We start from the raw sequence: 68,520 nt of genomic DNA, 5'->3' as shown, positions 1-68,520 counted from the left end.
TACATGGTGAGATTTGAGAAATACAGAAAACTGCAAAAAGTTCTCCTCACTGCGATTTCTAAAAATCATGGATGACAATAAAAGTTCTTACCCCAAGAATTCCAAAGACAGCCAAATGTATGAGGTAGGCACAATATTCAAAAAATGGTGGCAGCTCCTTCTTCTCCTCCTGTAATCAAATAACGCACAATTGAAGTTAAAGCAAATGAACCACTCACATTATACAATGATTCAAGCAAAAGGGGTAGCCCTACATCTAAACGTGAGCTTACTTGCTTCTTGTGCAAGAGAGCACTTGTGGAGGGTGGAGTTATTATTTCAGAAACCAATGGTGATACTGGAGATATGGTGTTTGTGGTTTGATTATGAGACCAAAAGCCATATGAATTCAATAATTCTTCTGCATTTGGAAAAGCGATCCCTTGTTCCATGGATGATTGCCTCTGACTTCCTCTTCTGCTAACTATCCTATCTCCAATATCCCCAGCCAATGAAACAGATTCGTTTTCTACATCCTCGTCCAGATAAGGGCGAGAAGCACCTGACAGGCTAAATAATCTTCGCAGTGAGGCACCACTGCTGCTTGCTTGAGCTATTGAATCACCACGGGTCAGCTGACTGGGAGCAGGTCCATTTTCAACAGACAATGGGAGATCACTAGCCAAGTGATGTCTGTTAACATCAAGTGCCTGGTCTCCAAGTTCTGCTGGAGAAAGATTATCATTTGAATGTGAGGTAAATCCAGCAGGCAAACTAAAAGAAAGGCCTCCAACCGATGAACTGGAACTGTCAGTTCGTCCCAGAGAAGCACTATGCGTTGCTTGTGAATCGGTAGTTACGTGTTCTGCACTGATCTTGTCAGATTCAACAGCAGCCATTGGTCTGTAGACAGCTTCACTAGAAGCAGGAAGAAAATCATCAGGTTTTAGTATCCTTGACCAAGGTTTAATATCTACCCCAACTTGTTTCCTCATTATTTAGTAATAGTTCATTAGAATAATAGCATGAACAATCATCAAGATGTAAAACAGACAAAAAAAAGAGAACGATAGAGATGACAAGATTTGGATAGTTATTCTATAGCATTAATCTGCTGGAAATCATCTAATAATCATGAAGCAGGTAGCATAACTTATCTGTTATTAGTTGTAATAGTCAGTTGAAAACAATAAACATACATCATACATGTACGACTTTTAAGCGATAGTATACTCCAGGAAAATAGTGACAAATTCATAAATTATCAAATTATCAACAAGACTGGGTATGGTAAGTAAAGCTCAAACTCCGTATTACATTACATGATTAGAAAGAAAGAAATTAGTGAGAGAGTATGTACTATGTAGGTCAGCATTTCACAAAAAAAATGACATCATGGGTAATTGAGGCAAATTAACAAGTTTATTAATGATTGATTTAATAATATTACTTTATAGGTGATAAAATAGAGGAGTTGGAAAAAGGAAAAAAAGACAAAATGGAAGATGTGTCCTCCATTAACAAGGCAAAAAGTGAAAACTCGGGATAAACCCAAAACTAACAATTAATTTATCCAGCCTATTAAAAAGTTAAAAATACAACAGTGGAGATAAAATCAATTGATTAACAGGAATAGCAAAATCAAATAAGAGAGAAAAGCAAATGCAAAAGAAATTAAGAAAGAAAGAAGAGAGGAAGTTTACCATTGAATTGCAACTCTTGAAACTGAGGAACGAGGTGAAGTTGCGTTGATGACAGAGAAATTTCAACAAGGAGGATGATAGAATCCAACGACAGAGAGATAGAGAAGGAATCCTGCATCCAACACCAATCCCCCGTGAGGCATATGGGATTTTTGCCAACCCACATTGACGGTTGACTTTTACCCTCTTTTTCCTTTTACTTCAGTTGCACCTAGGCCCAGTAATTAGGGGGTGTTCAATTTTTTTATTTATTTATTTATTTTTTTTTTTTTTTTTTGGTGTTTCTTCTGATTTACCCTTAGAGCTAATCCGGATTCGAGGATCAGTTCTGGATGGTTAGGTTCCATTCCCCTCTCGATTGTTATTGTGGGGGATCAAATACGAGTCATTCCTACCAAGTTCAGTCCCGATCACTACTACACCAATATCAAATTGGTGGGATGTTCAATTGTTCATTCTTCATTGTTCAATCTATACACATTACACCATATTGGACCGTGATTCAGAAATTTTACTCCATCCATTCCATATTACTCGTTTGAGTTTCACCATCTATACATATACCAAAAACAAAGTGGGTACTAAATATTACAGAATAATTTTTTAATTAGTCTTTTTAATATTTGGGTTTAAAAGCTATAGACTAATTACTCAAAGGTTGTTTTCATATACTTGTAATTCAAAAGTTATAATTAAAGTATTTAAATGAACAATGAAAAAAGTTAAAATATGTCAATTATAATGGAACAAAGAGAATATTCTTCAATTTACATGTTGGGAATTAAGAATTTTATATTGTGACCAATTTTTATATTACAACCCTTCTTGTTACGGCCGGCCGCATCGTGTGGCCACTTAAAATTACCCCTATAAAACCGACCGTGTAATTCCTATAACATTGACCGAGTAACTCTATAACAATGACGAAGTAACCCTGACGAAGTAGCCCCCATTACAATAGCGAAGTAAGCCCTATAGTGGCTGGCCATACGGCCTGGCTAGCCACATACGTAGTATAAGACTTTGTGTTTATATTAAGGGTGTGTTTGTTTTATTTTATTTATTTTATCAGTTTAGACAAATTTAGTTCAAATTTTAAATTCACACACAAAAAAAAAAAAAAAAAAAAAAAAAAGAAAGGATTTTGCCACCGCTAAGATTTATATGAATTTTGCCACCACTAAAATTGTAATAGTACTTCTAATGAATTTTTGTAACCACTAAGATTATGGTCCTAATTTGAATTATTTAGGAGCCACTGATACATATTTACTGTATGTATTTGGAAAGTAAGGAATAGGATAGTGATGCTAACATGCATTGACGATGTGGCTATCTAGAAAATGGTAATCCAATCGATCAAGTGGCTAGCTTTAATTTGCCTCGAGTAAGGAGGGTACGTAGATATCAGCCATTAACAACACTTGACTCAGCTCGTTACTCCAAATATTGTTATTGATTTAGGAATCATAATTATATCAATATAAGAGTCATAAAAGGCTATAGAATATAGATAGATGTCCATTAGATTATTCTAGTTTCAACATATTACATGGTACGTGGTAAGTAGACCAGTACTTGTAGTATGTTGTTATTTGTTTGACGCTATATAATCTATATAGACTAAAAGACACAAAAATATGATAAGCATTATTGATCTGATTGAGAGTATAGCCAATTAAGGGGATATCGATCAAATTTAAATATCTGATTGTGTGATCAATTCATGGGCTCGTCCTTCCACACAGCGTCAAGAGAGGTGTCTCAATCATGATCTCACATAGTCACATAATAAGTCCACCATTATAATAAATTAATCAGTGTACAAAGCTAGAGAATGAATAGCAACCATTTGTTAATAAGTTAGAAAGAAAGAAAGAATGGCAGATGAGGGAAGCAAGAGGTTTAGAGGAACGGTTAAGTGGTTCAATGGCTGGAAAGGGTTCGGGTTCATTACCCCCGACATCAGCGATTCAACTTCCCAATTGGAAGATCTCTTCGTTCACCAGACTTCCATCCGATTCGACGGATTTCGTACTCTTTACGACGGTCAACGGGTTGACTTTCAGCTGGAAGATGGCAGAACCAGAGCTATCGACGTGGTCCCTCTAGGAAGACGCCGCCGCACTGGTGTTGTGGAGTGTTATAACTGTGCCGGATTGGGCCATTTTGCTAGGGATTGCTATGCTGCTCCTGCTCATGCTCATGCTCATGCTGAGGCTGCTGATGCTGAGCCTGGAGGGGCTCGGGGATTTGATGGCTCTCGTGGTCGTGGTCGTGGTCGTGGCCGTGGCCGTGGCCGTGGTGCTGGGAGTAAAGGAAGAGTGGACTGCTTCAACTGCGGAGAGGAAGGTCATTTTGCCAGGGATTGTCCCAGTTGATCTCTTTTTCTTCAACAATATACTTACTCGTATTGTATATTTGCAGAGTCATTATACTGTAATAACTGTATAGGTTGAATGGGTCTCGTCTTCTTCCACTTCTGCGCCTTGTTTTATTCTACAGTAGTACATATTCTTATGGTTTTTAATCCATCATTTGTAACAATACTCTGATTGGTATATATTCTTGAATGATACTGCATATTTATAGTCCGTATTTTAATTTGTAGGCACTTGAAGTGATCATTATATTTTAATGAGTAAGAGAGTTAAATACATGATGTTCAGACAATGTTGTAAGCGAAAAATTACGTAAAGCAATCATGTTTTAAGATATTAGATATCTAAAATCAGACTTTGAATTCCTTTTGTGCCTTGGGGAGTTGGGGGTAGCCCATCCACTAGTTATACACCGTGCCAAAATTGTTAAGAGTAATCCTTAGATTATGTGAGTATGTGACATCATGTTGTGCTTGTGTGTTTAAGCTATATTTCATGTATTTTTAGTCGGCTTTGTTGTGTTAGTTTCCTTTATTTTTTTCACTCTAATACGATAATTATCATGTGAAAAAATCTCTAGAAATTAGAACAATGTTTGTTGGCAGTAACGGTCTTTATTGTTTGAACCCAATGTATGTTAATTAATTGGTGCGAACTTCATGGCTAAATTTACACCACAATAATGTTCATGGTTAGGCTTGAGTACCTGATTCTCATCTTTGGTAGCAAAATGTTCATATTATATTTGAGTCTAAAATCCAATTTGTAAGTTGCCCATAACTTGCTTCATAAACATATATCCATCTAATGTTGGGCCAGTGTTATTAACTTATTAAGCCCATATTTTCTTATAGTTATGCATTATTGCATAAAACCTTAAAATTTTCAAATTCACTTCATCTTCTTACTCTAGTAGCAACAATTCACTAATTCAGTATGGGTTGTATTGCGGTATTCCTGATTTGCCATGATACGGTTGAAACCATTATTTTTTTTTTGAAATAGTTGAAACCATTATTTTCGTAATTAATCAATATATTTAGGGTCTATTTTTAATTTAAAAATTATTAATTTATTTACATTTTACCACTCGATGAACTGATTTTCGTGCATATATGTTCCTATATAACTAATCCAAGTTACAATTAATTATATTGCATTATTGTAGTGTTATCAAACTACCTAATTTGTGCCAAGTATTATTTATTTATTTATTACAAATTTTATATGCGGCTGACCACATGGTGCGGCATGGGTTACTTGTAAGGTGTTACTAGTTTTGTCAGGGGTTACTTGTATGTGTTACTTATATTCTAGGGTTACTTGTATGGGTGTTACTGGTTTTAAATTTTAATCAGGGGTTACTTCACTTACTTGTAGGATGTTACTGATTTTGTCAGAGGTTACTTCACTTACTTGTAGGATGTTACTGATTTTGTCAGGGGTTACTTAGCTTGTAGGTCTTACTTATATTCTAGGGTTACTTGTGTAGGTGTTACTAGTTTTGGTCAGGGGTTACTTATAAGGTGTTGCTGGTTTGGTACGGGGTTTTGGTCTAGAGTTACTTATTATAGGAGTTACTCATAATACAAGTAACACCTACAAGTTACTCATACAAGTAATCCCACGATATAAGTAACTCATACAAGTAACCTCATAATACAAGTTTCGTAGTACCCTACAAGTAACCCATACAAGTAACTCCGAAATACAAATAACTCATACAAGTAACTCTAAAATACAAGTAACCCTTGCAGCACCATGTGGCTTACCGCACTGAAAGAACTCTGTTTATTTTTAGGTTATTTTAGATTTTAACACCACATAAAAACCCGAAAATGGTTTTTAACACCTCCATAAAAAAATGATTTTAACACCGCACAAACTAACAAAAAATGGGTATTACCACCACTTTACGGATTCCTAAACGGAACCAGTTAAGTGCCACGTGTCACTTTCTTATTAGCCAAAAAATAAAAAAAATAAAAAATAAATAAAAAGACCTAAAACTACCCAGCCAACTCAGCCCCGCCACTGCACCACCACCGCCTAACCACCGACCCACCCCTACCCTCCCAAAAACCACCACCAACGACGCCTTCGCTCACCCAACCCAGCTGAACCCTCCCCCTCCCTTTCCCGCAACCGCTTCGCCCCCAAAAACTACTTAACCTAAAACCCTCCTTCCCTAATACGATCATGATTGCCGGTTAAGGCAACTCAACCCCAAAACAGGTCGATTTCGGCCATTTGTGGCCGGAATCGCGATCGTATTGGGGAGGGAGATTTTGGGTTTGGTCGTTTGTGGGGGCGAAGCCATTGCGGGAAAGGGGGGGGAGGGTTCAGCTGGGTTGGGGGTGCGAAGGCGTTGCGGCCGGTGGTGGTTTCGGGGAGGGCAGGGGTAGGTCGGTGGTGGGGCTGGGGTAGTTTTAGGGTTTTTTTATATTTTTTTATTTTTTTTAAACAACTAAAATGGTGACATGTGTCATTGAGGACCTCACTTAACGAAATTTTTGGACGGAATCCGTTAAGTGGTGGTAATACCCATTTTTTGTTAGTTTGTGTGGTGTTAAAATCAAATATTTTTTTTTTGGAGGTGTTAAAAACCATTTTCAGGATTTTGTGTGGTGTTAAAATCTAATATTTCCTTATTTTTATGTTGTATAAGCTTATTTTATTTTTTAAGTGATTACAAATGAACTTAATGGACATGGAATGTGACAATCAGTAAAAAGCATCAAAGCTTAATGCATTACCATCAGATGAAGACATATGATATTCGAACACTTGAAAGTGGTTTGCCCTGTCACAAATTTAATAAAGCTAAGCTCTTTTTTACGTTGACAATGAGACTTCACTTATTTATGGAAGGAAGGTGTAACATTCACCCAATTTAGCTTATGTAGTACATCCGTTACATATTATTTGCAACGATTTGACATAAACTAGAGAGGAAATATGTCTAATCGCTGCAAATAATATGTAACGGAGGTAGTATAATATTCGTAATGATACGCGATATGTCAATAACGGTGATAATATGATTAATTTCAAGCTAAGTTTATTTCTAGATATGTACAAAGTACTACTATGCATCTATGCCCATTTGGTAGCCGGTAATAATTGATCGTAATGCAACTTCATCTTCAAGGATGTGTATTTATTATACTACCTCCATTTCGCATTATTCGCAACAAAAGGGTATTATTTGTGAGACATAAAATATTTCTTTGTTGCAAGTAATGCGAAGCAGAGGTAGTATTTTATTTTTCATTACCATTTGGGAGGAGGTATTAATTAGGCAGGAATGAAATTTATTATTACAGAAATTATGGTAAATTGAGGAGAGTTAGCATTACGTACTACTCCCTCCGTCACATAATAGAGAGAAGTATAAATGTAATTTAGGGACGGAGGGAGTATGAGAATTAACCTTGATTCTCTTTACAAATTTACATACAAATTTATTTCCTTTACCATTATTTATGACCACTCATCAAAAAAGGTCATATAAGTAGAATACTGCATATACTTACTCTATTTTTTTATATTTAGAAAAAGTAAACAAATTGATTAATTTATTCGTATATCTAATTTAATATTTTTCTTAAAATACATGTCAAGGTGGTATATGTTACGAGTAAATAAAAGCTGATGAATCATGAATTGATGAAATATACTTGTTACTCGGTGTAATTTGATTTTCCGCTAAAGAAAATTAGTACTCCTTACTTGTAAAATAAAAGCACTTAGTGTTGAGGGTAAAAATACCCCGTATACGTGGACCAATCCCACAGTGACACGTGGCCCAATTATGGGGTGACACGTATCACCACGGGAAGATGCCACGCAATCCAGAGCTTTTAAGGTCTCAGGCCAATCCCATAGTGACACGTGGCCCAGTCATAGGGTGACACGTGTCACCACGGGAAGATGCCATGTGTCTAGGCAATATGACCCTTCTAATAAACAACGCGCCAGAAAGCCCTAACAACGTCAGGGCCCAAATTCCGAGAGATGACGCTGAAAGTCGCAGAACGGCGCTCCCAGAGGGGCACGTGGCGATCGCTGATTGCGCAACCAATCTCGTCACGCAAATCTAGGGTATAAACCCTAGAGAAGGGCACGAATCCCACCCCTATAAATGCCCCAATCATTTATGATGGGAGGGGGATTTTTCAGACAATTAAAAACACAGAGCATTAAATAGCTCCAACTTCTCTCTACTTTCTCTCTCTAGCCCTTTTTCCGTTCTGATCACTGACTTGATTGTCGGAGGCGAATATTCCGTTGATCGGAATATTCGTTGTTTTGCAGGTAGGACCGACTCATTGCCAGCAGAGCGTGACCAGTATCCCAGGAAATCCAAAAAATACCCGAAACACTTAGGACATGTTCTGATTTATTGAACTGAGTTGAACTAAATTGAACTGTACTGCATTGATTAAAGCTGAACTAATGAAAGCTGAACTAAACTAAATATTTTATGAGGGAAGGAAATTAGGAACTGAATTAAACTAGTCGAAGATAACATAACCTTAGTAAAAAGTTTGCTTACCACTGATTATTGGTGAAGTTGATAGAATGCTGACATTTCTGCATCAATAATTACTCCATGTCAAATGAACCTAATGTAGTTTGCTTTATATCCGTTTTCTTTATCCTGATGGGGTTGCTTATTTTTATTCAGATTTCTTTTGATTTCTCTCACATGTTTTTTCTGGCATCGATCTATCTATGAATTCAAAGTGTCATCTCATCTTGATTGAAAAAAGTATAATGATAGGATTGTAAGATCGATATCTACGGGAGATTACTAGCCATAAGCAAGGGTGGATAAAATGGCCTTTTCTCGCGTTTTTTAAAGTCATTGTACGTGTTGTCCTAATTAAGTCTTTAAAGCTCCATTTCCTTTTTTCCCAATCACCAATGTAGATTCACACATATGTATGTGCAATGTGAAGATCGATGGATGTTGCTACAAGTTTTATTTGATCTGATTTTATTGAGTATTAGCCATAAAAATTGTACGAAGTAATAATTGGCGTACTCTAAAAAAGAAATAAAAGAGAGGATGAGTGGATGACTAAACTTATATAGTACAATAATACGTACGTATAATGATATGCAAAACTAATGATGGTTTACTTCATATATGACCATTTTAACTATGAGATGAAATCTTACTTATACCTATAAAAGTTGTTTAAAGACTGTCAATTTAGTAGATATTAAGCATGTCAAGTAATTTGTATTTGTTTGTAACAAGGCAAAAATTAACTGTACATATACCTCTATGTGTTTTCCACAATATCATCTCCTTCTGTCAGTTAATCATCATCATCAACTAGTATTCCAACATGCAATTTATAATAGTAGTCACTTTAAAGCAAGGATGACTACCATAGGATTATCCTGAAAATACTTGTACGTAATTTCATATTCCAAAAAATGAAAAATCTTAATGTAGAAAATAAAGAAAGATAGAAAAGTCATTCAAAGTTAGTGTAAAATAAAGTTTGTCGTTAGAGCAAAATCCAGGAGATAAAAACACAAAGTAGGAATAGACAAGGAGGAGGGTAAGTGGTATCTGGTAAGGTATGTATGAAGTTGCTATAAATGGAACTAAATCAAAGGACCACCATAACTGTATGTCTGCACTGTATATATAGGCCATAAAGTTTAGGTAAAATCACTTGGATTTTTGCGTTAGTTTTTTCTTCTTCAATTCTTTTTTAATCACACACACGACATTGCATGTTACTTGCATGGCTGCTCGCAATTTCCATCTGACTTCCTTTACCTTACCTTGATTGCTACGCCTTTTAAATCATTCAACATTTCGACAACTTTGTGCATCATTTTCTGTACTCTAACTATAATATTTTTCAGACCCTTGTTTTAAATTAATTGGTTAATCCAGGATAACTTATTGTACTGATGCTAAATATTTAGTTAGTTTCGATTTTTGTCGTGGGTTAAGTTATATATATATATATATGCTCTCGATGTTTGATATAGCATATACTAACTAATAGATCCAAAGTAATGTATATATAAGTTTCAATATCACCGCTCTATGTAAAAGAACAACCGCATGCATGTTCTTAACTTATTCATATATAGTCACTACGATGATTATTATTATTATTATTATTATTATTATTATTATTATTATTATTATTATTATTATTATTATTATTATTAATAAGTACTTCATAATATTTTTACATACCTTAGCTTGATCTCAACTTATATAGGCCGTGTTTGGTGAATTGCTTAAAACTGAAAGATGAAACTGATTTTGTTAGCTGATTTTTAGCTGATTGTATTAACTGATTTGACTAACTTATTTTATTGGCTGATTTTATAAAAGTGTTTGGTATATAGCTAATAGGTTAAAGTTGTTTGAGTACGTGAAATGACCAATAAAATAAGTGTTTGGTAATTTAGGTAGTAGGATTTTAAATTAAATGGGGGTATAAGTGTCATTTCACCTATATTAATGAATAAGCTAATTGAAAAAGCTCCTAGAGTTTTTTCAAAAAGAGCTTATTTAGTGGAATAAGCTCTTTATATAAGCTTCCCACCAAACACATTGAATTAGCTTATTTAATAGTCAATGTCATAGTTTATACAAAGTACACCATATACACTTTCTCAATTCATTAATAATTGCACCTTTTCACTTTATAGGTCTTTTAAAGGCTAAAGTTCAATATTTATTATTATCATAAATTCTCATTATGATATTTATTAAATTAGCTTTATCTTAATGTATATTTACAAAGTATTAACATTTATAATTTTTATTGGTGTACAATTATAGATCGATATTCATTGTTGTAAAATGGAGATCGTTATATAAAAAAAAATGCTGCAAATATGTATTAGAGTGGAGAAAATAGATGAGTAATAAACATTATTGGTTTAAATAAAAGTACTGGGATCCACTTTGTATTTTCTTGGGTAGGCTCGTATGTCGTATGATATCTCTCTCTATATACGAAATATTTATGTATACAATTGCTTTAAAATATGATCATTTCACGTTCACAAAACACACCCGGTATATCCACGCCAAAATTTTTTAATATATGAAGTACAAAATTCCATGAAAACCCAAGTTTTACATATCTTATCAATTAACTCACGGAAATACAACAAGGTTTAAACAACCTTGCTCATTGAAATCAGAGAAGGAAAAAAAAAGCCAAACTTTACACACGCTATGTATTACGTACGGAGTATATAATGATCAACAGGTTTTGCTTAGCTCCCTAGAAAAAAAAAATTAAAAAAAAGAAAAAAGCATTAGTTCAAAGCTTGGGCTTATGAGGAGGGCATTGATAGCACTTGGCAAAAAGGCCAAAAGTGTTGACTTGCTGTATGAAATTCATCATGCTGGCCCACCCACCAAGCCCAAACCCTACCACAAACACCCACACCACTACGAATATGTTGATGCTGTACATTCCTGCCCACCCTCCTAGGAATGATGGCGGTCTCTCCACTGCGTTCTGTTCAATATATATTCACCATTTAACTTATTAATTAACTGTTACTTGGACTAGTATTATTATAAACTGCACATATATATATATATATATATATATATATATATATATATATATATATATATATATATATATATATATATATATATATAATGATTTACCTCGCGAGCGGCTGCTGGTGCAAAAGTAATCATATGAGCCATGGCCGGAATTATATATACAGTGAAACTAACCAATAGTGATCCAACTGTTGAATTGATTGGTCCGAAGAAAGGGAAAACAATGGCTAAAAACCATATCGGGATCACCACCGGAAGCCTCGCCAATGACCGCTTCATAATGCTATTTGTTTCATGCACGCCTAAGAATTTCTCCCACACGAAATATAGAGGAGTGCAAGCGAATCCGAATGTTATGAACTGCACAATTAAGCAACATGCATTATTTAATTGAATTAATTGAATTGAATTGTATGCTGTTATGCCAAAGCTAATTAATTAACATATTACTGATCGTTCTGACGTGATCAAACCTGATGTATTAACATGAGGACAATAGCAGTGTCCCTAAAACCAGTCCTAGGAAGTAAAGAGAAGGCATTGGAATGATCAAGTAGCATGTCTCCGAATGCCCAATACACTGCACTTGCTGATGGCAGGGTCAGAGTTAACACATACAATGTTGCCAACAAATATATCAGCTTGAACTTTTGTGGTTTCCACATCGCATGCATTATTTCTCTGCATTCATTCAGTAGCTTTATAGTTAATATTAATCAAATATCTTCCTAAGTTGATAAAACAATTAATTGGTACGGAGTAATAAAAAACTTACACAGTGACCGCATGGCCACCAAAAGTGTAGAGAATGTTGGTTGCACCCGTGAAGTATAGAACCAACTTGGCGGGGCCGGAGTGTTTTACTCCGTCTACCTTAGATTATCATTTTAACAAAAACAGAAGATAATAAAATTCATCAGGTCAGCCAATTAAATCAATATGCAGCACTAGCTGCAGATGAAAATTGGGAATATAAATACCTGGCCATGGAGGAGAGACGCAATAGTGAGATACCAGGCAGTATATGTGGTCATGATAAGGCCTAGAAATGACCATATTCTGTAATTGTGGAAAGATGGTATGAACACTGTCGTCGCACAGCAGGCACCAAATATATATGTCCATGTTCTCTTGTCCAGGCTATCATTTATGTAGTATATATTGCTGCACATTTATTTTTTTTATCATAACAACATATTATCATGATGTTATCAATGATCTTATAATTACTAGTTTAAAATTGTTTCACTTTTATCAAATTCAGTAGATAAAGTAAAGCAAGAAGCAGACTGACCTAGCACAAGCAATAAGCTGGATGACAGATCCAAATAAAAGGAAAGTGCAATTGAAGAATAGGCCAATATTTCTCCAATGTTTCCCAAGTAATCCATCAAGCACTTCAAACCACTGCATTCATTCAATCAATCGATATAAATGTAAAATTAGGTAGCAAAAAAGAGAATTGATCATAAGTATACCTCTGAATCATAAAGGTTATAAAAAAGAAACCTGAATAACGTGGTTCCTAAAATCAACTTTTTCTCTCTCTTTTCTGGTTCTGTACTCCACGTAGAGTAAACTGATAAGGTAAGCAGTCCAGCTACCCATGAAGCCGTAGAAGAGTTGGAAAAGTATTCCAGATAACATCCCGAGTTGTGAGAATGAGTATGGTAGTGTTAGTAGTACTTGTGCAACCTGCAGTGCGTGGCATAGTAGTAGTAGTAGTAGTAATTAGTATGTAATATAAAGGTGTGAGCTCGTTGGGTTAATTAATAACACTAGTAAATATATAATTGTAGGTACCTGGTTGGAAGAACAGCTAAACCATGCATCATAAACAGAGCCACCATGCCATAAAAAGTTGGAAAGCTTGGTCTTAATGGAACAAGACTCTTCCGGACCTTCTTCTCTCTCCATTTCGACATAGTTCCCAGCTACCACTGTCTCCACCTTCTCTGAAGCCATATATGATATATCCAATCCGATCCTACTATATCTTTATATACTGGCCTGGTATCAAAATAGAGTTAACTAAGTTTAGTTGCTGATCTATATATATGATCACACAAATCAAATTGATAATAATTATTAAGAATATAGAGTAAGCTAATAGGAAGGAGTAGGAGGACTTAAGTACTCATTCTAGCTTACGAAGGAATGTGAAAGGAGCAGCTTCTTAAAAGGACTTTTACTAGAGAGGAGCAATGATTAGCTCGCTTAGTTTCTTTGCTCACTTCAATCTTCCTCTATTATTATTATGAGCTCGTCTTGTGTGTGGCGCGGACTACATAATGTGACCGGTGCGAATTAATTCCACTTTGAAGGAGGGGCGGATGAGGTTCGAACCCGTGACCTTTGTGTCACGCTGACTCCGATACCATGGTAATGGACTAACTCAACCAAAAGCTTAAGCTGATGGTTGATATCAATTATTATTATTATTATTATTTTAAAAAGGTGTTTGTTCGCCATGTATGTATGAATGTATGGGATCATCCTCTCATTTGATTGGTAGTTGATATAGTATTGTCCCCATCTCCCACACACTCTCTTGTTACCTAGCCGCGGCCATCCAACCAACATTTTTTTTTAATTTCCTTTTCCTCTTATTCAGGTTCTCTGTTTGGGTCACTCTCGCATGCAACCCCACGAGCGGGATGTCTCACTATCACGCCGCTTTAAGCTATCAATCCCCATGAACTCTTTTTATTTTTAACTTCATTAATATTAATATTCAATTTTATAATCATAATACACTATGACTAATTATATTCAAACTTACAACTACTACAAAGATGAAAACACCCTCCAACTAATACAAACAAGATACAATACATTCAAGATATCGTGTCCAACACCAATACGGCCGCAATACATGCATGGATCGGATATATCTAAATTTGTGTTGAACATGATTAAAATTAAATCTTCTACTTGTATAGTTTTTAAAATTTTAAAAATTAAAGATGTAATACAAATACCTTTATATAATAAGGATGCATAGTAATTGGAGTACGTATTATGGTAATAACCCATAAATTAAAAATAGAAATGATCAAGGGGAAGATTAATGATGAAGTGAGAGGTTAATAATAATGTTGATGTAAAAAATGGAAGAAATGATTAAGAGGGGTGGGCTTGGTGCTTATCATGATTAGCATCACACGTGTGCCAACTGGCTGGCTTTACAATAAAAGAGAAGAAAGGGCTAATTTAATTAGCGAGTGTGCAGTGTATTTATCTAAGCTAGGGCCAGGCTATGCAACTAATCTCCGTAATAATTAGGGTATATGTAAGATCGATGTTGATTAATATAAATCGGTGAGATTGTTTAATCAAGCTAAGGCCAAATTAAAGGACGATATATCATATTCATATATAGATGTTGAAGAGCCCTTTCCACGACCTGAAAGAACATTTGGTTGCTCCCTAGCTTAGCTAGCTCGTCTACTTTATTTATTTATACATAAATTGATGATTTCTCTCTACTTTGTGCCGGTGCGTGGTGGGAAATGCATAATCATTACTTTAATAACCCTATACCAAAAACAAGATGTAGTTTACTTAATTGATTACAATTTTACAAAGCTTCAGACATCATGAAGTAGCCAAGGCTAAACTTCAATAACTGTATATGAGCAATAGGACATATATATGTCACAATGCAGGAGATAACGATATTTGGTATTTTATGCTTGGAGCGTTTTCATTTATCACCACATCAAATCATCAATCATAATAGTAATCATCTTCATTTTTGGCTAACTTTTGCCTCACATCCACCACACCACCGCTTATAACTACCACTTTCTCAACATCTTCACCTTTAGAATAGTCTCAATTACCCTATTATGGATTTTTCTTATTGGCGTATGACATGTGTTATTTGCTAAACAGTAGACTAATTAGAAGACTCTATTGAACATCACTCAAACTTGTTATTACTCAATTCCGTAATAGAGATTTAGAGATGTGTATGTGTTATATAGTTCTCATTCGGCCAGTTCACCCATACTACAAGTAATGTAACACTACAATAGGTAATTTGTGTGATCATAATTAGCTCTCTATAGTTTTTCCTTCTCTTAAGTCAAATAGATCATCATATTTCATCACGTACATTCTTTTTGAATTTTGGAAGAATCATAAATAAAGCCTAAAAAAAGAATGGACGTGTGTGGAATAAATCTATAAGAAATCGAATCCAGATTAAGTAGACTCTTTGGGGCATATAATCAAGCCCAATTATACTGATTTTATTTACAAGTACGACTAAACAAAAGCCCAGCCCAAAGTATATATTGAAGGGCGGTCCAAATGTCTTGTTGTGAAGAGATCCCCTGCATTATTAATTAACAGCATCACATGAAAGCAAGCAAGAAAGAAAAGAACCAAACACAACTTGCTTCCAAAGAATGGATAAAGAATCACCCTAATTTAATTAGTTAGATTAATTAATCATCAGACAACAGGGCTGCTCTGCATAAAGCTAATGGGATAGTCTTGCCTTTTGAATTCAGATTAGATGGATGCTTCTACTATTCACGTATTCCTAGCTTCTTTATCATTGCCGTACATTTATGATATAAATCAATCAACCCATGCATAAATCATGCAATTCCAACTGTAGGATATTATGGACACTAAACCAATTTCATTTTTTGTATTTATTTTCTTCCTTATTTCTCAAGGTATGTAAAACTTTCAATATCTATTTATGATCACTTGATTAATTATTTATGTATGTACGTACAATATAATTCAAATATTTATGTTAATAATATAAATCTAGGAAGCTGGATAAAAACAGAAGCAGCAAGAATATTCACCATCAAAAACGATTGTAAAGAGACCATATGGCCCGCTGTAACCCCTGGCCAAAGCTTCCAAGGAGGAGGATTCACCTTAAAACCGGGCCAATCCATGGTATTTAATGCCCCCGTAGGATGGTCAGGACGAATATGGGGCCGAACTGGTTGCGACTTTGGTCGAGAAGGCAACGGCACCTGCCTCACTGGGGCATGCGGCACATCCCTGAAATGTGGTGCCGCGGGGAAGCCACCGGCAACCTTAGCGGAGTTCACACTAGCAAAAGTAGACTTCTACGACGTGAGCCTTGTGGACGGGTTTAACATCCCCATGGCAGTGAAGCCCCTAAACGGTGTAGGGAATTGCACAATTGCGGGGTGTGATGAAGACCTTAGGAGGAACTGCCCCAAGGAGCTTTCTGTAAAGTCCCCTGATCACGGCCGGGAGACGGTTGCATGCCGGAGTGCATGCGATGTTTTCAACACGGATGACTATTGTTGCAGGGGTGTTTATGGGAATCCGGTGACATGCCATCCTAACTATTATTCCAAGTTATTCAAACAAGCATGCCCTGCTTCTTATAGTTATGCTTATGATGATCCTACCAGCATTTTTACCTGTTCTGGGACTGATTATGTCGTCACATTCTGTTCTTCCATGTACGTAACTGTCCAATTCTTTTGTTCAATAATGCTTTTTTTATTTTGTTCAATAATTCTTTTGTCCAGTTCTTTTTGCTTGGATTTATTTGAGCTTTTATATCTATCTTTTATTTGTACAGGTCTCAGCCTGTGTGTACATACCATAACAACAAACTCATTTGCAGTAGCGGATCTATGGGATTCAAATCATTGCTCAGTAGATGCCTGTCACTCACCGTTGCTCTATTATTTCTAGTAACTTTGTGGAGTAACTTGTAAAATTCACCTTTTGTTTGTAACTTTGATTCTGTTTTTTTTTTTGAAACTCCAACAGTATGTACAATCAAGTATTTTGTATATGTATACTATCAATATTTCTATTGAAATGTTAATTATTATCCTCTCCTCCATTCGTTATTTGTATCTTAATGTTAAATTATTTTGCTCTTCAAACCTAATCCTAAATATTGAGTTTCTTCTCTTTGTATATATACATAGTATAAAAATTGAGGGTCTTTTCTCTCCTTCACATATTTAACATTTGGAATAAGATGGAATTATTTGAATTGATTGGAAAAACCATTAGGAACATGTTGTGTTAGCACGTGCCCTTGGGGCTTGGGAACACGTTATTAAAAAGAAATGAATATTTCTATTTACTTGACCTAAATTAATTAAGGAAGTAGAACTTCACATATATAATTAGGCTAATAACATCTTGCAGTAGCATTTCCTATGAAATGAAAATATATGCAGTTATGCACTAGGATATCTATCTGACCATGTTAAATCAAATGAGCAATAATTGGATTTAGCCTGTGGTTACCCAAAAATTTAAACAAATAAATTTTTATTTTAGCGTTTTATGCTCTTTGAGTTTAGTCTTTAAATTCTTAAATTTAATCTTTATGCTCTTCGATCGGGTGCATAAATTAATAATTTATTTGAACCACTATACCATAGCAGAGATTAGATAGAGTTGAATTGGTATGTGTTGATCAGGCCAATTATAAAAAAATCAAGAAGATGAAATAGCTTAAAAACAAAGTGTGTGGTGTATTAATTAAATTACTCCTATGGGCTATGGTCAAGCTACGTGAGACAGTACGTACATAGTACTTGGTTGCTAACAGTAAACGAAAGCCTTAAACCATTGAACTGGAATCTTAAGAAGTTTGTTAAGAAAGGAAAAAGACTTTATAGAGTGGTACTAGACACTAGTACTCCTTAGGGTATATTAATCTCATGGCTTAATGTTAAAAGATCCCTGGCTTTATGTGTAAAACAACTATAACTGTTATGAAGGAAAAAAGATGGAAGGGAACTTGAAGGCTAGGTTAGGTCTGGACAAAGAATCAACCAAATGTTGTTGCAAAAGCCAGGGAATGCATATTCTTATTATCCATCTTTGTCTCACGCATTCCTCCTCAGCTCCTTATTCATTCAATTCTTTTCTCCTACATTCTTTGCAATGCGATCCTTTAAATCAACCACCATTCTTCCTTCCCCAATTTCATCTCGATTAATCATGCATACAAATCCAATTTCATTCACATCTTTTGCCTTTTTTATTTTCTTCCTTCTTTCTATAGGTAATTTTTCTATTTTGTTTTTACTTAATTAGTTTTCAAGTACAAAAAACATTAATACAATGTACGTTATGAGATATAATCAATAATATTATTATGCAATTACTTATCAATGCAGGGAGATGGAGAATATCAGAGGCATCAAGAGTGTTCACACTCACAAACGATTGTAGAGAGACCATATGGCCAGCCATAATACCAGGCGACAGCTTTTTGGGAGGAGGCTTTCCCTTAAAGCAAGGCCAGTCCAGGGTCTTCACTGCTCCCATTGGATGGTCAGGCCGAATATGGGCTCGGACTGGGTGCAACTTCGATCAAAGTGGAAATGGCACCTGCGCCACTGGTGCGTGCGGCACATCTTTGAAATGTGGTGCCGCCGGTAAGCCACCCGCAACCTTAGCGGAGTTCACACTGGCAAAAGTAGACTTCTACGACGTGAGCTTGGTGGATGGGTTTAACATACCAGTGTCAATAAAACCCTTACACGGGGCAGGTAACTGCACAACTGCTGGGTGCAATCAAGACCTTAGAAAGAATTGCCCCAAGGAGTTGTCTGTTAAAGACCCTAATGATCGTAGCAAGACGGTGGCTTGCCGGAGTGCATGTGACGTGTTCGACACCGATGAGTATTGTTGTAGGGGACTTTACGGTGGTCCATCGGTTTGCCATCCTACTTATTATTCAAAGTTGTTCAAGCAAGCTTGCCCTACTTCTTATAGCTATGCTTATGATGATCCTACCAGCATTTTTACCTGTACTGGCACCGATTACATCATCACTTTCTGTTCTTCCAAGTTAGTACCAGTACCTTTTATTTCTTTATAATCTCTTTTTGACTTATCAATTATGTTTGACTAATTTCTAACTTCGTATTAATATAATTTGACTTAATTATGTATGTGTAGGTCAAAGCGTGCGTGCACGTACCATGACAATAAACTAATTTGCAGCGGTTTTAAAATGATGGACTCACATCTCAATAAATGGTGGTCTTTCATGTTTGCTCTATTATTCCTTGTAACTTTGTGAAGTATTTAATGATTATCTTGTAAAATTCCCTTTGTTCCGATCCTTTTGAACTTGGGTTTATTCATTGTAATTTTTTTGTGCCTTTTATTTTTGTTGGAATGAAGGAGGAAGGAAGTTTGTACTTGTACATGGAAAATAATAAATTGTTTGAATATCAACATGGAACCAGAGTCAGAAGACCAAACATGCATTTATATAATGGAGGTTTTTTTTTTTTTTTTTTTTTTTGGGAAGGGATTTTGTATTGGAGGTTATTTCTCATTTTGTAGATATTAATATTTATGTGGCCGGTATATGAAATGAAGTCATTTTAAGGGAAAAACTATTTAAAATAGAAAATATTTTCGATCCTTTTTTCTATAATATTGATCTTCGTATTGTTCTAGACAATAATGTCCCTCCGTTTTTATTTTTTATTTATTTTTAAACGCATCAGTTTGACCGGCACATTTGCTAAGACGTAAATTAACCAATAATATCTTTAATTGTCTGTTAGTAAAAATTGTAACAAAATGATATTGTAAAAGTAGACATTGTGACAAATCTAATAATAGCAAAAAAATTAAGTGAACCATAACATATGAATAGTGCAAAATTCAAACAAATAACTATGGTCCATGGCACCATCATTTCAGGTTAGCTCATTGGTGTAAGATGTAAATGTGAATATAAATGATACAATTGATTTTATCCTCTAAAAAAAAAAGTTGATTGTATGAAATATATCATCCTAATTAAACATTTATACCATAAGATTTCAATTACTTCGTATTTTGGTTTGGGAACATGATTGTCAAGGTCTAAACTGAAGTATACCAATACTGACTTGATATCTCTAAAGTCAAAAGTGGGAATTGCAATTGGGCCTGAGTGTGGAAAAAAAACGTGGCGCAAGTGCAGGATAATGGGCTAATAGAAATTGGAAAAGTGAGCTTAATTGAAACGCAGAGAATAAATCGATTGAATTGATCGGGTAAGGAAGAAGGTCCGAATTCAGCGAAAACAATGGCGAGTGGAGCAGAAGGAGGAGGAGGGGGCAAGGTGTCCTTCAAGATAACACTGACTTCCGATCCAAAGCTTCCTTTCAAAGTGTAAATTGATCTATCTCATACGATTTCGATTTCGATTTCGAATTCTACTCTAAATTTAAATTCAAAGTGTAAATTGATCTATCTCATACGATTTCGGATTCGGATTTTGATAATATAAACAGGTTTAGCGTGCCGGAAGCAGCCCCTTTCACCGCCGTCCTCAAATTCGCCGCCGAGGAGTTTAAGGTCCCTCCTCAGACCAGCGCTATCATCACCAATGGTACTTGTTTCTTTTTTTTATTCACCTATTCAACTCTTTTAGATCTTTCTTTTCTACTACGAGTAGTAATTTTTCATCTGAATCACACAATTCAGTTTTTAGGATAATTTTAGGTTTTTCTTGCTATCTCCAATTAGATTACTTCTCTTTATTTTAGTATCCATTTTGTAGCATCATCATTTGTTCCGGAATGTCTACTGTCCTGGTATATTCATTCATTCATCTTTGCGTTATCAGCCAAACAAGGAAGATTAAGAACCAGGGATAAACTAATCAATTAGATTATGAATCCTGCTATTCCTTTATATTTGGCAGAGATATTGGATTAAATTAAGCATCTAAAATCTTATTAATAAATCATCTTAGTTTTGATTCCCAAGGACAAAGCATTCCATGTCTTTCGTACCTGTCAATTGAGATAAACTCTCTTTAGCTAGTGGGGTGATTGTCATGTTTAATAAGCTCCAAAGAAAATTATAAATTGGGATAATCCATTGTTAGTAGAAAGGGGAAGAGAGATTTGGCACATGAGGTCATATTTTTCTCTAGTGCTTGTTATAAATGTGTGAATTAGACAAAAATAACCACTCTCCTACATTTATTGCCTCACTATTTACCATGATACCAACTATCTGAACTTTTGGAGCTTCATGGTTTGTGCATTGACTTCAGAACTTTTATACCTTGCTATATTCAAACATACGGTTATGGTGGTCCAGGCATACTTTTAATGTTCTCTAGACCAGGTTGTTAGTAGTATATCTATGTATTACTTGATTTTTATTTCTTAAGAGAGAAATAAAATACTGAATCATATACTTGTATATTATATTTAAAAATTCAGCTTACTATGGAAGTTGAATAGTTGAGATGTATTTGGATGCAAAAGGGAACATGTTTTTTTTTTTTTTAACTAGGTTCCATGATGCAGCAGAAATCTAGTGACAGAAATTTGCTCAGAACAGCGTAATAGTACCCTCCTCCAATCCAATTTAATGGATGAGTAGCAGATTGATTAGCTCAGAAGTAATCCAGAAAGAAGGGAAACTTCGAGACTGATAATCAATATGAGAATGATGATAACAATGAGAGAGAGAAAGTAATTAGAGAGAGAAGGGAGTTGTATTAATTTCAGCATAAAGGATTACAACCACTAATTAAGCTTAAATAGCCTTCATTACATGCATTAAACGTGTAAATGAAAATAACAAACTTAATAAAAGGAATCTAGTTTGTTACACTCCCTCCGGCTCAGCATTTCCAGCCTTTAGCTTAATTTCAGCTAATATCAATGGAACACCGACTATATTTCCCTCCAAATGGCTCACACTTGCATCAATGCCTTCCCCTTTGAGAAAATCCTTGACCCCAAGGATTAAAGGAAGCTTCAATAACCTCAGCAAGATGACTAGCATTAGACCACTAAATCAACCACTGGACAATGGCATGATTTCCCCTCTTTATAGAACGCTTGTTCATCATGGCAATTGGGAACCTTAGATTTTCAGAATCATCATTAATGATTCCAGAAGAACCATTAGGTGGGGGTAGGGGTGTTCAAAAAAACTTGACCCGCTCGTCCCGACCCGACTACCCGGATGATAACCGATGGGTATTTTCATACAATATTTCGGGTCGGGTACCCGACCCGGTTAATTCCTCGGGTCACGGGTCGGGACAGGGGCCGGAACTTCAGTTATACGAGTACCCGTCTGACCCGCATCTATTTTTTTGTTCTTTCTGAAATTCAATACCAGTACTATACACAGTGAATATAACCTTTTTCTAAAACTAAAATAGGGTTTACTGATTGCATTTGGAGCCACCTGCCATCTCCTCTTCCTTTCTTTGGTTCAACTTTCTCTCTCTTTCATTTTTCCTCACTCCTCACTATCTCACGGCAGCCTCACCCTTCTTCTCAGACCATTAGTATCTCATGGCTCAACGACGGTAACAACTACTCTGCAAGGTGTGACCACCATCTTCTCCACGATGAGGCGCAGGAATCGCTTCCTTTGAACGAAGGAGGATAATTATCATGCTTGAAATAGAGATCAGAGAAAGTAAATTGCGAGTAAGTTAGATATAAATTTCCGACGGCCGCTCGCTTGATGTGATCTGTACCTCTAAAGCCCAAAAAATATTTCAATTATTTATTTTGGGTTCAGTTGGACAATTATAATTATAATTATCAATTTGAGTTGATTTTATTAGTTTTTTTACATATTAATTAATTGTGGTTTTGTAATTCATGAGGGTGTAAAAGTTTGAGATTCATATTTGATTTTGATTGTGGTTGATTTTTTGGCTTTTTATGTGATTTAATTATTGGAGTAATTTATAATTAGCTTGTGATTTTTAGAAGATGGAAGAAAAGGGTACTTTTTTTTTAAACAATATAATCGGGTACCCTGTGACCCGACCCGAGAAAATCGGGTACCCGAAACCCGGGTACCCGATCTTTTCGGGTCGGGACATGGGTCGCGTTTCTAAATACCCGAAGATCAGGGTACCCGGGTTTTCGGTTACATGAAAAGTAGGGTGGATCTTCGAAGATGCAGGAAGTTGGAGGGTGTAAGCCACCTTTCCCACCTTCTTGATTATGTGATAGGGACCAAAGTACCCAACTTCTGTTTTCCCCTGCAAACTGTTGTCTATAGGGTTGTAACTTCAAGTACACCCAATCACCCATAGCAAATGACCTTTCACTTCTATGTTTATCGGCCTGTTGCTTCATCCTGTGCTGTTCTTTCAGCAGATGCTCTTTAATCATGGATAAAGCCTCTTCCCTGTGCTGCAAACTTGTGTCTACACTGTGAATCCTGCTCATCCCTTTTAAATAAGGAACATGAATAGGGGGGTTTGACCATACAAAATCTCATAAGGAGTGGACAGAGTGATAGGATGTACTGTACCAAAATTCAGCTAATGGCAGCCACCTAGTATGTCTCCAAAGACCTGCTCAAAACCTCTGACCATCATGAGGATGGTAAGAGGTAGACAATGGATTTTGGGAATCCATGTAATTTATAAACATTGTCTAGGTAAGCTTAAGCCAATTTCAAAGCTGAGTAAGGGTGAGACAAAGCTATGAAATGATCATATTTGCTCAGTCTATCTATCACTACCAGAATCACTTCTTTGCCAAGTGATTTGGGTAGACCTTCAATGAAGTCCATGGTGACCTCCTCCCTATCAGGTATGGGTAAAGGTTGTAGTAAGCCAGGATAAGCACTGGGGTCATATTTACACCTTTGACACACATCACACTGTCTAATATATGCTATATGCTGTCACACTCTTCTTCAAACGAGTAGAATAAGCTCTTCACCCTTCTTAGTGTAGCTTGAATTCCAGAATATCCTTGTAGAGCACAATTATGCAACCAAAGTAGGATTTTATTCCTCAGTTCAGGTATAAATCCCACCACCAGCCTGCCCTTTCTTGTTAACTGATCATTTTGCCATTTATAATGCTTGTGAGAATCTGGATTAGCTACCAGATCAGAAATGATCTTCTATAGGTTAGGGTAATCCTACCAACCTGTTTGAATTTCTTCCAAGAGTGAAGAATTGATTGTAGTAGCAATCATAGTCATCACTTGAGAATGAGATATCCTAGAGAGGGAATCTGCTAATTTATTTTCACTTCCGTGCTTTTTTTCCAATCACATAGTCCATGCCACCTGCAGCTAGGGGTGCTCATAACCGGGTACTCAGGTTTTTGGGTACTCGGAAGTGCGGGTACCCGAAAGTGCGGGTAGTTATTTAGACGACCCATTACCCAACCCGCTAAAAGTGGGTACCCTCTTATCGGGTACCCGAAATTTTAATATATATGGTTTTTTTTTTTTACTTAAACCTGCTGATTTTATTAAAAAAATTAACTTTTTTCATTAAAAACAAAAAGCGATGTTTTTATCTATTAAAAGAACTTGCTGATTTCATAAAAAAAAAAAAAAAACTGATATTTTATTTTTAAAAAAGCTGATGTTTTCACAAATTCATAGTGAACCTGCTTCCACCAACAAACTAGCAAAATCATATTAAAAACTTGCTTCCACCAAAAAAATAACCTGCCGGCTGCTGCAATGCTTCCCTATATGGCTATATGGGGCTATATCTGTATCTGTACACCTGTTTTAGTACAAATATTCTCATAACTTAAACAAAATTCTGTTTTAAAGTACAAAATGCAAACCAAAGTTCAAAGTGTCTGGAATGCACTAGCCATAGAGTTTAAAGAGTCTACATCAAATTAAAACAACGAAACAACCAAATTAATTACAAAGTCCAAACGATATCTTAAAGCCACAAATCACACTAAATGGGAGAGGGGATAATTTCAAGTCACATCCGAAGCTTCAATAGTTTCATCAATGATAATTGTTGGTTGCTCTGAAACCAAGTCTTTAATCCCTACAAAAGATAAATCATTAAAAAAAACATAAATCAATTGTAGAATATCACAAAGGATAAAAAGCAAGTAATAGATTAAGTTATAATCACCTTATTCTTCCATAATCTCCAACTCAAGCAAGCTTTCCTCAATAGCAATAGGGGTATTAGAATGACACATCCAATCTTGGCCACAAACAAGGGCTTCCACCATTTTAGAACTTAGAGAAGTGCAAAAGGAATCCAAGACACGCCCCCGTGCTAAAAGCGGACTCCGAAGCAACAGAAGAAACTGGAATTGCTAGAATGTCATGAGCCATTGTCATAAGAATTGGATATGTTTTTCCTTGTGCACTCCACCATGCCAAAATATCAAAATCTCCATTATAAGGCTCTAGTTTATCCCCTAAATACTTCTCTAATTCGGTGATTCCTTTGGAACCATCTTCATTACCACTCTCCCTCACAAAGCTATTCCTCAATCGAGATGCATTAAGAAGACCCCTTTGTTGTTCCATCTCACCCCTTTCACCATGAATAATAGGCACACTAGAAGAAGATGGTCTCACTTTGTTTGCATAACAATCAATAATGAGTTCAATGCATCTTGAATACGCATAAAATAAAAGAATTGCTAACATCATAAGAACTACGCACAACATACTCCGTATACTTCATCTTATTCCTTGGATCAAGAACCAAGGCAAGAAACATTAAAATGTTAATATTACGAACATTTGACCAATACTATTCAAATTTCAACTTCATTTGTTTTGCCATTTTTCTCACATCTTCATTCGGGTCATGAGCATAGTTATCTATGGTGTACCCAATATCATAAATCTCTTCCACAAAAGTATTACCCGTCACATAACGAGAACCAAACAACTTTAATGTGGCATTATAAAAGATTTCAAGAAAAGGCAAAAAACTTTCAATTTTGTCCCAATCCTCATCATCGGGAGCACCCCCCATCGATTGCTTCATAAGCTCTCTAGTGTAAGGAGAGAACTTAGTTTTCATATTTTTAAAGGCTTTTCTGAACACTAATGCAGTTTTAAGCATCAAGTACGTGGAATTTCACCTTGTTTCAATATCTAAACAAACAAGGCCTTTACAAGTGATGTTCTCTTCTTCTACACAAGACTTGAACTTTAATAACCTAGAAGGAGAAAATCTCACATATTTCACAGCAGCACGTATTTTGAGAACAGAAACATTCACATCTTTCAAGTCATCTTTAACAACCAAATTCAATATGTGTGCAGCACATCTCATATGCAAACACTCACAATTCAACACACACCCATCCCAAAGGTTAAAGATTTTTTTCAAGTACTTTATAACTAAATCATTTGAGCTAGCATTGTCTACTGTAACATTCAAAACCCTCGTCAAATTCCATTCTAACAATCACTTTTCAACAGATTTACCAATAAGCTCCCCAGAATGACCAGCAATAGGACAAAGTTAATGATTCTCTTATGCAAATTCCATTCATCATCAATGAAATGAGCAGTAAGACACATATATGACAAATTTTGAGCAAAAGTCCATGTATTCGTAGCAAGACAAACTCTAGAAGACAAGTTCTAGGAAAAAGTCTTTAACTTTTTTCTTTTGTTCTATAAAAAGACCATAACAATCCCTCGTAATAGTAGCACGTGAGGGAGGAACAAAATCAGGCAACTTTGCAAAATTGACAAAAACCTTCACGTTCAACAAAAGCAAAAGGCAACTCATCTACAATCAACATATGGGCAAGTGCTTTCCTAACCTCATCATGATTAAATCTCCACAATATAGGAACATTATATGTCTCAACACTCCCATCAGTATTAACCTTAGTTCTAAACTCAAAATCTAGAAGTGTTTGTTTTGTATCAGCAGGGAGACTTTTTACACCTATTACTATGACGTGACATAGCATTAGTACCATTTCTAGCAGTACAGGTAATTTTTCGCCCACAATAAGCACATTTAGCATGATTTTCATCATTAGGAATCTCATGAAAATGATCCCAAACATTAGAGGATTTTTTCGTTTACCTCCAACATTTTCTGTTTTTTGGTTCCTTCCCAACCTTTTTGTTTTTCTTAGGCCTTGATGAAGCCTCCTCCAAGATCTCAAAATCATCGGATTCGTCATGTCCATTTGTCTGATTCGATTTTGCCCCCGTCAAGTCATGATGAAAGAATTTACAAGCAAAGCTTCAATAACTAATAACTTGAGTATAATCAAATATAAGCAATGAAATTAACCAAAAAAATGTATTTGAAATTAACTTAGGTATAATCATACATAATCAGGAAATTAACCCTAAAAAAATTCAAAAAAAAGCCCCCAAAAAATGTAATTGAAAATTACTTTAGTATAATCACGCGTAATCAGCAAATTAACCCAACAAAATTCGAAAAAAAAAACTCTAAAAAATGTAATTGAAAATAACTTGAGTATAATCAAACATAAGTAGCGTAATTAACCTAAAAAAATTCGACAAAAAACCTTAAAAATGTAATAGAAAACAACTTGAGTATAATCAAACATAAGCAAAGAAATTAATCAAAAAAATTCAAAAACAATACCAACCTTATGCGGCTGACGGTGAGGAACTGACGGTCTATGGAGGTTCGCCTGATATGGAGGAAGGAAGTTCGCCTGGGAGGGAGGAAGGAGGTTCGCTTGAGAGTTGAGAGTGTGTGTTTGGGAATTGAGAGAGAGAAGAGGAGTGAGGAGAAATGGAGAATGTTGAGACGCGACTACTCTGCTAGGAAGTGAGGAGAGAGAAGAGTAGATGAGAGTAACCCTAATTTGAGTTCTAGCCAAGAAATTAAAAAAAAAAAAAAAAATCCGGGTATTTAATGGGTACCAGCAACACTCAAAGCCCGGCCCATCACCTGACCCGCAAATCTGATATTGGAAAAAATTGGGAAAAAAACCGCGTACTTTGCGGGTCAGCGGATCGGGTCAAACGGGTCGGGTATTTTTCAACACCCCTACTACCACCAGCTTGGATAACCACTTTTGTTGAAAAGGGGTGACTATCTTGTGATCTAACCGGTGTTTCAAGCATTGTTGATCTGATCACAAAAGGTAAGAGCATAAGATAATGCTGCCATTTCTTCACTGCATAGACAATATCTAGCAATTCCCTTTCATAGGCGGATAGATGCAGATTTCTTTCAGAGAGAGCCTTGCACATAAAAGCAATGGGATGCCCTTTCTGCATTAGAACAGCGTCCAACCCACCGGATGCATTGGTTTCAATAGTGAAAGGCACTTGGAAGTCAGGTAGAGCTAATACTGGAGGTGATGTCATAATAGCCTTCAATTTGCCAAAAGCAGCATCTGCTTCCTGATTCCAAGCAAAGGAATCCTTCTTAAGCAAATTTGTCAAAGGCTTACAGATTTTATCAAAATCTATAATAGTCGGTTAAACCTAAGAATCCCCTGAGTTCGAGGTTGTGGCCAATTCAAAATAGCTTGAATCTTCTCAAGTTCAGTAGAAACTCCATCAGAAGTGATTACATGACCCACATAGTTTATCTTCTGTTATGGACTGACTTAGTATTTTCTGATTTAAAGACTAATTAAGAGATAAAAGCTTGATACTTTGATTAATAATGGCTGAAATCAGATACAAAAGGATAGATTAATAGCTTAAGGCTATCACTCTCTTGATAACTTTAGGTTATCACTCTCCTAGTAACTTGAGGTTACTACTCTCAACATTTTTCCTCATAATTCACATGATAGCAAATGCATATACTATCCCTTATTTATACTAAGGCTTAGTTAGGAATGAGGGCTACTAACCTAAAAGTACTAAAATTCCCAAACTACCCTTGTTAGTGTTAGTCTATTACATTACCGGCCCCCTAAACTTCCACCTTGTTCTCAAGGTGGATAATAATCGGCACTCGATTCTCGGCGACAGCAATGATCTGTCAAGGTTGATGAAGGATGTGAAATTTGGCTTGAATATGTGAGGTTATAAGAGTTGGGTTTCATAACTGATGTTGGATGGATAGACCTATAGTTAACAAGCCCAAAATATGAAGGGTAAGTGCGCCCAATAATTTGCATGGCTTTATCAAATTGAATTGGATTAGCCTGTAGCTCTTTTCTTCCCTTATATGCATGTGGCACCAGCAGCCAGAGTTTGTTTATGCTAGTAGCCTTCATACTAACCCCATCTTGTATAATTGGCTTCTTCCACAAGGCAAAGAAAATTCCAGTCAACCTTCTGCCAAAAGCTCTTCTGCCAAAAGCTGCTCCTTCTGCATTCTTGAAGACCCCACCAAATAACCACTCTCCTTGAAACATGCCTTCTGCTCCACCTCCGGCCAAACACCAGCTGCCGGTAAAACCACCGGCGAAAGCACCACCCCTTCTTGCAGCCACCGGTGGTGATGAATCGACGGCCCTAGCAAAATTACTTTGACCAGTACCGCCTCTGTCTCCATTTCCACCGGCGAACTTACCTGGGCCACCGCCGGTAAAACCACCGGAGAAGTCACCGCCTCTTCTTATCGCCATCATTGGCGGCGACTCGGTTTCACCAGCTAGCCCGCCTCGACCATCTTTGCTTCCCTTAAACAAAAACTTGGTTGGTTTGCATGTGAACCCACGCCTAAAGCCACCTTCAAAATCGTTCACTCCGCCACCACAATCACTAGCACATATCAATCCACCTGTTAACCCACCAGCACGTCCATGAAGTCCACCACCGGACTCGCTTGCACCTGATCCGCCCTTCACCCAGCCATAGCCTTCTCTGTTCAGGCCACCACAAGCGGTGGTCTTATCACCTCGCTCATCTTTTCCATCCAAAACTCCTGGACCACCACCGGATCCACTACTATTGGCGCCACGCTTTTCGAAACATCCTCCTATTCTATCGCCTTCAAACACATCAACCTCAGCCCTTCGCACAATCCAAAGAATCACCCCATATTCGACATCGACTCCACCGTAACCCCCATCGGCAAATCCACTAGAGAAATCACCAACCTTCCTTGCGACCCTTAGTGGTGAAAATTCAATTTCAGACCTTCTTCGGCCATCTCCGCTTCACTCAAATGAAACTTTGGTGGGTTTGCTTGTGAAACCACCACCAAGGCCACCTTCAAAAACACTCACCTCACCACCAAAATCACTAGTACAGATTACCCCACTAGTTAACTCACCTCGCCCATTCGGTCCACCGTCCACCACCAGATTCGCCGGTGACTCCAGCTTGCCCTTCACGGACACCAAAGCACCCTCAGGAAGAAAACTTCAGTTGGTTTGTCTGTAAAACCTTCCTCACCCTTCCTCTCTGTGCCCACCATTGCAACGCCTTGCTCGGCCGAGGGTTTGGATTCCAGATGGCCTTTCTTCTCCTCAGCCCTCTCCCTTTCCGCTGCCATCGCTTGGTTGACCGCCACTTCCACCACTGCCCCAATGGATTCTTTCTCTAATAATTCCGGAGATTTCTCACTCCTTTCCTTCTTATTTGGTAGCCACCTCCCAGAATTTCGAAGCAGCCAAGTCTTCAATTCTTGCCAGTCACGAAATGGTAGCCACCTGTGTTCACATTCGAACCACTGTAACGCTTCGCCGCAAAGCCCGATGATGGCAACCTTGAGCTTCTCCTTTTCATTCAACTGGAAAAAATGAAAGTAATCCTCCATTTGGAAGATCCAGTCATCTGAGTTTCTTCCATTAAATTCGTGAATTTGAAGCTCCTGCCGGATTCTCTTCTCCTCCACATGATCTGAAATTCCTTGCTCCCTTTTAAGGGAAATGTATTTAAATTCCTCATGAATCCATTTCTTCATGAGTCGTTCGCCATCTGTTCCAGCAAACTGCATTTTTTTTTAAAGCGGTGGTACGGACTGGTGGTTCCAGTCAACGGCAGCCCACAAGACCGCCTGCTCTGATACCAATTGTTATGGACTGACTTAGTATTTTCTGATTTAAAGACTAATTAAGAGATAAAAGCTTGATACTTTGATTAATAATGGCTGAAATCAGATACAAAAGGATAGATTAATAGCTTAAGGCTATCACTCTCTTGATAACTTTAGGTTATCACTCTCCTAGTAACTTGAGGTTACTACTCTCAACATTTTTCCTCATAATTCACATGATAGCAAATGCATATACTATCCCTTATTTATACTAAGGCTTAGTTAGGAATGAGGGCTACTAACCTAAAAGTACTAAAATTCAAAATAGCTTGAATCTTCTCAAGTTCAGTAGAAACTCCATCAGAAGTGATTACATGACCCACATAGTTTATCTTCCTTGCACCAAAAGTGCATTTCTTGAGATTTGCTCTCAATGAGTAATGTCTCATTATAGAAAGAACTTCTTGTAGATGCTGTAAGTGTTCCTCCCAAGAAGTGCTGTCAAAGGAAACTAAAATGAACTTCTTCAACTGCTTTGCTTTCTAGACACATGATAGATTGAAAAGTTGATGGAGCATTGGTACTCAAAATGCCGAGAATGGGTCTTAAAGGCAGTTTTATGCACATCTTGCATCCACATCTCGTGATAACTATATTTCAAGTCTATCTTTGAGAAAAAAAAAATTCCTTGTAACTCATCCAAGAGCTCTTTAATAATGGGTATGGGAATTTTTCTTTTACAGTAGCCTTATTCAAAACTCTATAATCAACACACATTCTCCACCCTCCATCCTTCTTCTTCACTAAAACCACAGGAGCAGCAAAAGGGCTATTACAATCCCTAATCAGTCCTTGGTGAGCTAATAGTAGCAAGATATCTGTAAGGTCTAATGTTAATAGCAGTTGTACCCTCTTTTAATGGGATTATATGGTCAAAATTCTCTCTCACAGGGGTTAAGTTTGTAGGAGCTTCAAAACACATCAGAATAGCTAGCCAAGAGTTCTTCCATTTCAGCTAGAGTTCTTCTATGGATTTTATGCTCCTATCCATGGTGGGATGGATGATCTGCAGCATGGATAGCTTTCCTCCATTTTGTAGCTCTGGTGCAATTCCTTTCACCTTTTTCTTTGTTGCAACCCTAAGTTTCACCTTTCTGTTGTCCAGCTTGAACTCCATGGTTAAGTTTTTAAAATCCCACAAAATGAGAACCATTGAATTCCCAAAACAACATCATTTCCACTTAGGTGTATCCCTGCATCCTCTATTCAAATCCTTTGATCATAGTATCACATTTCAACTACCACCATCAGCTACCTTTACCCATATTGTTGCTACTTTATCCACCTTACAGTTCATTTTCAGAGCTGTTAGGGTGTCAATAGCCTGAATCAAGCAGTATGTGAAGTGGTTTCTTACCATGTTGACCCATCATTCTCATGGTATTGAAACTGCAATAACCATCTAGAGCTTGCAAGGAGATCTGAGCACAAGCAGCATCATCTTCCTACTGGTTCTTCTGTCTCCTCCTCACTCCCTTCCTCCTCTATATCCTCCATCTCAATATGATATAACCTTGGTTTCCTGCCTTTACAAGTATCCCAGCTCAAACTTCACATCACTATCACACCAAAAACATAAGCCCTTGGCTCTCTTTTCATTCATCTCAGGGGTGAGGATTTTCCTATTAGGGTTGTAAGTGTTTGGGGGTGTAAAGCTGTTTGGGGTAGTTCCTTTCCAGGGTGGGTTAGTGTTTGGGCTATTGGTAATGTGTTTGTGGGGGGGGGGGGGGTACGTAGTAAAGGGGGTAGTGGTTTTGGTACCATCCAGTTCTTCTTGGTTATCTGGCTGCTTCCTGCAATTTAGCTAGGCAGTGTGCCTGCTTAATGGCTGTTGGTGCAAAAATCCTCACACCTAACTGTATCTCTTCCTCCAAACCTCCTAGATAACAACTCAAGCCTGCTGGCCAAAGCATCAAAGGCATCATGATACTCCTGAATGCTACCAGTTTGTTTGAGTGCCTTCAGACATTGGATCATCATAGAGTTCACCAAATCTACTAGTTATATCTTTGACATATTGTTTCCAACTGGGGGGTGGATTATTCTTCACATAATTCTGGTGCCAGAGAAGTGCTCTACCCTCTAGATCATCACCATTAAACTTTGGGAATTTGATCTTGGTGAGTCTGGTAGAATACTAATAAGTTGAATTGCCCTCATCAGTACTCCCATCATCCAACTGTCCAGATTTGTCAAGTGACTTCACAGGTGATTTTATAGGTGAGCTAACATCAGAGACTAATTTGGTGACTTGCACAGATAAGCCTACCATTAAATCATGCAACTCAGATATAGATTTGGTATTCTGGCTAATATTTAAGCTATTATTGTTATAATTTTCAACCATGTTTCTGTTCTGTTCATTAATGATAGATTTAAGGTTTACCTTCAACTGCTGTAAATCAGCAGGTGTGAGAGACAGCATCATCATGGCTCACCTCAGTGTTCTTCTTTGGAGGCATTCTGGTCCAAGAACCTGGGAGGCTCTGATACCAAATGATGCAGCAAAAATCTAGTGACAGAAATTTGCTCAGAACAATGTAACAATACCCTGCTTCAATCCAATTTAATGGATGAGTAGCAGATTGATTAGCTCACGAAGTAATTTAGAAAGAAGGGAAACTTCGAGAGTGACAATCAATATGAGAATGATGATAACAGAATTGAGAGAGAATGGAGGAGTTGTATTAATTTCAGCATAAAGGATTACAACCACTAATTTGGCTTAAATAGCCTTCATTACATGTATTAAACGTGTAAATGAAAATAACAAACTTAATAAAAGGAATCTAGTTTGTTACACTCCCTCCAGCTCATCTTCCAGCTCAGCATTTCCAGCCTTTAGCTTAATTTCAGGTAATATCAATGGAACAGTGACTATATTGCCCTCCAAATGGCTCACACTTGCATCATTCCAACATATTGGTTTTCGTGACTCCGTATCAAAACGAACAAACTTATTGCAGTCTAAAATTATTAGTGCTTTGATTTGAATTTTGCATTCTACTAATTATGTATCATTTTTTTTTATTTTCTTTTCTAAACACAGATGGTGTTGGTATCAATCCTCAGCAAAGTGCAGGTAAAGAAAGTTTGTCAATTTATTAGAAGTTCTGTACCTACTGAAAGCCTTTGTGACAAAAATTACTTTTTTTCAAGGCTTTTTCTTTTGCTTACCTGTTGAAATATTTAATATCTGCTACATTATGTCTGCCTCAGTCACAGTGTGGCTGTGGCTAAAATGACATTTCGACATCAAAATTAATGATAGAAATGTAGGGAGTCGAATCTGATGTAGTTGTCTGGATATTTTTCTGCTATCTCTTCAATCCTCATTGATGCATGTATTTGTAGTTTTGTCCTTCCAGCCATCTTTTCTTGTGCAATTTAGCATTGGCTTTCAAGAAAATAAGTCTTAGTGGCTAATTATGTCTTATTTTCTAATCTATTTTTCAAATTATAAAATGAAATTCAAAAATTGACTGTAAGGGTAATACTCAAATGCTTTGGTGAAGACTTGAATTTCATTATAGAGCATGGACTATTGTTATTTTGCCTTAAGAGGCAATATTATTGCTACCCACCTATAGTAGATGGTATGGACTATTGTTATTTTACATTAGCACTCTGGTTAATGCTGATTTAATCTTGAACCTGGCATTCATTTAGACTGTAAATACGTGAACCTTGAGAACTTGTTGTGGTTATGAAACAAATTTAGCGGAGAGGATGGTCTTTGTGGTTATATTGGAGTCTATAATTTTATGGCTTTTGAAGATTCTTTGGCTTTTTTTATATCTAGCTTCCACTGCTACATTCTCACTATCTTCCTCTTCTCTCCATTTGTTTGAGTGCATGTGCAAATTTGTTTTTGAATTTATTAGAACAATTTTTGGATGCTTATTACTGCTAAGAAGAATTTATCAAGCACAAATAGTGTTAATGATGATTAACTTATATTAACAATTGAATATTTGAATGTTTAGGTAATGTCTTCCTCAAGCATGGATCTGAATTGCGGCTGATTCCTCGTGATAGAGTTGGTACTTTGCAGACCTCCTTTTAGACGATCTTGTCATAATAATGTACAGCTCAGTTATGCTGTCAGTGTATCTATTGGTTCCCATCTTTGATGTAAGAAATTCATCACTTGACTAGAATAATGTCTTAGTTGCAAATGGGAAAAATGGAAGGTTTTGGAGTTTGGATGAAGTTTGATTTGTATTTGTGGTTATTCGTTACTGCTTTATGAATTGCTCCATCGAATTTGAGGTCTTTTGGTGAGATACTTATAAAGAATAAAATGACTGGCGGAAGGCCTATTCAGAGAGATAGCATGGCAATTGATGTATTGGGTGCATCATTGTTTAAAATTGACAGTAGACAGCCCCCCAGCAGCCTTGCAGAGTAGCAGGCTCAAATGTAAATGCACAGTAACTTGCTAACCATGTAGTATTACCCATAAACACTTAATTGTGTGGCCCCATTCATTTCTCAATTTTAGACCTCTTTGTTTACAATTGTAGATGTTTCAAGGATATTAATTTTGGGTTGGAACTTTCAAACTGTAACTGCTTTTTTCCTAGTCATTAAAAATATAAAAAAAATAAAATTAAAAGAATCCCTGAGTCACAGGGGTTGGCAACTCTTTAGATGGACCCTTAAATTAGTGTACAATGTTGTCAGTTTCATCCAGCAATGAATGGTAGGTAGAAATCAAATCCATTAAAGAAGGTCTCTAGATCATGTGTTTGGCCCAAAAAGAAAAATAATGACTGAGTGTGGCTCTCTGACCTGTGCCATTTGGATGAATGCAGATTTATAACTATTTTTTATTTATGATAATTTACTCATAATCATCGCATAATTTGAGGTAATGTTGGACCAGATCTGTTTTATTTGGAAAGCTTGACTGATTATTGAATTCTGATTATATGAAATGGTACTATGGTAGGAATTACTATATTGTCTATAAACATAGTGATTATATGATAAAGTTGGTGGGGTGAAGTTTGTGACATTGTTGTATTTGTTTTACGTAAGAAGCCTCTTTTAATATTGTTTGACAAGCGGTGAACTGTGATTTATTATTCATTGTACAAGATTGTTGTCTGGAGGATCAACTATGTCCTTGATTTCCAACGCATGTTGCAACTTGCAAACGTATCGGAAAAAGTCATTAATGAGGAATATTATTCATTCAAGTGCTGTTAAAGTTAAGTACATCCAATGAGCAATAGTAACTTTGTGTTCATCTAAAACAAATGCACCTAGATGTGCGTGTGCACAAAAGATACTCTAGCTAAGAAAAAGGAGCAATCAATTTTGTATGTTTTTGTAACCATGTTAATATGACTATTGATATTGGTTGGTAATTTTTTAACCCCATTTATAAGACTATTGATATTAGAGATGCCAATGGGTTGAGATTTTGAGGTTATTTAATTTAGTCGAGCAATTCAAGCACAATTGTTGTTGAGTTTAAATGTTGAAGCTTGTTTATGTAGGAAATCAATTGGATTATTGCGAGTTTACAGGGATAATGAGTGTTGATTCTAGTACGTTAACATAGTGTTTAAGTGAAGGAGATAGATAAATCGTCAATGAACTCTTTAAATATTGGTTGTCTGGTTTCAAAATGGTAACTAAAAGAATTTTAGCTGAGAATTATGGATTATTTTAGTCATTCACGGCTATATTAAAACTGTAATGGTGTAGATTTGAGAGTAGAATACGGGGGATTAACAGTAACAAATCTCCGAACATATTGGACAAGCTAAGATCCAATAGGATATACTGTGATGATAGATTTATTTTTGACGGGAGATGATAGATTTAACTCTTTTTTTTTTTTTGAAAAGAGATGATAGATTTAACTAATAGCGTAATAAAATCATAAAGGCAGTAGTATTGGATAAATATCAGGAGTAAAAATATAAAATAAAATAAAATTAAAAAAAAAAAAAGGTACTCGTAGTCGTAGTAGGCAAAAGGGTGGCCCTTTCCTCGCAAAAAACTGGTTGCAGATTTGCAGAGTTGAAAAATGAAAACCCCAGTAGTAGAGTATTAAGTATTAAGTATTAAGTGGGGTGTGCGCTGTTATACCCCTAATTTTGACACCCGAAACATCCATCCCACCCAAGCAGCAGCAGCTGCTATGCCTATGCCTCCCTTTGAATTTATTCCTTGATTATCTTCTCTTTCGGAATTATGGAATCCACGACTACCCGCTCCAAACCTCGCCGTAAAATCATTTACGCCGGCATTGTTCTCCGGCGCCGGTGGTGTCTCCGGTACTGGTTGATCTTGCCGCTGCTTTACCTTTTAGGTTTGATACTTTGTGCTCGTCCTCTCTCTCGACTCTTCTTCCCTCTTCCTCCTCCTGGCTCTGTCTACCATAGTCATCAGATCTTCCACAACCTTCGTCTCCGTATTCTCACCGACGATTCCCCTGCTATTCAGGTCCCAACTCTCTCTCTCTCTCTCTCTATTGTTTTTTTCTTAATAATACTGAGTATATTTGTTTGTATTGTATGTCAACTGTAGTAACATTGACTTCAATTTTACAGTCTCATTCACTTTTTGCTTCCAATTTGTTTATTTAAGAAATTAGAATGCTTTGTGTGAATGAATGAGTAGAATTCATCAACTTTCTATTATTGATTTCATGGGGAATTCAGTGTTAGGATTGTACACAATTGCTGATCCTCAATTTGAGATTGACTAATAAATGCACTTAGCTTTTTTTGGGATCACCTTTCAAATCGTAGCTAATTCAAATGTTACCTTAATTGGTACACTGCCTTTTTTTTTTCTCGCAGCTATCTAGTCTCTGGATGTATAAAAAATTGAAAATTGAAAAGCCTTGCAAAATCACGTACGAAGAAACACGAATGGGTGAGCAAATACGATATACATACTTATACATGATATTTGATTATTCCTGAGCTGCCCTTGACGACTTTGCCATTCTCAGAGAGGTCAGAAAATAATGGATATTTGATTGTTGAGGCTAATGGAGGCCTTAATCAGCAGAGATCTTCGGTAATACACTCCCACCTTTTTACTTACATTTGTCATTTTTTGTTGATACCATCACTCTTTAGTTTAAGTGAAAAACATTCAATTGTGGAACTAATTATTGGGATTTGGGAATGCAGCAAACACTATCGCATTTCTATGTAGAAATATATAGTACAAATGCTGATTGTTCTGCGTTTCTGATTCAGATATGCAATGCAGTGGCCGTTGCTGGGTTTTTGAATGCCACATTAGTAATTCCCCGTCTTGAATATCACAATGTCTGGATGGATCGAAGGTCTTTCTTCTTGTCTTTCTTTTGCTTGGCTTTTCATTCATTTTCAACTTAGGTATCTGCCAGTCTCCTCATCTGCTTTTATTTTTTCAGTCATTTTGATGATATCTATGACGAGCAGCATTTTATAAACACTCTTGCTGGCTTTGTGAGGGTGACTCGGGAACTACCTAGAGAACTTATGGAACAATATGATTATGAGATCAGTAATGTACCTATTGTCCAAGTCCCTGCTTGGTCTTCCATCAGTTACTACCTTGAAGAAGTTTTTCCCATCTTACGGAATCAAGGGTACGTCGGTTTTCATTATTGCTTTCTTCATGAACTATTACTTTACTTTTAAGAGGCATGCTCATGATGATACAAGTTACCCTTCCATGACATAACATATTACTTCATCCCATTTCCTACCATCTATATCATTTTTTGGAACCTTTCTAAACAATAATGAGTTAAAACTACAACATCACAGTGGGAAAGTATGGAGTAAAATATGGTGATGATCAAACCAGCATATGGTAGATTGAATTTTATTCTTGCTATGTCCCATGAGGTATTCTGTACATATTGAAATTGTTTACCCTTTACAGTATAGTAATGATCATTATATCCTGATGTCAGCTAGGCTTGTTCGCATTGCTCCTTTTGCCAATAGATTGTCAATGTATATTCCTCCAGACATTCAGTACTTAAGGTGCCTTGCAAACTACAAAGCTTTAAAATTTGCACCTCCTATATCGGCACTTGCCAAAAGTATAATCAAGCGCATGGTTGAGAAGAGTCCAAAATCCGATGGTAAATATGTTTCAGTTCACCTCCGTTTTGAAGAGGTATCCAATCTTTCTTGGAGCACGGTTTATCCTTTTCTATCAAATGTTCTGATCGTTGCTAATTTTTATGTGGGACTGACTGGACATGTAGGACATGGTTGCATTCTCATGCTGCATATACGATGGAGGAAAGAAAGAACAGTTTGAAATGGACTTTGTCCGAGAGAAAGGATGGAAGGGGAAATTTAGACGCAGGGGCACAGTAATCAATCCTGGCTTCAATCGAATCAGTGGAAAATGCCCGCTTACCCCTGTGGAGGTATGTTCAATCTTTCACTCAAGCTGTCAAGCTATAAAGACCCTTCAGGAATCAGGATTGATCTCCTGCAATCTGCAGATAGACCTTTAAAAAGAGTGCATAATTCAATGGATCTTTTTTTATCTCTAGATATTTGGAACAAATAGTATAGATCTTTGAATAATAAAACCCAAATAACCAATAATTGGGGGTATTTGCACCTCTATAATCATGTATCTCACCTTTTCCTCCCATGTCGTTTCTTGTCAGCACAGGTTGGAATGATGCTTAGAGGAATGGGGTTCGACAACAATACATTGATCTATTTGGCATCAGGAAAACTATATCAGGAGGAGAGTCAGTTAAGTCCCCTATTGGAGATGTTTCCGCTTCTATATACCAAGGAGTCTCTTGCATCCCCTGAAGAGCTTGCTTATTTTAAGGTGATTATTGGTATTTTCCTGGGACTATGAATAAGTTAATAGTGATCCAGGATGTAATTGATCATAATCATGATTAGACCAGATTCAATTACAAATTAGTGCTTCACATTATTAGCTGTAGCTGTAGCTTCCATTTCACTGGAGTGATCACTGTAAAATCATTCGAACTTATTCACCTGTTACAGGGGTACTCGTCTAGATTGGCTGCTCTGGACTATGCAGTATGCTTATTCAGCGAGGTTTTCTTGACCACTCAGGGTGGAAATTTTCCACATTTTCTCTTGGGTCATCGCAGATATATCTATGGGGGGCATGCAAAGACTATCAAACCCGACAAGCAGAAACTTGCTCTTCTGTTTCATAACACAAGCATCAGGTAACTGTCCCTCTTATCTCTTTGTTGAACAGCTAATCTGCACATCTTGTATTACGAATGTAATTTGACCATGTATTCTAGCTTTAAGTCTAATCACTTGTCCAAGTTGGAACTTTGGATTGTTCATGCATTTACTTCATACACTTCCCACTATTTCAAAATTTTTTGGACAAATAACTCAAATGTGTGGGTTTAACAAATGTTTTTACAGTTGGCAAGAGATTAAGGATCAAGTCAAGGTGATGCTAGTAGAAAGCAACCGGGAAGGACTTATGATGCCAAGAATAAAAAAATCTAGCAGGCACAACTCAATTTACAAATACCCATTTCCACAGTGTAGATGTCTTCAAGAAGCTCAAAATCTTACTGTAAATAGAGCAAATGTGGGTGATGTGCTGGATCACCAGCTAAAGCACATAATTTGATACGGCTATTCTTTTGTGATACCAGCATGCCATGCCAAACGAACATACCTTGGTAATTTAGTATAGATAAAGGACCTAGTGGAAACTTCTGGACGAGGCCATTCTCCAGACTCCAGTGATTTTGCATGAGTCAGGCCAAGTTTTGTCTTAGAGCCACACCGGTAGAGGTATTATCATTCAACAAATTCTTCAAGACTCAAACAGAAAGTCCATGTCCCATTGCTGATAGTTTGTGCCCGAATTTATTTAAACAAAGTGGGATACTTGCTACAGCTATGGACTCTGGTGCAGGTAAGTTTATATCCATTATGATGATGCATTTTTAACATTAGAGGTTGCTGAATAGGAAAACCATGAGTTGATGAACCTGCTACCTTGAAAGGCTCTAAGCTAGGACATTCCTTGGGCCAATTTTGATGTAACCCATTGGGGCAACTACCCCTAAATTTTTTTTGTTGTCCCTAATTGTTAATAATCTTTTTTTGTTAGTATAATACAAGTATTACAGTAGCCCCTCTTATAGAAATTTTCTGTTTGGAGATGACATGTTATCCTTCTTTTGTTAGTATAGTAGAGTGTTACAGACTTACAGTAGCCCCTCAAATAGAAATTTTCTGTTTGGAGATGACCAGTTAAACCTTCTTTTGTTTTTGTTTGTATATTACAGTATCTGCTGTAGGCCTATAACAGGTAATTTTGTAGAATAAACCCTAAACATCTAATGCATACGGTCGTTTTGATCGTCTTATTAGGTGCTATATTTTAGTTTTGTGAGAAGATTGTCTAGACCTTTGTATTACTCTGTAAAATATATTCTTTTCGGTAAAAGAAAATTAGGTGCCATATTTAATTGAAAAAAAAAGAAGCAAAATATGAAGTACTTATAATTAGAATTGGGATAGTGAACAAAAGGGTAAATGGTCACTAGAGATTAAAGATTGAAGGGCCCTTTTGAGCATGAACCTGAACTTGAACCTAAACCTAAACTTGATCCAATAACATTAGCTCAATAATACTCCGTATTTTGATTAAACAAAACAATCTAGTAGAGTACGGAGTAATAATTAGATTGTGATTTTTCATTTAATGGAGGGCATCCCACTCCGGCATACTAGGAATAAGTTTAATTTTATACACCGTAATAGTGAAAGCTGATCATGCGCATTGTCGCTGTAATGATTTCATATTAGCTTTCAACATCCCACTCCGGCATTCCCTCTACTCTTTCTTTGTTCATTATTATTCTTATTATCCACTGAAGCATCTTCTTTCTATTTTTACCTTCTTTTCATGCTCTTTTTCTAATTTATTTGCTGTAATTCACCCAAATTTACTCTTTCTTCCTCCCCTTTTTCTGAAAGCTGAACACTGCAGCAAATCAAAAGACTAAAGAGCCCTGTAAAATTTCACAAACCCAGCTTCCATTTGCTTTTCTTTTTTTTTTTTTCTTTTTTTTTTTGTAAAAATCCACAGCTGCATGTGTCACCCTCCTAAATGAGATACTTTACGGAGTAGTGTAATGACTACATTTAGTTACCTGGTCCTAAAGCCATATTGTCACAATATAATCTAGCCACTAATTAAGCCAGGGTCACTCGAGCCAGGTCCTGTGTGTGTCACTGTCTTTTAGCTCTCGACTAATTTAATGAAACAAGCAAATACTATTGTAATTTATATTCTATAGCAAAAACAAAAGAGGGGGCATGCATACAAGTTGCAGGGAGTCCAGTCTCAGGACTCAGGCTTTGCAATTTGCAATTGATAATGAGCAATAGAAATCTTTGACTCCTGCATTAATTTATAAAAAGGAACACTTGGATTAAGCTGTCGTAACTCAACCCATGCAATACGACGTATGCCAAGTGTTGTAAGGAATCTGGATAATTAACTTTAATAACAAGTCTTGCTTATTAGGGGGCCGTGCCTTTTTAGTTTTTGCTATTAAACACTTAATTAACAGCAGCTGTGCGCCCATACAACATTGCTTCATTTTTTGTTATTTCGACATCATTATACTTATCAAACTGCTACTGCCTACTGCATTTGATTTAGCAGGCCTGGCCTTTGCCCCTTGGTTGTACAATTCAAGAATCATCAACTTCAACTATTAACTCTCAGCTTCCCAAGTAATACATGCATACATACGGTCATACGGTTTTGTTTACTTCTTTTGACATCAAGTATTTTTCAACTTTTATTTTTAATGAACATGTTAAGTTTGTTTTTTTAAGACTATAAGTAGAAGATAATGTTATGTTTAACCCTCATCATAATTCCCATTTATAGGTCAAAGTATTGGGTTTGATTGCTCAAAGAAGCATGGATTTGGTGTTTTTTAATTTATAGGGTCAATAATTTTGTTTGGTTGGGCGCTTTTATAGGGGGCAATAATATTGTTAGATTGGACCACATCTAGCTTGTTTATGGCATCTGTATTACAACTAACAAACAGATTTCCATTTGTGATGAGTTGCAGTGACATCTCTTTCACTTCATTATCTATTTCTAGGACATCTGTTCATGCCAAACCGACCAGGTTTTTTTTTATCTCCCTTTTCTATCATAACTTTTTCTTTTAATAAGAGAATTATCAATGAATATAATCTTTCATTTTCTTTACTTCACAATAGCTCCAAACCATTACTATAAATCATCTAACTTCTGTCATTATACTTTTGAAATGAACTTATCAATGAGATCAAATGAAATAATTTAACTCACTGGCTAAGTTGGTAGTTGGTCTTTTTCATTTTTTAAAGAGTTGACTGGAGCCAAATTAGAACAATCTTAACTTGCATTGCTTGGGTTTTCTAACCAAAGGCTACCATTTCCATGCACATTTTGCATATAGTACAAAATATCATTAAAACGTTGCCCTACCCAAAGCTGAAGATATACAATAACCAAAGCATGTAGAAATAATCTACACTAATTTAAGATCTCCAGCCCAAACATCTAAAACCCCCTATAGATAACAACAAAACAAGGCAGAATTGCCTTGGGGTTAAAAACATACAACTCATCCAAATTTGAATAAACTCCGGTTGCTCCGGCCACCGAGTCATACTCCTCTGATCCACCACCTTCTGGGCTCTTCTTGACCCGGCCGGCAATCACCCGGCACACCAGCATTGCCCTCCTCTCCTGCTCCTCTGAACCAACATCAGCTCGATCATGAGCTCGCCCACTCGTGGCAGTCGTTAGTATGTCTTTGCCTGTAGGCCCCTCATCGGCTAGCTTAAATCCATTTTTAATAATGCTACAAACATTGCAATGTGGGATGGAATTACAAAGGTTGGAGGAGTCATTTAAACCTAGGGAGCACATAAATGTGGTGCAATGGAACCTTAGAAGCTCATTTCCATCAGCTATGCACCTAGCATGTTTTTTAGGGAGCCTTGTTGCCTTAAATTTAATTGAGTCCCTATATTCCTCAAACTTGTTGATGGTCTTTTGGGTGTTGTGGACTTTAAGAATTCTATCAATTTTGCATACTGGAGTTTGCTTCTTTAGCCAGCTTGATTGGAATATAATCTCTACTATATTCTTACTTGTATCCTCAGGACCCAGTTCAGATACTACACCAGAAAAACATAAAATCATCTTAGTCAAAGAAATTTTATGGCATAAAAAGTATGAAAATGCTCTAAAGTGCTTATGACATAGAGGAAAATTTCCAAAAAGTGAGAACTAAACATTCTATACTTGAACAACAAGATTAATTAAATTGTAGTAGTCCATGACTTTTGTAGCTCACTTTCCGCCTTTATATCTTCTGAAACTAGACTAAAGCTAGAATCTTTACAAATGTAATACTCCGTATGAATAATAAACAGTGGTGTGCAGTGTGATTAAGCATAGATAAGAAGTTGATAATTGAAAAATTAAGAGGAAGATGAGCTTGAATGAGACTAAGAAAGAGCAAGTACCTGCATGCCTGACAGCCTGATGAAGCTCCAAATTCTCAGGTTTCATGAAAACTTCGCCGCAATGAGGGCAAGAACAAATAGTAGCTCTAAGAGAAGGATCTCTAGTGAAAGACAAAACAGGATCAACAACCATTCTACACTCATAACACCCTGAAAGTCTTCTAAATGGAATCCCTTTAATAGAGTAATTAGCAGCAGTAGTACTGTTAGAAGAAGATGATTTAAGTAAGACCCCATTAGTGTTACTAAGGTCACTCAAAACAGGAGATTTGATTGACCGATTTGATCCTTCATGGCTGCTGCTACTGGTGGTGCTAGTACTAGCATGGGTAGGACCACCCCTGCTTTTTCTCTGAAGTGTTTCAGGGGAAGCTGTTTCAGGCCTCTGCATCACTTTTGTGTTGTTGCAAAGTGACCCTGAACATTTCATTTTCTTATTCTTCTTGCTGTTTTCCTCCGGTATTGCTGGTTTTTCAGCATGCTTTTGCTTTTGCTTTTGCTGTTTCTTTTTCTGGGACAGTGATGCTTGCTCTTGCTGTGGCTGTTGCTCCACTTGGAGGTGCTTGCAAGTGAGAATGTTCCTCATTACCACCCATGAAGGTAATGCTTGCGACTGCTGCTGCGACTGCGACTGCTGCTTTTCTTTGTCATCTTCCCTCTGTGAAGGGGGTTGACTTCTTCTTGTTCTGTGAACTTCTTTTGTGAGCTTCCTAGGATTTGTTGTTTTGGCCATTGTTGGGAAGTAAGAAAAAACAGGTGTGAATTTTCTATTTCAAGGTTAACTAAGGTCACATGGGATAGTTTTAAAGCACAAGTGCTGGAAAAGCAGATAGATGGTTGCAAGTTAAAGAAGGGCAAGAAAAAGAGGGAGAAGCCAGGAAGAGGCTTTGCTTTTTGTGAATAATTTATGGCTGCATTGCTTGGATTTGAGATTGAGATTTATGAGGCCAACTTTCATGATTCACCCTCCACCCTCCTATATGGCTATTAGGCTATATACTTGTTTCTTTATTATAGTGGGTTTAGCTTGGATTTTATTATTTTTCATAAATTTTCCACTATACAATTTGATACTCCGTACATTTTTAAACCATACTTTATCTATTATTTTAGTTGATACGTTTCTTTAATTATGTTTGTCAATTTTAAATTTAATCTTAGTATGTATTATATATATTAAATTTTTATATTTTTTGGGATAGAGGTTAGAAGAAAAAAACATAATACTTATGAAGTATATTGTTTTTAAATACTGACATGTATCTTGCACTTAACATTTAAATTTTTTTAGAGAAATCAAGTTTTAAAACTTAGCTCTGATTCCATTTTTTTTTTTAGCCAGCCCAAAAATGTCCAGCATTATTATAGCATCATTTGTTAGGAAATTTTTCTTTCCAAACTCTCATGTCCTCATAATCTCTGGATACATGAGCTAATTTATGTGTCACTCCATTTGAAAAAATTAGAGCTCTATTTTGTTTACTACGTACTTTGAATTATTTTTTTTTTTTATTTTTTTTTTTTTTTTGAAACCACATACTTTGAAATTTAAGATAAGTTCAAATATATTAATTTTAGTGGATTCTTTCTTATATATGAGTTTCAATTTTATTTTAATTTATTATCAATTCCTAAAAGGGCTATAATATAACATACTCCGTATTACCCAATGCATTAAAAATGTTATAGAAGCCATTCTAATTAAATTCCTTGAGTTAATCATGACTGCATTCTCATTATAATCTTGTTCTTTTTCATAAGCACTTCTCATCTAGTGTACCTCCTCCAGTATTTCATGTTGTTCTTTCTACCTATAATCTTTTTTGAAAACAAAATTGGTCAAAGTGAAAAAACAATATGAATCAAAAGGAGTCTTAAAATTTTTATTTAATAATTATTACAAAAACAGGAGCAATGTTCAATATTGGTAATCAATTTGGAACTATAATCTGGCTGTTGAAACAAAAGAATCTCAGTGACCAAAGGATGTATAGGGGAGTGCATTGCGCATTGTAGTATCATAGATGATATCATTTTTTTCTTTTTTAATAATAAAATTGACATACAATTTATACAGAGTAAGAGACCATTGATGCACAAAAATTCTACTCATAACTCACAAGTGACTCACAGGAGACCATCACAAGAGCCAAGGAGAAACTTTAATATAAAATTAGAATATCAAGTAAAATAATACTCCAGTAACAACTTATTATAGTGAGCTAATTATAGTGCATTAATACTTAATAGTGGTGCATAGCTTAGCATGGCCAAGCTATATAATAGTAGTTGTTGGTAAGCAAGTAAGTTAGTGCAGTTATGCAGTACACTAGTACAGTAAGAGTAATTGATAGAAAATTAGAAATAGTGTACCTAGTAACGTTGGTTGAGCTTTAAATGACCAGCCCAAACCACCAGGCCACACTGGACGATTATGTAACTAATTTTATACAGACCACTCCACGCACGCACATACTCTCAACGTCATATCACTACTTTGATTTTCCTTTTTTTTTTTTTGTTTTTTTTTTTTTTTTTTGATGAGAATCAGTCCTAAAATTTCCTAAAATCGAAAGTGAAGTTCTAACCACTTAAACTATCCCTCACTCTTTGATTTTACATTTCATTTAGTAGTTGGTAGTAATTTGTCATGTATTTCTTCACTTCCTGTTTTGTATCTTGCTCATTTTGGGTCCTTTTTCCTAACCACTTATTATAACTCTCCACTTTTTTTGTTTTTTTTTTTTTTTTGCTATGCCTACCTAATGTTTTGTCTTATAATTTTTCACTTGACACAGTGTATATTAGAACAATTATCTAATATCCCATCCAAACAATATGAATTATAATACGTACTTAGTAATTAAATCTTATTCAAATAGCTTATAGACTTTAGGATATTTTATTCAATCATGTAGTTTTTCTTCAAAATTATATGATGTGATACTTTATTCAAGTTTAACTAAATTTTCATTTAAAATCAGTAGGTAACAACTGTAGTCTATCACGCACCACTTCTTTTTCAATGCAAGACAATTAAATTAACATGTGATTTTTTTTTATTTTATTTTTTAGCAACCTCTCATATAAACTTATTATGGTTGTAGCTTTAACTTGAGTGTGACTTATAAGCCATCATCGAAATTTCTTAGATCGAATCGTATTGATGTACTGCTATATGGTATCATCTAAACTATTTATGGATTATTTTGAAATTGAATAATACGGAGTAATTAAAACATTAAACGATTAGACATATACGAGTAAATTAAAAAATTAGGGTCTTTGAACAAAAGAATAGGTAGGGTAAAAAAAAATCAGTAAGGTATTAGTAATAAAATTGGAGGCTAGTTTCTCCAAATGGTGAATTTTTGGGGTAAAGTGAAATCTGATGGAAAAACACCAAAATCAAGGTGAAATCACTAATTGCACCATAATGACTTAATGAGGGTTGCTCCTCCATAAACGGGAAAGGAAAAAAAGCTGATGTAAAAAAAAATTGATTCCTTTTGCCTCAAAATCATGTTTTGTAAGAGAGACCACACTTTATGGTTATGGAATATTTAAAATTAAAGCTCTATTTTACCTTTTTAATTAAACCGAGCCACATTCATCCCACGTACCCAAACCTAGCTACCAACGGAAGTACTTGAATTTTATAAACTAACTAACTTCATCACTGTGTACTTAATTCCACTATCTTGATGAATGTAGCATATCTATCTTCATATTTATTGATTGTTCCATACTATCTATATCTTCCGGCCTGGCAAAGCATTATTATAAGGAACTGAGGAGCATAACTTCATGATTTATGAAGTTTCGTTGTTTCATTCGTGTACGACGAGTGTATCATATAGATACTCGTAACTCATAAGAGACCACTCCTACTATATATGTACTCGTATGTCATTGAGAGAGCTCATAACACCCAATTCAAATGTTTAATCAAATAAAATAAAAAATTATAATTTGAGCATAGGAGAACGAAACTCATGCTATATGAATTATACTTGTATATGATAGCTCGATAAGAATGTCATCATGTTATTTATCTCAGTAATACTCGTTGTACCATGGTAGGATATCTTTTATTTTTCCTAATAAAAACAATTGCATCCAATAAGAATCAGAGTTATATATATTGCATATGTAAGTAATGCGTTTGTACAAGAGAAGCATGTGGTGGGCTTCATAGTTTAGTAGCCTTGTATTTGTCATAAAATAAGGCTTTCTAGAGCAAAATTACATTTGTTGAATATATATACTATCAAACAACAATATTACTGGACAAAAAGTTAAATATACGATATGATATGGTTGGTGAAATTGGAATTTGAAAAAGATGTAGCAAGTTGTTCAGGAAGATGAAAATAACCAGATTGTATAAAAACGTGGCTGAAATTCCTTATATACAGACAGTGGCGGACCCAGGAGTTTCCGACTGGTGAGTCACAATCGATAACCAAATATGTAAAAAAAAATTTGACAACATGACAAGCTTAGCTCTCTAATAATTGACAAGATTAAAATCTTTACAAGCATTAGGGTGTATTGACAATTTGACAGACATAATTGACTATATCATTAGGGTGGGTCGACTATATCATAAGCAATCGTCCGAATCACCAATCAAATCAGCACATATGCAAAACCCCATATAAATCTACCAAAGCCAATGGTGTATTGACAATTTGACAGACATAATTGACATCAATAAACACCCTAAATAAACACTGACTACAATTCACATGGTCAAAAAGGTTCAAATTTCACCAAAATCCCAACAACATTAACAAAAGGTTCAAAGTTTACCAAACAAACAACAACAAAATCAACAAAAGAAAATAATTTTTTTTTTTTTTTTTTTTTTTTTTTTTTAAAAAAAAAAACTTAGAAATTTTGTTTGGGCCTAGTGAGTCATTTAACTCACCATGCACAAGGCCAGGTCCGCCAATGTATACAGATCAATGGACGAAAATGTTTTTTTTTTTCAAAATTCAAAATGCAGCTTCATTATTTTACTATATACTGTAAATTCTTTCATCTTTACTTGCTTTAATCAAAACTGTTTTAAAATACACTCCATATAAATATTGATCAATTGCAGCTGAATAATTTAATGGGCCAGAGTCAAAGAGAGCTCTTCTTTCTTTTTTGATTATAATCAACAAATAATCTTGTTTATCTTACATGCATTTAATAACATATAATGTACTACTGAGAATAATTCGAAAGTTGAGCAATCCACTTTTATCAAATTTCAAGTTCGAGACGTCTTGAAATCATCCCAATTTGTGTCATTTGTTCATAATTATATTGGATCTTACTTGTCCAATAGAAGATAATACATACAATTGCTTACATCATCAACTCCTCTTCCTCTTTCTACAAAGGAAAATTTTACATAGATCTTCAATGTAAAAGGGATAATATTGCATGATCAAATACCATTATCATTATTAGTTATTGTTTATATTTTGTAATCTTTTAATTTAATTACTCAACTCTGTTGGTATATCCCTTAATATTAAAACTAATGTACCTAATCATATTTAGTGATGATCATCTATTCTCTAATCTGATACTTAGTACTATTTATGTACTCATCAATTTAATATATACACTCTCTAAGCTTTCTCTCATTTTCTTTTAACTTTCCAACATCCTCTTTATCATAACTTTATCATTAATCGTTGGGTATTCGTATTTTGAGTAAGAGATTGAGGAAGGGTAAACCTAATCTCATTAATTTCTCTGATTTTTATACATGTTAGTTGTTAAAATGTAAGTAATCTACAAAAATTTAGGTTATTTTCTAAAGTATATTCTACAATGTGTGTCTACTAGTTGGATTAATCAAGAATCATTGTCCTAAGTAGGAAAAGAAGCAAGTAACACCACAACTATATATATACATGCAAGTGATGTATTGTGAAGTGTGTGGAGTCAAGAGTATTCCACCAAATTTTGGGAAAGTTAGGAGCTATCACAAAATTGTTATAGTAGGGAAGTATTCACCAAGATAATGAGAGACATTAGCTTTCACAAATTAGATATATAAGTTGTGTAGGTGTGGAATAAGACTCCCACCAAAAATATTGTTGTAAAATTTATTTTATGGAGTATAATTTGTGAAATCTTAAATGTGTATGACATTTGGGTCTATTAAACTTCTGCATACATTCAAATTCTATACATCATCAGCCACACATGAGAATACAAATAAATATTTAACATTTGTTAAATTTATGAAAAACCGAACGTGTAAGATTTTGATGATATCAAATAGAATTATTGAACAATGCAAAAGTTTGCACTTCATTTGTCCCTAAGTATGTACTTCCTTCGTCATTTTTATACTTAATATTTGGAATTTTTGTGATGATAAAAATGATCAAAACGTAAAAATTAAAAAGTGACAGTAAGAGTACTATTGTCACATTGATCAAATTAAAGATCTTTTAAAAGGAGTTGGAATGCTATAATCAATTTGTTGTTGTTGTTGTTATTGTTTAATGCGAGTCTTTATAACACAACAATTTCATCTTTCTTAAATTCTAAAAGGAGTGTGTTAATGGTGATATGTGCTTGTTGACTTGTTGTAAATCTTACAAACTAAGTTTTGACAATACAAGCAAGACTAAAACCGTGAAATGGGCTTATTACAATAAATTCACATAGTAGAAAATGCCTGGCCCGCAAAATAGTTTGGATAAACGTTCATCATGGGGCTGACGGGCCTTTATGGGCTTGTTGTCCTTTTTTCATCAGTAATTAATGGTTGAGGTCGCGTTCAGCCAGCACGGGCTGAAGTCACTGCCAAAATTGACATTTAGTATAACAAAAATGAATATTTTGTAACTGAACATAATTTACAATTATTTTGTATTTTTCAATAATAAAATTTTCATTTTCATGCACCGCAAATTAGTTTGGGTAAACGTTCATCATGGGGATGACGGGCTTTTATGGGCTTGTTGTCCTTTTTTCATCAGTTATTAATGGTTGAGGTTGCGTTCAGCCAGCACGGGCTGAAGTCACTGCCAAAATTGAACATTTAGTATAACAAAAATGAATATTTTGTAACTGAACATAATTTACAATAATTTTGTATTTCTCAATAATCAAATTTTCATTTTCATGCAGAATGATGTTCATTCTTATAAATAAATGTTCATTTTCATACATTCTTATAAAAATAAATGTTCATTCTTATAAAAAAAAACAATTTTTTTGTTTGTTCAATTGTATAAGATGTTTGTTTTTATAATATAGGATATTCAATTAACATTGCATTACTACTATTAGACATTAACATTTTGTTCATTATTAAAAAAACATATTATTGATTTATTTATTGGTATTAAATCTTATAGCTCAATTGCAAGAAATCCAGTCAAAAATCAAGGTATTTAACTTGAAGCTTAAAAAATTATTGATGAATAAGCAATAACATCATATGTTCATTTTATTTATAACTGAAATGTTTAATTCTAAATGTACAATCCTTTTTTTTTTTTTTTTTAGTTTTATAATCTCTTTATTTTACTCTTACAACTAGTCTGTGGCTCAGTCGATGTCCCGAGTTGCTAGTTTGTACTTGTATAATTTGCTAATCAAATTCGACTATTTAGATAGTAAGACTTGTTGGTTTTGAGTTTAAGTCTTGCTATAAACATTTTTTAGTTGTCGAACTCAATCATTATATAATAGAAACAATTAGTATAATAAGACACAAATTAACTTATCTTTATTTTTTAGGAACGTTTTTTAACATATACTACTTCCGTTACATTCATTTTTAGGAATATGTTTAGAAAATCAGAAATAAATGTTCACTACTTTCTCTGTTCTTTTTTACTTGACCTGTTTCTTTTATCACGCTTGTCAATGTAAAACTTTAACGATCAATAACTTAAATTCTCCATAAGTAAAAATTATAAAAGTTATATATTATGATAGTACTTATTGAGAGGAATCCAAAAAGATCACACATGAATATATTTTTCCTTACATATTATTCACAAAAGACGGTCAAAGAAAATGTGGTGAATAGTGTAAAAGTCAAAGCGGGTCAAGTAATTAAGAACGGAGGAAGTATTTTTTTTTTCATTATTAGGATTGTAGTCCAATGGGCCAAAAAATAAGAGCCCAAAGAAAGGGAATTGAATAAAGAGAGAAGAGAGAAGAGAGAAGAGAGCGCCATTAACCCTGAATTCAAAAAAATAGTGAATGAAGTGGAGTTGATGTTGGCAACAATGGCGATGGGTCTGGCGATGGCTGAAGTGTAGAATGTGGGAGTAAGTGTGTTGTTCAGAGATGCAATCAGAGGTTTTTCCATGCCATGGACGGGGACCCTGACGTTCCGGCCCCACTGCTGAGTTCCACCACCCGCTCCGTCAACTTCAACTCGTCTTCTTCTTCTTCTTCTTCTTCTTCTTCTTCTACTGCTACTGCTACTTCTTCTCAACCTGATTTTCTCCGTAATGTCCAAGCCGCTTTCAAACGCCACCGTTCCATTGGTATTTTTTTTCATTTTCCCTATTTTCGATTTAGGGTTTGCTTTTATTTCCTAATTTATCTACATCTGCTTTATGTTTTTGGATTTTCACTGTCAACCGTCCAATTTCACATTCTATATACTTAATTGTAAAATCTCCAATTACCTTTTTCTTCTGTCAATGCTCAATCCGATTGCTTGTGCTTTAGGCATCACTGTCAGATTCAATTTGGGGCTAAACAGCTTGCAATTTTATGTCAATTTTTGGGCTTCAACTAGATACCTCTCTTTATTTTTTATTTTTAAATATGATGCTTGGAACTTACAGGTACAATGCAATCAACTAACTTGTTACCGAGACGTAGTGTGCCACCACAACCACAAAGGGAGACGCCCAAAAGTTCACTGCATAATTCTGGTTTAAAAGTAGAGACCAAGAGGTCTGTTGAAATTGCTTCTCAACCCAAGAATTTCGACGCCCACACGAATGAGAGATCGTCTGTCATCGATCCTCAGGAAGATGCCTCACTTACGCCTCCTTCCTTCACCGGTACTATCACCAATACCTATGATGACAAGTATAATCCCTTTGGAGGGCACATCAAGGATGATCAACTAAACTGCAAAGCTGGTGTTGACATCAATGTTTCCTCTGCTGCACAATCTAAACATTGTCAAGTGCTGGAAGGTTCAAGGAAAGTCAAATTTTCACAGGGTATTTTATTATAATCCGCTTTTTACTTGTTTAAAATTATGATACTCCGTACCTTTTATTCCCTAGAACAAAGCAACTCAAATTTTTGCTTCTCACCAAAGTGTGTTTTAGACTGTTCATTTTTTACTGATGCCATTTTTGCTCAGAATGTACAACTTTTTCTTAAATTAAATTTCATCTAAATTGGGTTGGTATTATATTGCATAATCATCAACTTTAGAACTTGCCTGTTCAAATATAAATCAATTGTAAAATTGTGGGAAATGGACCTTTTCCTTTTCTTCAATGCTGCTATTAATGCAGGAACTGATGGTCAAATGGCCACCAGAATGGATTTGGCCACCAGATTGGACAACTTATCTTCTCATATGGATTCACTTGCATTGACAGAAATGGAGTGGGAGGCGGTTAATCAAGCAGAGACATCCAATGTCATTAACAATGAACCAAAACTTCAGAATCCTGTCAGCACTGATGCAGATGGCCGTTCGAGAGGTTATGGGGTCTCTTCAGTACTAGCAGTAAAAATGTCATCTCTTCAGAACCAGCTGCACCACTTAAGAGATTTCCTGCATAATGATGTAAGCCATCCAATGACCCAATCTTCTGTGGTGGGATCATCTTGTGTCACCACAACCTCTGTCCATGGAACATCTGCACCGATGCTCAATTCAACAACTCATTCTTCATGCCCTCATCAAGATAGTTCAGCAGTTGGGTCCTTACCTGATGCCAATCGGATTTCTGAGAACATAGCCCTAAGAGATGGGATGCATCAAGCTTGCCCTACATCCGTAAATTCCAGCGGAGTTGATGCTGACAGGGCACTCAGTGGAGCTCAAGCTTCAAGCTCTGCAACAAATGCCTTAGCAGAAGTCAAAGAAATCCAACAACATATCTTGCTGCAGCAAACTAAAGTACCCGCTGATCCACCCCAAACTCAAAGCCAGCCCATAATGGAGAAAGGACAGGGGGCCGATGCTTCACACATCCCACCACCTAGCTCCTCATCAAAGGACCTATCTTCTAATGTGAAGCTGGAGCCCTCTAAATCAGAGAAGCATGAAAAGGCACCATCTCGGAAAAAGGGTTATGATCCTGACTTGTTTTTTAAGGTGAATGGGAAACTTTATCAAAGGCTTGGCAAGATAGGAAGCGGTGGAAGTAGTGAAGTTCATAAAGTTATCTCATCTGACTGTACAATTTATGCTTTGAAAAAAATCAAGCTTAAAGGTCGTGATTATGCTACTGCTTATGGATTTTGTCAAGAGATCCTGTATTTAAAGAAGTTAAAGGGGAAGGATAATATTATCCAACTTATTGATTTTGAGGTAGGCACTCTTTAGATTCCAATTTGTACTTGGCTATTGCCTGTCTTTGCAGAATTAATGGTTTCTTTTGGGAATATAACAGACATGGTCCTGTAAAATTTAGTGTCTTATACCAGTTGTTTATATATTATCATTCAGTGATTTATGAGTGCTAGTTGTGGGCTTAAGTAGGTTGGACAGTCTTTGTTATATCCTCATCTCATCATACCACACTAAAGCTCACTTATCATGTTTCATGTTTACCTTAGGCATAATTGAGTGAGTATACAAGATGAAGCAATAAAATGAGCTAGTTGCAATCCTCTTTCATTTCTTATGCAGCCTCATAGGATGTAAAACTTTCTTTGAGATTTAGAACCTATGATTTTTAGCTCATCTGGTTTCCTTTGGGACATTCACTGATTGACTAAACTTAGTTAGCACTGTCATGTTCTAGGTTACGGATAAAGCTTTACTGCATGAAGTTATGAACGGCTCCATTTCTAACAAGGACAGCAGAGTCAAAGATGATGGATATATCTACATGGTTCTTGAGTATGGAGAAATTGATTTGGCTCATATGTTATCTCATAAGTGGAGGGAAATTGAAGGCACCAACTCAACTATGGATCAAAACTGGCTTCGTTTCTACTGGCAGGTTTGTGATCCCATTCTTGGTTTAATAAGCCTTGACAGGATTTGCTTTTTAATGCAGAATGAATTTCTAATTTCTGCTAATCAGTGGTAAATTAAAATTAAATTTAGTGTAAAACAGTATCATCCTATTGTCCGTGATAATGCCACCACATATAGTATTGGGTGATGATTTGAAATTTAATTTGAAGAAAAGATAAAATTTGGGGGTAAGCTAGCATTACCATGACATTGGCATAATACTTTCCTTTCAAATTTACTTACACATTCATTCTCATTACTACTTTACTATTGAATCATTTTCATTTTTAAAAAGTAGTTGAGCAGTGATCATACTGTCCAACTTGCTTATAACAAATCCATTTCACCAATAGATAGATCACATCTCCATACTGGAGTAGTTTGAAACAAAAATTAATGAAAATAGCGCACTAACTTTTCTTTTTTTTTATTTTTTGTGTGTCAATTATGATGTCAGCAAATACTCCAAGCTGTAAACACAATTCATGAGGAGCGTATAGTGCACTCTGACCTGAAGCCAGCCAATTTTCTCCTTGTCAAAGGTTCATTGAAGCTCATTGATTTTGGCATTGCTAAAGCTATAATGAGTGATACAACCAACATCCAAAGGGACGCCCAGGTTTTTAACTTCCTCCACCCAGTATTTTTAATGGTTTTGTTGTAAACTCTAAAACTGGAATTGAGGTCAGTGCTCAGATACCATCTATTGTTCATGCAGGTAGGTACATTGAGTTACATGTCACCAGAGGCATTCATGTGCAATGAGATTGATGCAAATGGAAATACTATTAAGTGTGGGCGCCCATCAGACATATGGTCTCTTGGTTGCATTCTTTATCAAATGGTTTATGGAAGGACACCCTTTTCAGAATACAAGGCATTCTGGGCCAAGTTCAAAGTAATCACTGATCCCAGTCATGAAATCACATACGGTCCAGTTTCCAATCCTTGGCTTCTGGATCTTATGAAGAAGTGCCTTGCATGGGACCGCAACGAAAGATGGAGAATTCCTGAGCTTCTTGAGCACCCATTTCTTGTTCCTCCTATACATCAGCAGTTGCCCCCTGCACTAGAGCAAAACTGTAAATTTATTCAGCTGATCACTGAATCTTGTGCGAATGATGACAAAGTCCCAAGTCTTTGTTCTGAGCTCCAACAGTTACTAGAAGATCCAACTGCCACATCTCGAGATCATCAATTTAAAATACTATCACATATTTCAAGCATCTGTCAGCAACTCCAGCAGCACCTTACAAAGACGAGCTAGTCTATATGTAGAAGAGGAATGTACAGTAGCAACATTTCTGCTAAGCATTTTGAATCATGTTCTCTTCTAACATAACATGTTTTGTGAATAAGTAACGATTTTAAAAAGTTGTCATGGTGCTTTTCAACACTGGTTGAGTTTTGATTTATGATTGTTGTACAATCCTGTAATCTCCATGAAATGAATGTAGCTCCTATTTGTTTTAACTATAAGAAATTTAGAATGAAAATTTGTGCTGAAAATATTTTCTTTTTCGGATTGGTTTGTGTCTTCTCTAAAAAGTACTGCAAATAATATTAAATCAATTTTTTAAAGATCCATTTACATAATTAAATTTCCAAATTATTTATGAGGCTGATAGTGACGTTACAGCCTTAAAGGTGGAGCAAAACAATGCAAAATTCAGAACCCTTTTTGGGTTAGATCCCAACTGCCTGTACAGAATTACAGATTCTCAAGAACAAAAGTTTTTGCAATTATCGAGCACTAAATAAAAGAATCCAATATTCTTAGTAGGCAAGCGTTGTACTAATCTATGTAGTGGAGACACATTCAGTCTTCGACAAGGGGTTTAAGTTTGAAAGAGGCTTCAGCACGGGCTTCCTCTAGCTTGTAAAGCAGCTCCTTCATAAATGGCGTATTTGTCCCATGGGTCAGTCGCAAAATATCCAGTGCCTTGGTTAATGATCTAACACAATTTGCAGTCTCCCCAAGTAACCTGTATGCACATAGCCTTTCTCAATTAAGGGTACAAAAGATAAGGCAATCTATCTCGGAAGAGCATAACCTCTTGAACACAAATTGCTTAACTGCAAGAGCCCATATTCAGATATTCTTACCATTCAAGCTTTCCACATGTATAATATTGCAACCCAAGCATAGGATGACAACTAGGGTAAACCTCTGCAGGACAATCACCGGGAAAGTTTGAGATCATTAGTCCCAAATAAAAATAAAAAGGGGGAGGGGGTTGGGGCGGTAAACAGTAGGGATTTTGAGGCCTACTTTCATACACAGGAATAGTCAATCTGCAATAATCCAGCGCACCCTTCCAGTTTTTCAGCTCCATATATATCTGATATTGAGAAAATACATTGGGGAGTTGCACATTAAAATCATCAAAAGTTTACTGTCATAGTTAGTTCAAGTTTTCTGATTTCTGTTAGGGCTTTGTGAGTCTTCTGGAGCTCCAATGTCTCCACTATGTGTTTGTGTTAGTCCTCTTTGAGTTTAATCTTATCAATGCAACAATTGTTTATTTATGCTGAACTAGATAATATTGCAAGGAGATATAATATACAAGATCAAGATATACCTTTAAGAGATTATCTCGTGTGCGCATTAGATTAAGAGATAATGGATGGCATAATTTTAATTGCAACCTTTCAACTGTCTTATACAAAGAACCAGCTTCTTCATAATCTGAACTCTGTCAAAGAACCACCTCCATTTGGACGTAACAAAATGAAAAATAATTCCTTTTTTTTTTGGGGGGGGGGGGGGTTATAAAGCAACAAATCAACATATACAACAGGATGCCATAAAAACCTAGCCTAATTTACCAGTTTTTTTTAAAAAAAAAAAAAATACTAGAAAGGATACTTCCTGATTTGAGGGAAATCTCTGCCTTTTCAGAAAGAGTTTTCACTTCGCTTGCAATCTTTTTAATATCTTCCAGTTTCCTCACATGGCCACATTGTTGACATATGAACGCCTTGTTATCTACATATTAGAAAATGATAACTAATGTTAGGCACCCAAATAATGTTCACGAATTTTCTAAAAAAACGTATTTACCTGAATCCCTGAGCAAAAATCCCATGCATGCATTGTTGTCACATCCATAACCCTCCAATATAGCACTTTCTCGAATATCTTCGCATTGCCCCTTTGATATGATGCAATGGGTCAATGTTAAACAGCAGAAAGTAACAAGCTTCCATCATAAGCTTCAGAGTGATAAATACAAAATGACATAATTTGAGGCACTTACTAATATAATGCAACGAGGACATGAGCAGCTGAAAAAATACTGTTCTTTTAGAGCCTTTTGTCGAGTCATGGTGCTTCCAGCAGTTTCTATGTAACTTATTAGTACCTTCAAGAGCACCAAAAGACAACAATCAGACTTCAATTGTTCAACATGTACCCTCGTCACTTCGCTTTTCCCCTTTATTATTATTATTATTATTTAGAGAGAGAGAGAGAGAGAGAGGGGGGGGGGGGATAGGGCTCAGCTTTCATTACAGATGGAATGGCCGGATGGATACAAGCATAATTTGTGTAATACTGCACCTATTCTCACACTATTCAAAGTAATTGCTGTATGCAAAAATGTAAAAGTGCTAATCAAATAATATTTTGTTACCTCAGTACCTTTAGGTATAGGTTGCACCGCACGAACCACGGCTTGTTTTCCCTCAAACATCAATACTGCATTTGGCAAACAACTGAAGTACTATAACCAATGAGCCCTTGCAGTTCCAGAGATTGAACAAACAACAGGAAAAAAAAAAAAGTAGCCAAATTACCTGTGATTGATGATAGATATAACAGGATATAGTCCTATACCCAGAGGTCTAAGTTCTGAATCGCATATACTATGTACATTGCAAGCAAGCTGCGACAACATAGAACAATGAGTATATGAGAGCCAGGTCCAAACTCAAATTTGAGAATTTTCTAGTAACAAAGAATTGAAGTATCTCTTATGAAGTATGAATTATAATAACCTATTTAACCTCACTTGGAATCTGATAAAGCTAGCATATGCTTTAGTGATACATGGATAGAATTATAGAAACATAATTACATAGATTTTTTTTGTTAAAGATGTTTTAGGTTGAACAAGGATCAAGCTAATGTCATAATAAATCAGCGATAAATTTTGCATAGATTGGCTGGCAAACGGCTGGAAGTCTAAGCTCTATCAAGTATCAAATCAAGAAATCAATGTCAGAGCACATCCAGGGCAACGCATACATTTCAACGATTAAATTTAGCCAATTGCAAGTTTTAACAGAAAACCTTGGAAAAGTTCTCTGCAACTTCTTTCAGTTTCAGGCTAGGCCACTTAAGTATCACACCAACAAGATTGGCCATCTGTGCATATAAAACCAGCTGCTTCTCATCAATCTCAGACATATCTTCAAGGAAATATGGTTAAGCAAAACAACAAAGGTGAGTAAGATTTTGTCAAGAAGAGGTTGGGTTGATAAAACTGAAGTACCCATGAATTCCAGCTCTTTTTCTCAGTCAATAATTACTGTACTTCCTAGACCCGAAAATCCCATCCCAAACAGTCTCTCCTTTCCCAGTCACAAGAACCCCCCCCCCCCTCCCTACTCAAAAAATAAAAATAAAAAAGGGTTCCACACATTTTGTGGAGGATACGAGATACTAATGCCTCCACCAAGTTGTAGTTATCAGTCACAGTAGTTGGTATAACCTGCCAAAACAAAACGCATGAGTTATTAATTTAAATTCAGAAAATATATTCTTTCATAACAGGATAAGTTGGTTGGCTTGCTAGATAATTAAATATGAGAACTGAGGACTTCCCACATCAAACAATTGACATAGAATCTAAATCATGACAATTAGTGCCAGGACAGCAAGTGAAGTAAGGAGAAAGAACAAGGTACACTGAACAAGAACAACCATTTTTTTTTTTACACGAGAACAAGAACAACCGTAATAAGGAATATGAGTATACGTTTGCAGGTATTATTTCAAGAATTTCATTACAGAGTATATTTTATAATATCATGGAGGTATGCAAGATACTCAACCTTTTCATCCTGCAGCTTTTTTCTCAAGTAAAGCTTAACCATCAAGCGTATAGAGGGTGTGAGGTACTTTAGCCTTTCCTTTTCAAGCTTTGAGAGTGCCTGGCATTCAACACGATGGAACATCCAATCTGATTTCTGGCAAGGGAACAAACAAAAACATAAATTTGAGCATGGATTTGGCTGAGATGATGCGCATATATAAAAATTAAAAAAAAAAAAAAAAAAAAAAAAACCCATTTGTAGATGAACTTTAGCCCAAAATCAGGTGCAAGTTGATATCACTAATACCAATATTTGTTATCTATTACAATCCATGCAGTAAAAGTAAAAGTATAATGAAAATACTCCGTACCTGGCAAGTACTCCCACAATACGACACAAAGTGACAAGCAGAGCAGTTCTTGAGTTTGCCAGAAGAAAAACAGACTTCACATCCAGAGGCACCGGACAAGTCTTTTGGGACAGAAACATAAGGTTGTTGACTTATGACAATCTCGCCTGCAGGAGGCGCATGGTGAAGAGACAACACATCCCACCCTTTGTTATCCGTTGATCATGAAAAATAACAGGTGATTGGAATTTTGTTTGCGTACCAAATTAAGATTATGTCTTTAAAAGAGAAAGAATTGGAACAAAACATGAATTTTTTGAATACTTAGTGACACCAAAGATGAATCATCAAAAGCTAAGTAATAGTAATATGAGTAAGAATGTTTGGGTAATTTTGACAAACACCTTACCTGCATTCCCAGCTAAGAGTATAAAAGGAAAGTGGAGACAGTTTGGGGTTTGTTGCAGCAGTTTGAGTAATTAATAGGTAAAATTAAATCCAATAATTAATTGATAAAATTTAAACATGACGATGATTCTAGCAATTAGCAAAGCAATGAAAAAATATCCTTGAAAATTAAAAAGGAAGAAAAAGAGAACCTGGAGAAAATTTCCTGGCAGTGAAAAGACAACGTCCTTTCTCCGGCGAAACTGAAACGGAAAGCCCTATTTCCGATAGATAGCTCTGCAACTCCTCCTCCATAGTCTATGAATCTACACATCAATTAATACACATGTCATGGAATAGCAGTGGCAGATCCAGGAATGTGGGGGTAGGGTGTGAAAAATTCGGCTTGTCAAAATATGAAATTAAGCTGACTAACTAAATTTCAATTTTTTTTTATTTTTTTTATTTTTTTCACCATCTTATATATTATTCATTGAATGTATTACTTGACTAAAATAGAACTAATACTCCTTCTTACAATAATACAATGTAATACTTCATAATTTAAGGTCATACACTTACACTTTTATAAAACTTTTGGACATATAAATATACTTGTATTAATTTAAAGTATAACTTATACATTACACTTACTTTAATACCTTGTCACAATCTAATACGTGAGTACACAAATTGAGGCATACTAACATAAAAGTATATTGATTGCCCTAATTATAATTTAGAACTAATAATGCGCAAACTCTTATTTTAATTTTATATAATGAGAAATCATTTGACAATCATATAATATTAACAATATATATGAAATATCAAGTAAGATATTATATTATTATTTATAATAATTGATATTTGAGGGTAGTATTATATGTTCAAGTATTGAATTTAAAAGAAGCATTGTACTTAATATAAACTCTAGAAGTGTATCGGTAGAAGTAAAGGAAAAAAAATCGAGAAGACAAAAAAAAGTTATTACTATGATTAATACAAAGTGTTTTTTTTTTATATATATATTTATTTATTTATTAAGATTTGATTTAAGTATTTGAATGAAAAAGAAAAAAAAAAAAAAAAAAAAAAAAGAAAGAAAGAAATAAGGAAAAAAAAAACCGCAAAGCAAATACGAAGTATTAACAGTAAATAGGGATTTTGGTAAAGTGAACAAAAGAGAACTGTTATTCAAGATTCAAGTAGGTGGTCTCTTTTCTTTTCCCTCTACAACATGGCGCGTCAGACTGTTGTTCATTTTAAGTTTTTAACTTAGGCGAGTTCGAGCTCGATCCCGAGCTTTCAAGCGAGCTCAAATTTATGTTCAACCTCGGCTCATTTCATACACTATATGTTCACGAACGGTTCGTGAACAACTCGTTTAATTAACGAGTCTTTCATGAACGAACTTAATAATAAAAGCTTCTCCAATAAATAAGTTTTGTACTTTTGATATTTGAAATTTTCAAAATAAGCAAATTATTGAATGTTAATTATAAATTTAATAACTAAATCAACAATTATCAATAAATCAATAATTCATGAACATAAATAAAATGAGTAGAACATAAATAAATGGGTATTCATTGACATAAATAAACCAGTTGTTCATGAAGTTATCTGAACGAGCATATTTATGTTCGTGTTCAAGATCATTTATTAAACGAGCTACAAGATTTGTTCAAGCTCGGCTCATTTATTAAATAAACGTACATGAACGAGCTTCAACCGAATAACTAAATCAACAGTTGTCAATAAATCAATAATTCATGAACATAAATAAATGAGTAGAACATAAATAAATGAGTAGTTCATTGACATAAATAAACCAATTGTTCATGAAGTTATCTGAACGAGCATATCTATGTTCGTGTTCAAGCTCATTTATTAAACGAGCTACAAGATTTGTTCAAGCTCGGCTCATTTATTAAATAAACGTACATGACCGAGCTTCAACCGAGCCCGAACACAAGTAGTTTATTGATCGCCTTGGTTCATTTACACCCCTACTTCCAACTATCTTCTCTTATCTTGTTGAGATAAAAATTAATCACATGAGCGCATTCACCCCTTACTGCTTCACCCTTCTGTAAAATCTTAATACACGCAAGATTATCTAATTGAATCTCCAATTGATCAATCTGTAGGCTAAGAGCTAACTCAATGCCACGCGCAAGTGCCATTATCTCAACTATAAAAGCATTACAATGCCCAAAATTTGCGTGAAACGCTGTCACAAAGTATCCTAGATGGTCACGAATTATACCACCTCCCCCTGCCGCTCCTGGACTTCCCTTCGAAGCCCCATCACAATTCAATGTAGACCAGCCAAAATCTACAGCAAGCCACGCAACATCGATGCTCTGCGTCCTGTGAGAGGTGATATGGCTATCATCACTATGCTCATCAAAGCTTCTCCTTGCTTCATCGAATCTTATTTGAAGGATAGCACAAATATCATTTGGAATTTCATCTTGTCTATTAAAAACATAACCATTCCTCTAACGCTAAATCCACCATAATGTAGTCCCAAAATAAGTCCAAACTAATAACCCGGGATTTTCCTAAGTGGCTAACAAGTTGATTCCTTACTGGTGGGAAAATCCTAAGTGGCACTTACCGTTTGTCCTTACCGTTTGTCCCACTTACCGTTTGTCCTTACTGACATTTATGACTTCATTTAATGGTCATATATGGTTCCAAACGGCATTATATGACCCTAAGATGTATTCCCTAGGGTCTCAACACGTTTCGCCACCGGCACCCGTAATTTCAAAAATTCCTCAAAAAGCATGGATAATAGCCTTCAATTTTGGAGTTTTTTTTGACTTTTTTTCTTTCGGAAATAAAATTTCCGAGATGTTTACCATGGTCCCTAATACCCTCGAGGAGTCCAACTGGGTGGGTGGAATCAACCAATTTCCCTTGAAACAGTCAATTTACCAATTCGCAACTTGCATCGATTTTGTGAACTCAAGCCTACCATGGACATTTATGAGATCATTTAATGGTCATATATGGTTCCAAACAACATTATATGACCTAAAATGTATCGCTTATGGTCTCAACACTTTTCGCCACCGGGCCCTATAACCTCAAAAATTCCTCAAAAAGGGTAGATAATATTCAATTTTGGAATTTTTTGACTTTTTTTTCGAACGGAAATAAAAATTGCCCAGATGTTTAATATGGTCCCTAATACCCTCCGGGAGTCCAATTAGGTGGGTGGAACCATCCAATTTGCCTTAAAACAGTCAATTTACCAATTCACAACTTGCACCGATTTTGTGAACTCAAGCCTACCATGGACATTTATGACATCATAAAATGGTCATATATGATTACAAACGGCATTATATGACCCTAAGATGTGTCCCCTTGGGTCTAAACACTTTTCGCCACCTACCCCAATAACCTCAAAAATTCCTCAAAAAGCGTAGATAATAGCCTTCAATTTTGGAACTTTTTGACCTTTTTTCGCGTGGAAATAAAAATTTCGAGATGTTTACTATGGTCCCTAATATCCTCCAGGAGTCCAATTGAGTGGGTGGAACCATCCAATTTGCCTTAAAACGATCAATTTACCAATTCGCAACTCTCACCGATTTTGTGAACTCAAGCCTACCAAAGACATTTAAGACATCATATAATGGTCATATATGGTTCCAAACGGCATTATATGACCCTAAGATGTATCCCCTAGGATCTTAACACTTTTAGCCACCGGGCCCCTTAACCTCAAAAATTCCTCAAAAAGCGTGGATAATAGCCTTCAATTTTGGAATTTTTTGACCTTTTTTTGCCCGGAAATAAAAATTGCCGATTTGTTTACCATGGTCCCTAATACACTCCGGGAGTACAAATAGGTGGGTGGAACCATCAAATTTGCCTTAAAACTGTCAATTTACCAATTCGCAACTTGCACCGAATTTGTGAACTCAAGCCTACCACAGACATTTATGACATCATACAATGGTTATATATGGTTCCAAACGGCATGATATGACCCTAAGATGTATCTCCTAGGGTCTTCACAATTTTTTGCACCAAGCCCATTAACCTCAAAAATTCCTCAAAAAGCATGGGTAATATAGCTTTCAATTTTGGAATTTTTTGACCTTTTTTCACCTGAAAATAAAAATTACCGACATGTTATAATGGTCTACAATACACTCCGGGAGTCCAATTGGGTGGGTGGAACCATCCAATTTGCCTTAAAACAATCAATTTACCAATTCGCAACTCTCACCGATTTTGTGAACTCAAGCCTACCACAGACATTTATGACATCATTTAATGGTCATATATGATTCCAAACTACATTATATGACCCTAAGATGTATTCCCTAGAGTCTCAACACTTTTCGCCACCGGACCCCGTAACCTCAAAAATTCCTCAAAAAGCGTGGATAATGAGCGCGGGGAAATTATGTCGTTGACTAACCTCCTCACGGCCAAACAAAATTTATTATAATCCTAAACTAACCCCTAAACAAGTCTAGTGGTAAGTTCGGAGTCGAACCACAAGGAACGGTAATGTTGGATTGTTCTCGATCTAATGCTTAAGCTACGCCGAAGTCGGTTTATGGATAGTGGACACTACAACTACACTAACACACATATAAAGATCAAGATATTACAAAGTCTACTAGGGGCAAAGATCCACTTTGAACAATTAACAAGTTAATGGGAATCAATTTGATAATCAATCATGCAAAGAAAGAATTAAAATGGGAATTAATTACCATCAAGAGCAATCTCTCAAATTCCTAGCCTAGATCCCTCATTGACTAGGTGCATAGAAGAAATTTACCCAAAATGCAATCAAATATATAAATTCTAATTCACAATCCCTTGTCAAACTAGAACTAACATGCAATTCAGTTTGCTATCTTGGGAGATCAATCCAATCTAAAACAAACAACATGCCATCATCAATTCAATCAATTTAATCACACAATTATCATCAAATTTATCTCAAATAACTCAATTAACCATAACAAAGCTTCACTCAACACCTAGTAGAAGGAAATCTACTCAAACATGATTAACAAAGAAATTAATAAAGCATAAAGAGAGAAGAGAGTAAGAAATGCTCATTGATATAAAATGGAGATCTTCAAATCATCAAATTCCTCCTTTGATTATCCAAAATCCATGAAAACCATTGTTTCTCTCACTTTCTCTCTCCAAAATTTGAGAGTTTCTCTCTCTAAAAACCTAAAACTACTGAAAATATGAAAATCTCTCCTCTAAAATGAGCAAAAAATCTATTTATAGCCCTTACTAAATTGCCTAGGAAGCTCCGCAAAAAGTCGAGCAGCGCGTAGAGGAGCGGGCGCTCCAAACTTTCTGCCAAACTTCAAAATTGCACACCCTGTGAGGAGCGGGCGTGCGGCCTTGAGAAGCGGGCGCTCCTGGCTGCGGACTGGGCAAACTGCTCAGCTTCAAATGAGCATATCTCCCACGTTTTACATCGGAATTGAGCATATGACCTGTCGTTGGAAAGCTCTCAAGATAAGCTTTCATCTCCGATTGGAATAGCCCCAAAATGTTTTGTAGATCAAAAGATATAGGCGTTTGAAGTATGATCTTTGCAAATCAAGTGCACATTTCTTCATTACTTGTTCTTTTATGCTTTATATTTCTTCAATCTTGAGCAATGAACTTATCCAAGTGTTCCTAAACATAAGAGTAAACCAATAAAGTTTAATCTAATGTCATAAGCCACCAAAATATGCAAGAAAAACCAAAATTGAGCAATAACGACATTTCACACATAAACATGACAAATGTAGTAAAACGTTATTAAAACCAAGTAAAAAGATAGAAAAACTATGAAAAACTAACTAGAAAACTCCTAAAAATAGTGACATAAATGACACTTATCAAATTCCCCCAAGCTTAACTTTTGCTCGCCCTCGAGCAAAACAAAAGAAACACAAGGGAATGTGATGCATTTTATACAAAGAAAACTAGAAGGGAAAGAATATACACTAACTCACTTTCGTAGGAATCACGAATACATTTAGCGTATGCATCAAGCACTTTAAACCCTTAGATTGCTCTAGAGGACGAGTAAGCTCTCGTAAGGGTGTCCTAAGAGTTTAACCCATAACTCTTGACAAAAATCAAGGCAAGGCAATAAATAAATAAAATAAAATAAATCGAAGTAAGAGAAAAGTTACAAGCGTTCTAGAGTGGACTTTTATGATGGAACAAACACTAATGAATGTCAATCTTTCTAAAATAATAAAGGTATGCACGTTCTAAGATGTCCAAGGTTGATTGAAACATAACATATGCTAAGCATAGAGAACTAAAGGAAACACATTCCACCTTTTGTTTCAACCAATCAAACCACGTTCTCTCTACTAGTTTCAAATCCACTTTCAAGTTAGCTTCTCATGATTCCACGAAGAAACCGGAAAATAAATAAGAAATTAAAAACATTGAGAAGGTAACCCGACATCTTGGCTATGCAAACTCGCTCTATAGGCTTGATTCCTATTTCCAGCCATCATTGAATGACTTAACCCTCTAGGATCAAAAGGACTTTCAAGGTATTAACATATAAGCTAGGAGAGTAAAGGTGTGGAGAACTCTTGA

General features: G+C 35.7%; 10 protein-coding genes across 15 annotated transcripts in view; 6 read left to right on the top strand and 4 right to left on the bottom strand.

Moving 5' to 3' along the window:
• Window positions 1–2,270, bottom strand: part of LOC110714528 (fluoride export protein 1-like) — a 4,329-nt gene extending 2,059 nt beyond the window's left edge. Inside the window, exons 1-3 of one of the 3 annotated variants that reach the window (XM_021893060.1) lie at window positions 1,683–2,270; window positions 255–892; window positions 92–169 (exon numbers count right to left, since the gene is read on the bottom strand). In XM_021893060.1, coding sequence (XP_021748752.1) covers window positions 92–169; window positions 255–892; window positions 1,683–1,848 — 882 coding nt within the window. In that variant the 5' untranslated portion in view covers window positions 1,849–2,270. Of the gene's footprint in view, window positions 1–91; window positions 170–254; window positions 898–1,682 lie in introns of all 3 variants that reach the window. The other 2 variants (XM_021893061.1, XM_021893062.1) reach the window with 2 other exon arrangements.
• A 969-nt stretch (window positions 2,271–3,239) lies between these two features.
• Window positions 3,240–4,359, top strand: LOC110714084 (cold shock domain-containing protein 3-like). Its single transcript, XM_021892554.1, has one exon. It carries the CDS (start codon window positions 3,563–3,565, stop codon window positions 4,061–4,063), a length of 501 nt encoding a protein of 166 aa, XP_021748246.1. The 5' UTR covers window positions 3,240–3,562; the 3' UTR covers window positions 4,064–4,359.
• Window positions 4,360–11,173: 6,814 nt separating this feature from the next.
• On the bottom strand, window positions 11,174–13,867 carry LOC110714281 (auxin transporter-like protein 3). The gene is made up of 9 exons (XM_021892782.1): window positions 13,777–13,867; window positions 13,443–13,649; window positions 13,149–13,334; window positions 12,934–13,046; window positions 12,620–12,803; window positions 12,415–12,512; window positions 12,113–12,320; window positions 11,742–11,999; window positions 11,174–11,583 (listed from the first exon to the last, which is right to left on the bottom strand). The coding sequence occupies exons 2-9, from the start codon at window positions 13,602–13,604 to the stop codon at window positions 11,383–11,385; spliced, it is 1,410 nt and encodes a 469-aa protein (XP_021748474.1). The 5' UTR covers window positions 13,605–13,649; window positions 13,777–13,867; the 3' UTR covers window positions 11,174–11,382.
• A 2,296-nt stretch (window positions 13,868–16,163) lies between these two features.
• On the top strand, window positions 16,164–17,499 carry LOC110714248 (thaumatin-like protein). Its single transcript, XM_021892745.1, has 3 exons — window positions 16,164–16,330; window positions 16,432–17,107; window positions 17,230–17,499. Exons 1-3 carry the CDS (start codon window positions 16,276–16,278, stop codon window positions 17,366–17,368), a joined length of 870 nt encoding a protein of 289 aa, XP_021748437.1. The 5' UTR covers window positions 16,164–16,275; the 3' UTR covers window positions 17,369–17,499.
• A 980-nt stretch (window positions 17,500–18,479) lies between these two features.
• Window positions 18,480–20,436, top strand: LOC110714202 (pathogenesis-related protein 5-like). The gene is made up of 3 exons (XM_021892684.1): window positions 18,480–18,681; window positions 18,797–19,472; window positions 19,584–20,436. The coding sequence occupies exons 1-3, from the start codon at window positions 18,561–18,563 to the stop codon at window positions 19,705–19,707; spliced, it is 921 nt and encodes a 306-aa protein (XP_021748376.1). The 5' UTR covers window positions 18,480–18,560; the 3' UTR covers window positions 19,708–20,436.
• Window positions 20,437–20,589: 153 nt separating this feature from the next.
• On the top strand, window positions 20,590–35,700 carry LOC110714203 (ubiquitin-fold modifier 1). Its single transcript, XM_021892685.1, has 4 exons — window positions 20,590–20,798; window positions 20,921–21,018; window positions 34,420–34,452; window positions 35,357–35,700. Exons 1-4 carry the CDS (start codon window positions 20,713–20,715, stop codon window positions 35,434–35,436), a joined length of 297 nt encoding a protein of 98 aa, XP_021748377.1. The 5' UTR covers window positions 20,590–20,712; the 3' UTR covers window positions 35,437–35,700.
• Window positions 35,701–37,085: 1,385 nt separating this feature from the next.
• LOC110714227 (uncharacterized protein At1g04910-like) lies at window positions 37,086–41,639 on the top strand. 2 transcript variants are annotated; one of them, XM_021892722.1, is made up of 10 exons: window positions 37,086–37,832; window positions 38,192–38,267; window positions 38,347–38,414; window positions 38,600–38,688; window positions 38,779–38,976; window positions 39,311–39,515; window positions 39,607–39,774; window positions 40,029–40,196; window positions 40,382–40,572; window positions 40,784–41,639. In XM_021892722.1, exons 1-10 carry the CDS (start codon window positions 37,581–37,583, stop codon window positions 40,995–40,997), a joined length of 1,629 nt encoding a protein of 542 aa, XP_021748414.1. In that variant the 5' UTR covers window positions 37,086–37,580; the 3' UTR covers window positions 40,998–41,639. The 2 variants fall into 2 exon arrangements, with proteins under 2 accessions (XP_021748414.1, XP_021748413.1); XM_021892721.1 differs by having other exon boundaries at window positions 38,531–38,688.
• A 1,670-nt stretch (window positions 41,640–43,309) lies between these two features.
• On the bottom strand, window positions 43,310–46,040 carry LOC110714486. Its single transcript, XM_021893002.1, has 2 exons — window positions 44,927–46,040; window positions 43,310–44,575 (listed from the first exon to the last, which is right to left on the bottom strand). Exons 1-2 carry the CDS (start codon window positions 45,657–45,659, stop codon window positions 43,953–43,955), a joined length of 1,356 nt encoding a protein of 451 aa, XP_021748694.1. The 5' UTR covers window positions 45,660–46,040; the 3' UTR covers window positions 43,310–43,952.
• Window positions 46,041–52,985: 6,945 nt separating this feature from the next.
• On the top strand, window positions 52,986–57,602 carry LOC110713875 (3-phosphoinositide-dependent protein kinase B-like). Of its 2 annotated transcripts, none has more exons than XM_021892310.1 (6): window positions 52,986–53,451; window positions 53,758–54,144; window positions 54,535–55,475; window positions 55,912–56,112; window positions 56,587–56,748; window positions 56,848–57,602. In XM_021892310.1, exons 1-6 carry the CDS (start codon window positions 53,274–53,276, stop codon window positions 57,394–57,396), a joined length of 2,418 nt encoding a protein of 805 aa, XP_021748002.1. In that variant the 5' UTR covers window positions 52,986–53,273; the 3' UTR covers window positions 57,397–57,602. The 2 variants fall into 2 exon arrangements, with proteins under 2 accessions (XP_021748002.1, XP_021748001.1); XM_021892309.1 differs by having other exon boundaries at window positions 54,448–55,475.
• Window positions 57,603–57,681: 79 nt separating this feature from the next.
• Window positions 57,682–62,522, bottom strand: LOC110713877 (histone-lysine N-methyltransferase ASHR1-like). 2 transcript variants are annotated; one of them, XM_021892311.1, is made up of 14 exons: window positions 62,118–62,522; window positions 61,540–61,724; window positions 61,188–61,322; window positions 60,790–60,844; window positions 60,424–60,542; window positions 59,928–60,016; window positions 59,765–59,846; window positions 59,390–59,494; window positions 59,194–59,284; window positions 58,999–59,118; window positions 58,712–58,818; window positions 58,402–58,471; window positions 58,236–58,299; window positions 57,682–58,114 (listed from the first exon to the last, which is right to left on the bottom strand). In XM_021892311.1, the coding sequence occupies exons 1-14, from the start codon at window positions 62,218–62,220 to the stop codon at window positions 57,949–57,951; spliced, it is 1,491 nt and encodes a 496-aa protein (XP_021748003.1). In that variant the 5' UTR covers window positions 62,221–62,522; the 3' UTR covers window positions 57,682–57,948. The 2 variants fall into 2 exon arrangements, with proteins under 2 accessions (XP_021748003.1, XP_021748004.1); XM_021892312.1 differs by having other exon boundaries at window positions 61,540–61,685; window positions 62,118–62,521.
• Window positions 62,523–68,520: the final 5,998 nt, after the last annotated feature.

The sequence above is a fragment of the Chenopodium quinoa genome, unplaced genomic scaffold (assembly GCF_001683475.1).
Source record: "Chenopodium quinoa cultivar QQ74 unplaced genomic scaffold, ASM168347v1, whole genome shotgun sequence".
In the NCBI taxonomy this organism is placed as follows: domain Eukaryota; kingdom Viridiplantae; phylum Streptophyta; class Magnoliopsida; order Caryophyllales; family Amaranthaceae; genus Chenopodium; species Chenopodium quinoa.
The sequence above is the reverse complement of the archived record's forward strand: the minus strand, read 5'-3'. Positions and strand labels throughout refer to the sequence as shown.

What these genes read in the sequence shown, in the direction of transcription:
- LOC110714281 (XM_021892782.1), bottom strand. Translation starts at nt 13,604, where the DNA reads ATGGCTTCAGAGAAGGTGGAGACAGTGGTAGCTGGGAACTATGTCGAA. An exon ending in TTAGCTGTTCTTCCAACCAG is followed by an intron (nt 13,335 to 13,442) that starts GTACCTACAATT and finishes CACGCACTGCAG; the next exon opens with GTTGCACAAGTACTACTAAC. An exon ending in TCCTCATGTTAATACATCAG is followed by an intron (nt 12,000 to 12,112) that starts GTTTGATCACGT and finishes TTAATTGTGCAG; the next exon opens with TTCATAACATTCGGATTCGC.
- LOC110714248 (XM_021892745.1), top strand. Translation starts at nt 16,276, where the DNA reads ATGGACACTAAACCAATTTCATTTTTTGTATTTATTTTCTTCCTTATT. An exon ending in TTTCTTCCTTATTTCTCAAG is followed by an intron (nt 16,331 to 16,431) that starts GTATGTAAAACT and finishes ATATAAATCTAG; the next exon opens with GAAGCTGGATAAAAACAGAA. An exon ending in GTCACATTCTGTTCTTCCAT is followed by an intron (nt 17,108 to 17,229) that starts GTACGTAACTGT and finishes TTATTTGTACAG; the next exon opens with GTCTCAGCCTGTGTGTACAT.
- LOC110714486 (XM_021893002.1), bottom strand. Translation starts at nt 45,659, where the DNA reads ATGGCCAAAACAACAAATCCTAGGAAGCTCACAAAAGAAGTTCACAGA. An exon ending in TCAGGCTGTCAGGCATGCAG is followed by an intron (nt 44,576 to 44,926) that starts GTACTTGCTCTT and finishes TTTCTGGTGTAG; the next exon opens with TATCTGAACTGGGTCCTGAG.
- LOC110713877 (XM_021892311.1), bottom strand. Translation starts at nt 62,220, where the DNA reads ATGGAGGAGGAGTTGCAGAGCTATCTATCGGAAATAGGGCTTTCCGTT. An exon ending in TGCCAGGAAATTTTCTCCAG is followed by an intron (nt 61,725 to 62,117) that starts GTTCTCTTTTTC and finishes CGGATAACAAAG; the next exon opens with GGTGGGATGTGTTGTCTCTT. An exon ending in ATTGTGGGAGTACTTGCCAG is followed by an intron (nt 61,323 to 61,539) that starts GTACGGAGTATT and finishes TTCCCTTGCCAG; the next exon opens with AAATCAGATTGGATGTTCCA.
- LOC110714203 (XM_021892685.1), top strand. Translation starts at nt 20,713, where the DNA reads ATGGCGAGTGGAGCAGAAGGAGGAGGAGGGGGCAAGGTGTCCTTCAAG. An exon ending in CAGCGCTATCATCACCAATG is followed by an intron (nt 21,019 to 34,419) that starts GTACTTGTTTCT and finishes TTCTAAACACAG; the next exon opens with ATGGTGTTGGTATCAATCCT. An exon ending in CAATCCTCAGCAAAGTGCAG is followed by an intron (nt 34,453 to 35,356) that starts GTAAAGAAAGTT and finishes TTGAATGTTTAG; the next exon opens with GTAATGTCTTCCTCAAGCAT.
- LOC110714202 (XM_021892684.1), top strand. Translation starts at nt 18,561, where the DNA reads ATGCGATCCTTTAAATCAACCACCATTCTTCCTTCCCCAATTTCATCT. An exon ending in TTTCTTCCTTCTTTCTATAG is followed by an intron (nt 18,682 to 18,796) that starts GTAATTTTTCTA and finishes TTATCAATGCAG; the next exon opens with GGAGATGGAGAATATCAGAG. An exon ending in ATCACTTTCTGTTCTTCCAA is followed by an intron (nt 19,473 to 19,583) that starts GTTAGTACCAGT and finishes ATGTATGTGTAG; the next exon opens with GTCAAAGCGTGCGTGCACGT.
- LOC110713875 (XM_021892309.1), top strand. Translation starts at nt 53,274, where the DNA reads ATGGACGGGGACCCTGACGTTCCGGCCCCACTGCTGAGTTCCACCACC. An exon ending in GAAAGTCAAATTTTCACAGG is followed by an intron (nt 54,145 to 54,447) that starts GTATTTTATTAT and finishes CTATTAATGCAG; the next exon opens with GAACTGATGGTCAAATGGCC. An exon ending in ACATCCAAAGGGACGCCCAG is followed by an intron (nt 56,749 to 56,847) that starts GTTTTTAACTTC and finishes TTGTTCATGCAG; the next exon opens with GTAGGTACATTGAGTTACAT.
- LOC110714084 (XM_021892554.1), top strand. Translation starts at nt 3,563, where the DNA reads ATGGCAGATGAGGGAAGCAAGAGGTTTAGAGGAACGGTTAAGTGGTTC.
- LOC110714227 (XM_021892721.1), top strand. Translation starts at nt 37,581, where the DNA reads ATGGAATCCACGACTACCCGCTCCAAACCTCGCCGTAAAATCATTTAC. An exon ending in AATGTCTGGATGGATCGAAG is followed by an intron (nt 38,689 to 38,778) that starts GTCTTTCTTCTT and finishes TTATTTTTTCAG; the next exon opens with TCATTTTGATGATATCTATG. An exon ending in TTTCATAACACAAGCATCAG is followed by an intron (nt 40,573 to 40,783) that starts GTAACTGTCCCT and finishes ATGTTTTTACAG; the next exon opens with TTGGCAAGAGATTAAGGATC.